General features: G+C 39.1%; 6 protein-coding genes and 2 pseudogenes across 6 annotated transcripts; 7 read left to right on the top strand and 1 right to left on the bottom strand.

Annotated features, from left to right (window-relative positions):
* The first annotated feature begins 6,717 nt into the window (after window positions 1–6,717).
* Window positions 6,718–7,641, top strand: LOC148049107 (mas-related G protein-coupled receptor member H-like). The gene has a single exon (XM_087703836.1). It carries the CDS (start codon window positions 6,718–6,720, stop codon window positions 7,639–7,641), a length of 924 nt encoding a protein of 307 aa, XP_087559962.1.
* A 5,282-nt stretch (window positions 7,642–12,923) lies between these two features.
* Window positions 12,924–13,826, top strand: LOC148049106 (mas-related G protein-coupled receptor member H-like). The gene has a single exon (XM_087703835.1). It carries the CDS (start codon window positions 12,924–12,926, stop codon window positions 13,824–13,826), a length of 903 nt encoding a protein of 300 aa, XP_087559961.1.
* Window positions 13,827–21,902: 8,076 nt separating this feature from the next.
* On the top strand, window positions 21,903–22,880 carry LOC148049105 (mas-related G protein-coupled receptor member H-like; annotated as a pseudogene).
* A 4,997-nt stretch (window positions 22,881–27,877) lies between these two features.
* On the top strand, window positions 27,878–33,952 carry LOC106539836 (mas-related G protein-coupled receptor member H-like). Its single transcript, XM_087703834.1, has 3 exons — window positions 27,878–28,214; window positions 28,536–28,633; window positions 32,987–33,952. The coding sequence occupies exon 3, from the start codon at window positions 33,059–33,061 to the stop codon at window positions 33,923–33,925; it is 867 nt and encodes a 288-aa protein (XP_087559960.1). The 5' UTR covers window positions 27,878–28,214; window positions 28,536–28,633; window positions 32,987–33,058; the 3' UTR covers window positions 33,926–33,952.
* A 2,957-nt stretch (window positions 33,953–36,909) lies between these two features.
* Window positions 36,910–39,787, top strand: LOC148049104 (mas-related G protein-coupled receptor member H-like). The gene is made up of 2 exons (XM_087703833.1): window positions 36,910–37,081; window positions 38,537–39,787. Exon 2 carries the CDS (start codon window positions 38,580–38,582, stop codon window positions 39,513–39,515), a length of 936 nt encoding a protein of 311 aa, XP_087559959.1. The 5' UTR covers window positions 36,910–37,081; window positions 38,537–38,579; the 3' UTR covers window positions 39,516–39,787.
* A 4,308-nt stretch (window positions 39,788–44,095) lies between these two features.
* On the top strand, window positions 44,096–45,046 carry LOC148049103 (mas-related G protein-coupled receptor member H-like). The gene has a single exon (XM_087703558.1). It carries the CDS (start codon window positions 44,096–44,098, stop codon window positions 45,044–45,046), a length of 951 nt encoding a protein of 316 aa, XP_087559684.1.
* Window positions 45,047–47,982: 2,936 nt separating this feature from the next.
* Window positions 47,983–48,906, bottom strand: LOC148049102 (proto-oncogene Mas-like; annotated as a pseudogene).
* A 20,746-nt stretch (window positions 48,907–69,652) lies between these two features.
* Window positions 69,653–71,093, top strand: LOC148049101 (proto-oncogene Mas-like). Its single transcript, XM_087703832.1, has one exon. The coding sequence runs from the start codon at window positions 69,790–69,792 to the stop codon at window positions 70,804–70,806; it is 1,017 nt and encodes a 338-aa protein (XP_087559958.1). The 5' UTR covers window positions 69,653–69,789; the 3' UTR covers window positions 70,807–71,093.
* The last annotated feature ends 777 nt before the right edge of the window (window positions 71,094–71,870 follow it).

The following is a 71,870-nucleotide window of genomic DNA, read 5'->3' as shown; positions in this document are numbered from 1 at the left end:
CACCCTGATAGCCAAAATGGGGGATGGGAGGGTTGTGGGTGCCTCTCCATGGCCCATTTTCAGTCACCACGGTCTCCTGCAGCACTCTGACAGCCAAAAATGGACCATGGGAGGGGGGGGGGGCTCCCAACAATATTAATATTTCCAGGCTGGCTTTGTGGGTCAGATATAAGCATCCCATGGGCCAGATTGTGTTCCCCCCAGCAGGACGTCAGTTTTACACCCATGCTGTAGCATAAAGAGGAATTTGCATTACCTTACCTTGTTTACCTGAAAATAAGACCTCCCCAGATAATAAGCCCAATTCGACTTTTGAGTCCATGCGCTAAAATAAGCCCTCCCCCCAAAATAAGCCTTCCCTGAAAATATGGCAACACAACAGCAGCCATGAGGTGACCACGCTCGCCGTCTCCTGCACCTCAAAAATAATAATAATGCCTCCCCAAAAATATGACCAAGTGCTTATGCTGGTGTGGGGTCAAAAGAAAATAAGACCTTGTCTTTTTGGGGGGAAACAAGGTATATCTTGGAGATGAGAGATAAGACATTTGGATGAGCAATTCAGTATCAGATTTTGTAGATAAGAGATCCTATGTCATGGATGTGTTTTTTAAAAATGCACATTTTGTGCTAACTTCCTAGATTCCTGGAAAGTCTCTTCCTCTTTGTTGACAGTCACATGACTGTCTGATTAATCATGATTTTCTAAAGAAGCCAATCACCACATCTTGGGGTCACATAGGCAAGGTGTATGTGTGTGCATTTTTAGACTCACTTTTTCATGGTGGAAGAGAAATACCTGGTCCATGTTTTCTGTAAGAGATTGATCCTCATTTCCTATGATGCTGCTGAATGCTTTACGTTTTGTAAAAGTAGAATAGAATTCTTTATTGGACAAGTGTGATTGGACACACAAGGAATTTGTCTTCGATGCATCAGTTCTCAGTGTACAAAAATACACTCATCAAGAATCATAAGAAACGACAGTGATAGTCATAGGATACTAAATAAGGAATTAAAATCATACTAGGAAACTTAATGAAACAATATAAATCATAAGATACAAACAACAAGGTTATAATCGTAAGCAGAAAAGAGCTAGGTAACAGGAAGGATGAGAAGAATAATAGTAATACAGTCTTAGTAAATAGGTTGACATTATTGTGGGAATTAGTTATCTAGCAGAGTGATGGCATGCATGGGAAAACTGTCCTTGTGTCTAGTTGTTCTGTTGTGCAATGCTCCATAACGTCATTTTGAGGGTAGAAGTTGAAACAATATATATCCAGGATTTGAGGGGTCTGTATATATTTTCACAGCCCTCTTTTTGACTCCTGCAGTATACAGGTCCTCAACGGAAGGCAAGTTGGAGCCATTGTTTTTTCTTGTCGTTTTACTCATCTGTTGAAGTTTGTGTCTGTCTTGTTTGGTGGCAGAGCCAAACCTAACAATTATAGAGGTGCAGATGGCAGACTCAATAATTCATCTCCAGAACGGAATCATCATTGAGGTAGTTCAAGGAGTCCTAATGCCTTTGAAGATTTCTGTTAAGTCTCTACTTCCACCTGTATCAAATTTTGCAGGCAATTCCTTCATTCCCATTGTCACTTATGATGGGTGAATGGACTTCCTTTTTGTCAATGATCTGTCTGGACAATTAAGAGTTTATCATATTTTCCCTACAATTTTGCCTTTGTCAATCACTCCAATCCTCAATAACAGGACAATAATCTTCCACTCCCAACTTTGAAGAGCTTAATCCATGACTTTAAGATGTGTCATAACGTTGGATGACTTAATCTGACCCACGGATGTGCAAATATAATAACAGATATTTTTTAGAAACAATGTATTTCTGCATTTCATTTAATATTAAAATCTTCAATACAGAAACACAGCTACTAAAAATCTTATGGCTTTTCTCAAATGACTTTGTAAGGTTTTTAATCCTTCCCCCTCCCTCCACAACCTTTAGGGTGAAGACCAAAGTTTTTGAAAGCAGAGATTCATGATAAAAATTATCAGATGAAGAGACCAGATTAGTTGAAAAAGTAAATAATTTTTCTTTTTCCTCAGAGTTGGCTACGTTTATGGGCAGTCTCCTCCTTCTGCGGCTGTTGATTATCCTGCAAAAACAGGAACCAAATCTTCTAATCATTTGATGTTCACACTGATTAGGCAAAGCACAGAATAAATAAAGTTGTGTGAGACTTTTAGCAAGATCTGCTTCCTCATCCCCAAGCAGAAGGAATATTTTCTTCAAACGATCTGCTTAGACTGCCTGATGCTCCAACTTTTAATCCTGTAAATTGTTCAACAACACGTCTGACAGGGTCTCCTTGATGAATGTCCAACAAGACTTAATACCCATCCTATTTTCTTTACAACTTGTTCTGCTTTGGCCATTGTCAGTGGCTAAATTGCCTGAACTAGTCAATTACATGATACAGTAAACTTCTTCTCATCAAATCTGAAGACCCTGGACCAGTTGCTTGAGAAAGGTAAGATGTTTGGTGGATCTTAGACCAATGCAATAATTTTCATCTAGTTAACTAATATTTTCTGCTCCTGGTTTTTCACATAAACATATTTTATGACATTTATATGCTGATAGTTATTTAAATCTCAATTGTCTTTTTCTGGAGTAATCTTGCAATGCAATGACAAAGGTGCTTTTCAAAAAAAGAACTGGACTTTCTTGGTTTTTTCCTGGAATATATATTTGCTTCTCATCCAAGAAGCTTCTTTAGTTCTGACTGAATGGTGGAGAATGGAAGGATTTATATTCTTTGCAGGCATCTGCTGGTTAGCACTTTGGAGGTTGGTCCTCAGCTCTCTGAGAGTCATTCAGAACACTTGGAGATTCATCTATACTCTCGGGGTGGCCTGAATCAGAGTGAAAATGATGTGGAGCCTTCTTAGAACTAGTGAAAGGACTGTGTTGTAGAGAAGAGATAGGTGGTGTTGGATCCCTCCCCGTCTGTTGAGAGAGGGCTGTTCAATCTGAACATAGATGGCTTCTTTGACCCTCTTTCAAACTAGTGGTCCTCTCTGTCATGAATGTGGATTTTGCTGTCTTCAAAAGGATGACCTTTGTCTTTCAAAGGCAGATGAACTGCTGAATCTTGTCCTGATGGGTTTTTTCCCCCTCCTATGTTGCACCATGCATTTGTTTTTAAGGTTTGATCTCATGCAGTCAGAATTAGTCCCGCTATCACTTTCCTCAACTTTCCTGCTCTTTGCCATTGCCAGATGTTTTTAGGATCTGCTTTGCTTGATTTCATTTTTATTTTATTTCCTGCTCTTCTTGCCAAGCCTTTGGTTTCTCCAGTGCTCAGTAAGCCTCATGGTATATTATTACTATATTGCAGTTACTATAGGTGTTCAGTCTGGGTTAGGCATTTTTGTCCACCTATTGAGTCCTTTCCAAGGATCCAGGATGGGCAGATATTGATGTTGGTTGGTACTAGAGCAGGGGTGTCACTAAATTCCATCAGGGGTGTGTTTGACCTTGGGGGGGGGGCAGGGTAGGTGTGGCCAGCTCGACATCACTTGTGTTAGGGGCACCTGGGGAGGCTTGAGCTGTCTGCCAGTGAAAACAAGCTCTCAAGGTTCGTGGCCCTCGTGAGTTCAGTTGTTGGCTGTGATTGTCTCCTGATACCCTCTACCAGTGAAAATGCAGCTCAGGAGGGCCACCCATGGCTCTCCTGAGCTCTGTTTTCACTGGCCAGAGGCACTGCGGGAAAGTTTGCAGGGCATTCTTGCAGTCCAGATCTAAGCACCCCTTGGACCAGACCTGGCCTCCGGGCCTTGAATTTGACATCTCCGTACTAGAGGTATTGTTGCAAGATGTAGGCTGCTCCAAGTAAAGTTGCCTTTTGCAATTGACAGATGGTGAATTTTCCAATGCCACTGGTGTTGTGGTGCTATGGTTATTTTAGAATTGCACTATTATTATTAATCATCACACAGTCAGCCAGATGTTCAGTCCGGGTTTGGCATTGTTGTCTACCTATCGAATCCTTACCAAGGACCTGGGATAGGCAAATCTGGATGTTTGTTGGTGTTACAGATCTCTTCCCAGGATGGAAGCAGTTCCAAGAAAGCCTCCTTCTGCAATTGACTGATGGCAAACCTGTCAATTCTTATGGTGTTCAAGTGGTGCTTCAGCTGTTTTGAGACTTCACCCATGGTGCCTATTACTATTGGTACTACCCTTGCTTGCCTTTGCCATAGTCATTCTATTTCTATTTGCAGGCATTTGTGGCTCCAATTACAATCGGAACAACACACAATTTATTTTTCCACAGTCACTCAACTTCAATTTGCAAGTACCGGTACTGCATACCAATGTCTTGGCTAAATTCTTTTGTGCTTTCAATTAATAAATTTAGTTCAGCTTTTGTTTTACCAAAACCATGTACACCAAGTGCAAAATTTTCAGTCCTTCCTTTGCAAGTTCGTATCCATAGTTCATCTTCTTCAATTGATTATCAGTGGTAGAATTGAGAGTTTAAAAAGTAGGGGTGAAAGGGAATCACCCTGGAAAATGCCTCATTTAATTTCAACTTCACCCAGTTCTTCTTCATTAGCTATAAACTTTGTTTTCCAGACGTTCATTGAAGTTTTCATGAATTTGTGTATGTTGCTACTGATGCCAAAGATTTTCAGGCATTTCTTGATTCAGCTATGGGGAACTGAATCAAATGCTTTCTTATAGTCTATCCAAGCCGTGAACAGGTTGGTTTGTCTTTTCCTTGAATTCTTTAGGATTAGTTTGTCAATCAGCAGTTGGTCCTTTGTTCCTCTTGAATTTTTGCATTATTATTATTATTATTATTTTCGCAACAACAGAATTGTATCACAGCAGCTAGTTGTTTCGCTGGATTTGGCATTGATTACTAGTCGGGCCCCACCCAGGGACCTAGGACATCATAACGTATTTTCATAATATGCGTGTGGATTCAAGCAGTGCGGCTTTTTGCATTTGACTGATGGTGATTTTGTCAATTTTTAACTGTTTTAAATGTAATTCCAGTGCTTTTGGAATAGCTCCCAGTGTGCTCACTACCAATGGAATTACCACTGCTGCTTTGTCCCCTAATCATTGAATTTCGATTTTTAAGTCCTGGTATTTTGTGATTTTTTTCATATTCCTTCTCGTCGACCCTACTGTCACCTGGTATTGCGATGTCTATGATTGTAACCTTATTTTTCTCAACCAGTGTGATGTCTGGTGTATTATGTGCCAGTATTTTTTCCGTTTGTATATGAAAATCCCATAAGATCTTGACCATCTGATTGTCGGTGACTTTTTCAGGCTTATGTTCCCACCAGTTTGTTGCTGTTTTAATATTATAATTTTATCACAAATTCCAATGGATCGTTTGTGCTACTGAATTGTGCCGCAATTTATAATTAGTCTGCATGGTTTTTTTACAGCAGCTGAGGATGTGATCAACAGTTTCATCAGCTTCTTTGTAAAGTCTGCATTTGGCATCATCAGAGGATTTTTCGATTTTGGCCTTAATGGCATTTGTGGGGATAGCTTGTTCTTGCGCAGCCAGGATTAGTGACTCTGTTTCTTTCTTTAATGTACCTGCTGTTAACCATAACCAAGATTTTCACTGTCCACTTTATCTTTTATTTTTTCCAGAAATTGGCCATACAATGCTTTTTTCTGCCAACTCTCCATTCTTGATTTTATCACATCTTTTCTGTATTCTTGTTTCGTCTGTTGGACCTTTAATAGATTTTTGTTCTTTACTTCAATTAATAGATGTTCTTGACTTTCTTTTAAATAATCAGCCAATGCATGTTTTTCTTCTTCAACTGTTTGCTTCACTTGTAATAATTCTCTGCCACCTGATTTTCGGGGCAGGAATAGTCTATCAGTATCACCACGTGGATGTAAACTGTAGTGCATTGTCATTAGCTTCCTGGTTTTTTGGTCCAAAATGTCGAAATCAGCTTGTGTCTAGTTCACTATACCAGCTGTGTATATTATAACTGGTATTGCCCAGGTATTTATGGCCTTTATTGTATTTCCACCATTCAATTTAGATTTCAAAATTTTCCTAACTCTGTTGGTGTACTCTCGCCTGACAATAGTTTTTACTTCTCCATGCTTGATGTTATCCAACTGCAGAATGCCTAAGTATTTGTAGGCTTCATTTTCTTTGCATTTAATTAGTTGGCCATTGGGCATTTTAATTCCCTCACATGCAGTGATTTTGCCCCTTTTTATGGATACAGTGGCGCATTTTTCCATGCCAAACTGCATTGAAATATCAGTGCTGAATACTCGGACTGTGTTTGTCAATGATTGGATTTCTATTTCTGACTTTATTATTATTATTATTATTATTATTATTATTATTATTATTATTATTATTATTATATACTTTATTCATTAAACATGAGACACAGTCAAGTGAAAATACAACAATGCATCACAAATATCATTGATTGGTGTTAATGGTTGATACGGGATGCTGCCAGTGTCCTAGGTAACAACTAAATACCTTATTAAAATATGTGATGATGATGATGATGATGATCATCCAAAAGTTGACTCAGCCTATATACAAAGATGTTTAGATATGACAATATGACAATTATTGATGAATTATTTAATTCAATCTGCTCTTTTTTTTCTTCAAATAGGAACTTCCATTCTAATAGAAGAGATTATTGGAGCATTATAAAGGTACCTTGATGAATTTCAGCTTGGCAGACATGAATGCTACAGAAGAGTATCTGGACTATAATACTACCAACTATTTATACGAAGATCAAATTATGTCAGATTATTCTGGACGTATCGCTTTCTCAGTTGTATTCATCATCTGTTATATTGGAGTCCCATTAAATGGAATTGTTATCTGGCTACTTGGCTTCCAAATTAAGAGAAACCCTTTCACTGTGTTGATTCTGAATTTAGCTATTGCTGACTTTGGGTATCTCTTATTTACGACTATAAATTGCGTTGAAGATTTGACACGTGTTTTAGAGAGAGATATTCTTAGCCTAATTGTCATTTGCCTTTTCAATGTTACATATATCAGTAGTGTATTTCTTCTGACAGCCATCAGCATTGACCGATGTGTCTGTGTCCTCTTCCCAATCTGGCATCGCTGTTCCCGGCCAAAATATTTGTCCTCTGCTGTCTGTGCCTTCCTCTGGATCTTCTCTTTCCTCCTGGTTGGAATTCTGACCTTGTTGGAATATGTGTTTGGGTATGATAAAATCTTCACAAAAGTCATTTTAATTGTCACGTCTGGATTTTGCCTTCCGCTGATATCAATCTCTTCTGTGATCCTGTTCATCAAAATATGTCTTAAATCCCAACAGATCAAACGGAGAAGACTTTTAGTGATGATCTTAATTACTCTTCTCTGTTTCCTTATTTTTACTCTTCCATTAGACATCAATCTGTTTCTTACTCATGTTCTTAATAAGAAGTTTTCTTTATATATTTATGAACTGGATTTCTACTCAAGTCTGTGTACTTCCCTCAACAGCAGTGTTAACCCTGTGATCTATTTCCTGGTTGGGAGAAAGAAAAGAGCTCGGACGAGGGAGAGCGTCAAAGTCATTTTCCAAAGAGTCTTCAGAGAAGACGAAGCTCCCGAAATCTGATGAAAGTGTACCAACATAATTTTACAGCCTTTCTAAATACAATATTTGAGCTTTTCTTTAATGCTGGATACTTTTTATGAATATAAAACTGTATCTTTTTTTGCTACAGAAATAAAGAATAACAAAGTTTTCTTAAAAAAATAAAGCTATCAAAGTTCATTTTGAAGATTGGGGAAAGAGGTGGGAAACGAGAGTTTGTCCTCCTAAGTTTGCATTAACAGAATCGCACTGTCATTAGATGTGGCAACTCCCTGCTAGCTTCCTGCAAGCAAGATCATTGGGGAAGCTGGCTGGAAGTTGGCAGTCCCAGGCACTCAGGTGAGCAAGTGGCTGCTGCCAGGTAAGGTGGGACTCTGGAATTCTTAGGCTGGCAGTCGCATCAGTGAGCACTTAAGGAGACATTCTGCACTAGGAAAGAGGGATGAAAATGTAGGCAGAGGCAGAGAAAGTCATAAAAATCAGGTGAGAAAGAGGAGGAGGAGGAGAAGAAGGAGGAGGTGGAAGAAGAAAAGGAGGAGAATAAGGAATAATTAGATTTACCTATTCCTTACGTACCAATTTCTCTTGACAGTTTACAAGTATCTTTTTTATATGTTTATGGTTTTTTACACTCATTGTTTACATATATATTGTTTTACTCAATTATTGTTCCATATTATGTGTGATGGGCAAATAAGGAAAAAAGGTCGCAAACAAGACAGGAAGAGAAACAGCCAAATGCCAAAAACCTAAAAGAGGTCTTTCATCACTCACTCACACACACACACACACACACCCTGTAAAAGTAAACAACAAGAAGAAAGGAATAAAACAAACAAAGAAAGAAAAACCAAACACAATCTGGGTTGGTCACCGGGACGAGAGGTTCTGCCTTCTGAGCTTTCAGGCTCATGCTGGAGCCCATCCCTGGGAAACGTCTCTCTAGAACAGGGGTGTCAAACTGGATTTTTTGGATCAGCATTGTAGTTCTCCTCAGAGGGTTGGTGGGAGGGGGACAGGGTGAGATGGGACAGTCACCACCTGCAGCACCCTGCTGGCCAAAATGGGGCATGGGAGGGCCTTGGGTGCCTCTCCATGGCCCATTTTTAGTCACCACGGTCTCCTGCAGCACTCTGATAGCCAAAAATGGACCATGGGGGGTCCCCACTATATTGATATTTCAGGCTGGCCCTGTGGGTCAGATATAAGCACCCCAGGGGCCAGATCGTGTCCCCCCCCAGCAGGCCTTCAGTTTGACACCCATGCTGTAGCATAAAGAGGAATTTGCATTAACTTACCCTGTTTCCCAGAAAATAAGACCTCCCCAAATAATAAGCCGAATTCGACTTTTGAATGCATGCGTTAAAATAAGCTCTCCCCCCAAAATAAGCCCTCCCTGAAAATATTGCAATACAGATAATAAAGATCCAAGCAGTGCGGCTTTTTGCATTTGACTCATGGTGATTTTGTCAATTTTTAACTGTTTTAAATGTAATTCCAGTGCTTTGGGAATAGCACCCAGTGTGCTGATTACCACTGGAATTACCACTGCTGGTTTGTGCCCTAATAGTTGAATTTCGATTTTTAAGTCCTCTATATCACGATTTTTTCTTATTCCTTCTCGTTGACCCTGCTCTCACCTGGTATTGCGATGTCTATGATTGTAACCTTATTTTTCTCAACCAGTGTGATGCCTGGTGTATTATGTGCCAGTATTTTGTCCGTTTGTATACGAAAATCCCATAAGATCTTGACCATCTGATTTTTGATGACTTTTTCAGGCTGACGTTCCCACCCGTTTGTTGCTGTTTTAATATTATAATTTTATCACAAATTCCAATGGATCATTTGTGCTACTGAATTGTGCCGCAATTTATAATCAGTCTGCGTGATTTTTTTACAGCAGCTGAGTATGTGATCAACAGTTTCATCAGCTTCTTTGCAAAGTCTGCATTTGGCATCATCAGAGGATTTTTCGATTTTGGCCTTAATGGCATTTGTGCGGATAGCTTGTTCTTGCGCAGCCAGGGTTAGTGACTCTGTTTCTTTCTTTAATGTACCTGTTGTTAACCATAACCAAGTTTGTTCACTGTCCACTTTATCTTTTATTTTTTCCAGAAATTGGCCATGCAGTGCTTTGTTCTGCCAACTCTCCATTCTTGATTTTATCACATCTTTTCTGTATTCTTGTTTCGTCTGTTGGGCCTTCAGTAGATTTTTGTTCTTTACTTCGATTAATAGATGTTCTTGACTTTCTTTTAAATAATCAGTCAGTGCATGTTTTTCTTCTTCAACTGTTTGCTTCACTTGTAATAATCCTCTGCCACCTGATTTTAAGGGCAGGTAAAGTCTATCAGTATCACCACGTGGATGTAAACTGTAGTGTATTGTCATTAGTTTGCTGGTTTTTTGGTCCAAAATGTCCAAATCAGCTTGTGTCTAGTTCACTATACCAGCTGTGTATATTATAACTGGTATTGCCCAGGTATTTATGGCCTTGATTGTATTTCCACCATTCAATTTAGATTTCAAAATTTTCCTAACTCTGTTGGTGTACTCTCGCCTGACAATAGTTTTTACTTCTCCATGCTTGATGTTATCCAACTGCAGAATGCCTAAGTATTTGTAAGCTTCATTTTCTTTGCATTTAATTAGTTGGCCATTGGGCATTTCAATTCCCTCACATGCAGTGATTTTGCCCCTCTTTATGGATACAGTGGCACATTTTTCCATGCCAAACTGCATTAAAATATCCATGCTGAATACTCGGACTGTGTTTGTCAATGATTGGATTTCTATTTCTGACTTTCCATAGAGTTTCAAATCATTCATATATAGTAAATGCGAATTTTTTTCAGCTTTTTTGGCTGTTTGGTACGCTACTTTCATATTTTTTTTAAGATTACTGATAGTGGGATCATTGTGATGATGAAGAGAAGAGGTGAAAGTGAATCACCCTGGAAAATTCCTTGCTTGATATTAACCATTCCATAGATCTCATTCCCTACTGCCAACTCAGTTCTCCATTGTTTCATCGCCTTTTCAGTAAAGGATGTAATATTTTTGCTAATGCCAGTTGTTTCTAAGCATTTTATGATCCAACTATGTGGCAGTGAGTCAAATGCCCTTTTGTAATCAATCCAGACCATATTCAAGTTCATTTTTCTGTTCTTACAATTTTCTAATATCATGTTATCAATTAGGAGCTGATCTTTTGTGCCCCTGCTCCTTCTTTTGTTGCCTTTTTGCTCTACTGGCAAGATGTGGTTTGTTTCCAAATAATCCATCATGTTATCTGCAATAATGCCTGTGAGTAATTTGAAGGTTGTTGGCAAGCATGTTATTGGTCTGTAGTTTTCAGGTGTTGTTCCTTTAGTTGCATCTTTCTGAATCAAGTATGTTTTTCCAGTTGTCAACCATTCATCAATTTTGCCTTTTGTAAAATTTCATTCAGTTGCCTGGCCAATATTGCATGTAAACTGGTCAGATATTTGAGCCAGAAAACCATGTAATTGGTCCTTTGCAGGTGATGGCCAATTCTTTACCTTTTTTACTCGATTTTTGACCATCTCAGTTGTTATTTCTAATACTTGCATTTGTTTGTTGCCAATGCTTTTCTCAAAGTCACGTATCCACTTTGCTTCCTTATTGTAGTCCTTTGCATTTTCCCACAATTCTTTTCAGAATTCAACTGTGGCCTGCTTTTCTGGTTTTTCACTTTTGGTGTCACCATTCACATTAAGACTTTGATTAAAACCCTGTTGGCCTGATCAAAATTGCTGATTTTCTTTATATTGGATGATTCATGCCTCATATCTTTCAATTTTTCTGGCTGTTGCTGTTATCTGCTGTTTTACAATCTCTACAGCTTCATTGATGTTTCTTGTATCCAATCTATATCTTCTGATTAGCTGATCTATGATTTTGTTGTTTTTAAGCCATTGCTCATGCATGTTCTTTAAGTTACTAGCATCTGTCCTTAATTTTTTGACTTTTTGTTCTAATCGGATTTTCCACTTTGGCTTTGATTCTTTTTCTGTTGTGTGACTAGGTACATTGATTTTAATGCCTAGTTCATTAGTAACTATTACAGCTGTGCTGTACATTAACTGGTTCGTTTCCAAGATGGATCCTGATTCAATTGTTGAAAACACTGCATTAACCATTTTCATGAAAGGGGCCAAAATTTTCTTAGGCACAGTTTTTAGTGATGGTAAACATTGCCTTTCCTCATTAAGCAGAAAATGTTCCATGATCTTATCCTTCAATTCTTTTTGTTTTTGAGTTAGTTCATCAGTTGGTTCAGTGATAACTGGTTCTAGTGGTGTTGGTGTTATTTCCTCCACAAGAGCTTCTTCTGGGAGTTCTATTATAATGTCTTTAGTTGTGTCTTGAATATCAGTTATTTCCGCTTGTGATATTGTTTTTTTGGTTTTCCAATTTGCCTGAATTTCCTCAAGTTTAACTTCACTAAAAACTTTATTCCGTATAATAAATCGCCTTTGATCTGCTAGTCGTTGTTCACTAACATTTGAATCTGGATATTGTTGTTTCCATAATTCATACATTCGCTTTAAATAACCTTTTTTTTCTGGCTCTGAGTTGTAGTAACAGGCCATTATGGCACGGTTTTCATCTGCACTATATTTTTGTCATTTTGTTGGCTGGTCCACTTGTAGCCCACTTGTCGACGGATGTCCAGGGACCCCAAAATCCGCCGCGGCCCTTGTTAACCCGAACGACGACCGACGCGGTATAAAATTTTTATTCATTTCTTTCACCATATTGTATGGGTTGGCGGGTTTTTTTATGGAGCCAGGTTGCCAACCTGACCCCAACCCTCCTCCATTCTCATCTGGGCTTGGGACCGGCAATGGCGGAGTTGTTGTTGTTGTTGTTGTTGTTGTTGTTGTTGTTATTATTTACTTTATTCATTAAACATGAGACAAAGTCAAGTGAAAATTCAACAATGCATCACAAATATCATTGACTGGTGTTAATGGTTGATATGGGCTCCTGCCAGTATCCTAGATAACAACTAAGTACCTTATTAAAATATGTGATGATGATGATGATGATGATGATGATGATGATGATGATGATGATCATCATCATCATCATCAGTCCAAAAGTTGACTCAGCCTATATACAAAGATGTTTAGACAATATGACAATATGACAATTATTGATGAATTATTTAATTCAATCTGCTCTTTTTTTTCTTCAAATAGGAACTTCCATTCTAATAGAAGAGATTATTGGAGCATTATAAAAGTCCCTTGAAGAATTTCAGCTTGGCAGACATGAATGCTACAAAAATGTATCTGGACAATAATACTACCAACTATTTATACGAAGATCAAATTATGTCAGAGAATTCTGGACGTTTCACTTTCTCATTTGTATTCATCATCTGTCATATTGGAGTCCCATTAAATGGAATTGTTATCTGGCTACTTGGCTTCCAAATTAAGAGAAACCCTTTCACTGTGTTGATTCTTAATTTAGCTATTGCCGACTTTGGGTTTCTCGTATTTACGACTATAAATTGCATTGACGATTTGACACATGTTTTAGGGACAGATATTCCTAGGCTAATTGTCTTTTGCCTTTTCAATGTTACGTATATCAGTAGTGTATTTCTTCTGACGGCTATCAGCATTGACCGGTGTGTCTGTGTCCTCTTCCCAATCTGGCATCGCTGTTCCCGGCCAAAATATTTGTCCTCTGCTGTCTGTGCCTTCCTCTGGATCTTCTCTTTCCTCCTGGTTGGAATTCTGAAGTTTGTGCAATATGTGTTTGGGTATGATAAAATCTTCACAAAAGTCATTTTAATTGTCACTGCTGGGTTTTGCCTTCCGGTGATATCAATCTCTTCTGTGATCCTGTTCATCAAAATATGTCTTAAATCCCAACAGATCAAACAGAGAAGACTTTCAGTGATGATCTTAATTACTCTTCTCTGTTTCCTTATTTTTACTCTTCCATTAGATATCAATCTGTTTCTTACTGATGTTCTTAATAAGAAGTTTTTTTTATATATTTATGAACTGGATTTCTACTCGTATCTGAGTGCTCCCCTCAACAGCAGTGTTAACCCTGTGATCTATTTCCTGGTTGGGAGAAAGAAAAGAGCTCGGACGAGGGAGAGCATCAAAGTCATTTTCCAAAGAGTCTTCAGAGAAGACGAAGCTCCCGAAATCTAATAAACGTGTACCGACATAATTTTACAGCCTCTCTAAATACAATATTTTAGCTTTTCTTTAATGCTGGATACCTTTTATGAATACGAAACTGTATCTTTTTTGCTACAGAAATAAAGAATAACAAAGATTTGTTTGCCTCAAAAAAAAAATAACGCTATCAAAGTTCATGTTGAAGAACTTTCATGGGGAAAGAGGTGGGAAACGAGAGTTTGTCCTCCTAAGTTTGCATTAACAGAATCGCACTGTCATTAGATGTGGCAACTCCCTGCTGGCTTCCTGCAATCAAGATCATTGGGGAAGCTGGCTGGAAGTTGGCAGTCCCAGGCTTGCAAAAGGGATGAAAAGATAGGCAGAGGAGGAGGAGGAAGACATAAAAATCAGGTGAGGAGGAGAAGAAGAAGGAGAAGCAGGAGGAGGTGGAAGGAGAAGGAGATTAGAATAAGCAATAATTAGATTTACCTGTTCCCTACCTACTAATTTCTCTTGACAGTTTACAAATATCTTTTTTATGTGTTTATGGCTTTTTACACCCAATGTATACATATATGTTATTTTGCTCAATTACTGTTCCGCATTGTGTGATAGGCAAATAAGGAAAAAAGGTTGCAGACAAGACAGGAAGAGAAACACCCAAATGCCAAAAACCTAAAAGAGGTCTTTCATCACACACACAAACACACACACACACATTAAAATGTAGCAATAAACAACAAGAAGAAAGGAATAAAACAAAGAAAGAAAGAAAAACCAAACACAATCTGGGTCGGTCACCGGGACGAGAGATTCCTCTTTCTGAGCTTTCAGGCTCATGCTGGATCCCATCCCTGGGAAACGTCTCTCTAGAACAGGGGTGTCAAACTGGATTTTTTGAGAGCTGGATCAGCATTGTAGTTCTTCTCAGAGGTTCCACTACAAATGCACGCACAACAAAAACGCGCCTGACTAAACCGCGGTGACTAAAGCGCGGTGACAAAACCGTGCGACGAATGAGCAACTAATTAGCCCTAAAGCGTGCCGACAAAAGCACGCCGACAGAAGCGCGCTGTAACGGAACCCTAACCCTAACCCTAACCCTAACCCTAAACCTAACCCTAACCCTAAACCTAAACCTAAACCTAACCCTAACCCTAACCCTAACCCTAACCCTAACCCTAACCCTAACCCTAACCCTAACCCTAACCCTAAATCTAACCCTAACCCTAACCCTAACCCTAACCCTAACCCTAACCCTAACCCTAACCCTAACCCTAACCCTAACCCTAACCCTAACCCTAACCCTAAACCTAAACCTAAACCTAAACCTAAACCTAAACCTAAACCTAACCCTAACCCTAACCCTAAACCTAAACCTAAACCTAAACCTAACCCTAACCCTAACCCTAACCCTAAGCCTAAGCCTAAGCCTAAGCCTAAGCCTAAGCCTAAACCTAAACCTAAACCTAAACCTAAACCTAACCCTAACCCTAAACCTAAACCTAAACCTAAACCTAAACCTAACCCTAAACCTAACTGTAAACCTTACCTTAAATTAAATTGCGCTTCTGTCGGCGTGCTTTTGACATCGCAGTTTTAGCGCCGCGGTGTTGTCGGCACGCTTATGACGTTCGAGATTTTGTCGGGTCACGCTTCTCAGAGGGTTGGTGGGTGGGGAAGGGAGGAGATGGACAGACACCTCCTGCAGCACTTTGTCGGCCAAAATGGGGCATGGGTGGGGGGTTTCCCCACAATATTGATATTTCCAGGCTGGCCCTATGGGTCAGATATCAGCACCCCATGGGCCAGATCGTGTCCCCCCCAGCAGGCCTTCAGTTTGACACCCATGCTACAGCATAAAGAGGAATTTGCATTAACTTACCCTGTTTCCCTGAAAATAAGACCTTCCCAGATAATAAGCCACATTCGACTTTTGAGTGCATGCGCTAAAATAAGCCCTTCCCTGAAAATTAGCCCTCCCTGAATATATGGCAGCACAGCAACAGCCATGAGGTGACCACGCTCGCTGTCTCCTGCATCTCAAAAATAATAAGGCCTCCCCAAAAATCAGGCCAAGCACTAATTTTGGTGGACAAAAGAAAATAAGACCCTGTCTTATTTTCGGAAAAACATGGTATATCTTGGAGGTGAGAGATAAGACATTTGGATGAGTAATTCCTTATCAGATTTTGAGATCCTATGTCATGGATGTTTTTTAAAAATGCACATTTTGTGCTAACTTCCTAGATTCCTGGCAAGTCTCTTCCTCTTTGTTGATGGTATTATGACTTTCTGATTAATCATGATTAATAATAAGCCAATGATCACATCTTGGTACCACATAGAATGTGTGTGTGTGCATTTTTTAGACCTACTTTTTCATGTCTGAAGAAACGTGCTTGATCCATGTTTCGACAAGGGTGATTGACACACAAGGAATTTATCTTCTGTATATAAGTTCTCAGTGTACATAAAAATATATTCATCAAGTATCACAGGATTCAACACTTTGTGATAGCCATAGGATATTAAATAAGGAATCAAAATCATACTAGGAAACTAAATAAAACAATATAAATCATAAGATAAAAGCAACAAGGTTATAGTCATAAAGAGAAAAATAGATAGGTAATCAAAAGTATGAGAAGAAGAATGGCATACAGTCTTAGTAAATAGTTTGACAATGTTGTGGGAATTAGTTGTTTAGCAAAATGATAGCATGCGGGGAAAACTGTCATTGTATCTAGTTGTTCTGGTGTGCAATGCTCTATAACGTCATTTTGAGGGTAGAAGTTGAAACAATTTATATCCAGGATTTGAGGGGTGTGTATATATTTTCACAGCCCTCTTTTTGACTCATGCAATATGCAGGTCCTCAACAGAAGGTAGCAATTGTTTTTTTTCCCCCTACAGTTCTGATTATCCTCTGAAGTCCGTGTCTGTCTTGTTGGGTTGCAGAGCCAAATCAGACAGTTATGGAGGTGCAGATGACAGACTAAAAAATTCCTCTGTAGTATTGAGTTATTAGTTTTACAGGCAATTCCTCCAACATTGTCATTCATGATGGGTGAATGGACTTTCCTTCTTGTCAATGAACTGTCTGAACTTCATCCAGTTAAGAGTTTATCATATTTTCCCTATAATTTTGCCATTGTCAATCACTCCAATCCTCAATAACAGGACAATAATCTACCACTCACAACTTTGAAGAGCTTAATCCATGACTTTCAGATGTGTCATAACATTGGATGACTTAATCTGACCCACGGATGTGCAAATATAATAACAGATATTTTTAGTAACAATGTGTTTCTGTATTTGATATTTAATATTAAAATCTTCAGTACCGAAACACAGCTACTAAAAATCTTGTGGGTTTTCTCCATTAACTTGGTATGGTTTTAGCCCTTTGTTTTTCAACCTTTAGCACAAAGATCAAAGATTTTGAAAGCAGAGATTCGTGATAAAAATTCTCAGATGAGGAGACCAGACCAGTTGAAAAAAATAAATAAATTTCCTTTTTCTGAGAGTTGACTAGGTTTATGGGTAATCTCCTCCTTCTGCGGCTGCTGATTGACTTGCAAAAACAGGAACCAAATCATTTTATGTTCGCAGTGAGTAGGCAAAGCACAGAATAAATATAGTGTGAGATTTTTTAGCAAGATCTTCCTCCTCGTTCCCAAGCACAAGGAGTATTTTCTTCAAAAAGATCAAGTTATGATTGCCTGATACTCCGACTTTTAATCCTGTAAATTGTTCAATAACACATCTGAAAGTTTCTTCTTGATGTATGTCCAACAAGAATTAATACCCATCATATTTTCTCTACAACTTGTTCTGCTTTGGTCATTGTCAGTGGCTAAATTGAGTGTAGCAATCAATTTCATGAAATAGTAAACTTCTTCTCATCAAATCCTAAGAGACCAGTTGCTTGAGAAAGGTAAGATGTTTGGTAGATCTTAGACCAATGCAACAATATTCATCTGCTTAACTAGTATTTTCGGCTCCTGGTTTTTCACATCAAAGTATTTTGTAACATTTATATGCTGATAGTTATCTAAATCTCAATTGCCTTTTTTTCTGGAATACTCTTCCAATTGAATCCCAAAAGTTCTTTTCAAAAGGCACCTGGATTTTCTTGGCTTTTTCCTGGAAAATATTTTGCTTCTCATCCAAGAAGCTTCTTTAGTTTTGACTGAATGGTGGAGAATAGAAGGATTTACATTCTTTGCAGGCATCTGCTGGTTAGCACTTTGGACGTTGGTCCTTAGCTCTCTGAGAGTCATTCAGTCCACTTGGAGATTCATCTATACTCTTGGGGTTGCCTGAATCAGAGTGAAAATGATGATTTACCTGTTCCCTACCTACCAATTTCTTTTGACTGTTTATATGTTTACCTTTTTTTACACCCATTGCATTGGAGGCCGACCCCATGGGCCAGATAGAAACACCCCATGGACGGGATCCCCCTGTGGTCCTTGAGTTTGACACCCCTGCTCTAGCATAAACAGGAATTTGCATTATCTTATATCTTTGAAGTGAGAGATAAGACGTTTGGATGAGCAATTCATTATCAGGTTTTGTAGATAGGAGATTCTATGTCATGGATGTTTTTTTTAAAAATGTACTTTTCATGCTAATTTCTTGGATTCCTGGCAAATCGCCTCCTTTTTTGACAGTCACATGATTATCTGATTTCTTAAGAAGCCAATGGTCACAACTTAGTGTCACATAAGCAAGGCTTCCTTGTTCAAGAGGAGAAAGACTATTTTCTTCACCTGCTACTATTATACCATTATCACCTGCTACTTCAATATTAAATTCTGTACCCCTCAGTTATTCTTGTTAGGTATAACTACTGATTGTACTATTATAGAGTCTAACTTGATTTTGTATTTAATAACGGCAGCAAGACTGTTGGTGGCGCAATACTGGAAGAAGGAAGATTTGCCTACTATTCAAGAATGGACATTAAAAGTCACAAACCTAGCAGAGATGGCTAAAATATCAGCATATCTCAAGGATCACTCAAATGAGAGATATAAACTGGAGTGGAGGAGATGGATTGACTATATTCAAAATAAATATGGGACTAAGAAATTCCAGTTTATGACTGAAGAAACAAGAAATGATATAATCGGTTTAGACTTAGCCTAGCTAAGAGGAGTTAAAGCTCAAATGAAAGATGATACTAACTTTTTTTAAAGTTTATTTTAGAACATCTTTGTTAAAGATTTATACCCTGTATTTGTTCTGGGAAGTTGGGGGGGGGAGGGCAGGGGGGAGGTAAACATTTGCAAAAGTTTTTTTTTCTAAAAATTTTCAATAAAAAAATATTAAATTCTGTGAAGTTATTCAACAATGTATCTCTCAGGTTCACATCAGTGACGGACAAATTTTGGACATTGTAAGAAAAGCCTATTATGATATTGTTCATCATCTGCTGAACTACAATTAACCTTTTTTTTAAAAAAAGGACTTAAATCCGATCATATTTTCTCTACAACTTGCATTGTTTTGGTCATCATCCATCATTCTGGACCTCAACAACAGGACAGGTTAACTTTTTCTCAACAACATTGAGGACCTTGGATTAATAGATTCAGGTAGGGAAGAAGTTTGGAAGAATGTTTGGGCTATGACACTATCAGTAATTGGGGTTAACTTATATGAAGTGTAATTGTATTCTCAGTTGCCTTCATTATAGGACTCCCATTATGTGGAATTACTTGTAGTCAAGGCATTCTGCCTATAGTGTCATTATTAAGCCGCAACCAATTATGAACCATTATGAAGTCACTTCTCTTTCTTTACTTCTGTCAGGAACCAGAATTCTAAAGAAGAGATTATGGAGCATTATGAAGGTGTCTTGAGGAGTTCCCTTGGCACTGTTGCAACAGCACTAAGCCCTTTTCAGAAGACCTACTGGTGCCTCAGTAAATCTAGAATGGTCAATTAACTAAAGTGTTTCTTGAGCCAGTGTAGAGGAAGGCTAAAGAAAAAGAGGAATTTGCATCATTTTAACATGACGATCAGCAATAGAAGAGCAGAAGTTCGTGATAAATCTTAGCTGAGGAGACCAACGCAACTCCATGTGTGTGGGTGTTTGTGTGTGTGCATGTATTCAATTTTCGGATAGCTGCCGAGGTTTGCGTGCTTTGTTTGAATTTTTTGTTCACAATTGGTGATTAATTTGCAAAGACAAGACCCAGATTATCTTATCATTTGATGTTCGTGCTGACTACGCAAGATGCAGACTATATCTCATCAGCCTTTTAGCAAGTTCTGCTTCCTTGTCTGAGAGCAGAAAGAATATTTTCTTCAAAACATCTGCTTATTATCACCCACTTCTTCGATATTAAATCCTGTGAAGTTATTCAACAACGTATCTCTCGAGTTCACTTCGATGATGGAGAAAGTTTTGGACATTGTAAGAAAAGCCTATTATGAGTGGAAGCTACTTTTTGTCATCTGCTGAAATACGATCAACCTAAAAAAAGAAAAACCAGGACTTTAAAACGATATTTTCTCTACAACTTGTACTGCTTTGGTCATCATCCATCATTCTGGACCTCAACAACATCACAGGCTAACCTTTTCTCACCAACATTGAAGACCTTGGATTAATAGATTCAGGAGGTAAGATATTTGGAAGAACTAATCTAATTTAGGCATAAGCAAATGCATTAATATTCATCCACTTAAGTAGTAATTTCTCCATCTGATGTTTCATATCAAAATCTTTCTTGTGATATTTATATATTGATAGGCACCCACATTGCAACTGATTTCATGTGGACTAACTTCCCAATGTAATGCTATCTATCTAAACAAAACAGGATAAATATCTCAGGAGAATTAAAACAGCAGAAACTTCACAATGTTAATAGTCCTAGTGAAAAGATATGAAATACTCCAAATTTTCTCCCAAAAGTTATTTCTCAGCTAGTTTACCATTTTATTTCCTTCAAAAAGTTCTCCCTTTGTAATTGTATGTGGAGATTCCCACAAAATCCCCACAATTTTGCACGGAACTACTTTCTGTATTTTTCTGAGGATAAGACGCACACACACCCCACCTAAAAGAGGCTGAAAATTTGGGTGCATCTTATACTCTGAATGTAGCTTTTTCGAAGCGTTTTTCCAGACTTAATGAGGCGTTAATGAGTGAAGCGATCTTCCCTGCTTTGCCTGATTTTCTCATTGCTTCTCTCTTCGACAAGTAGCTTTGTATTAGAAGCTGGTTTTTTTATCTCCAATCACCACACTCAAAACCAGCAAACTTATGTGCTGAAGCTGACCAGATTAAGGACGCTAGCCAGATGAATACCTGGTAGGCAGATTTTTTTTCCTATTTCCCCCCCCCCTTCCAAAAAACCCCCCTAAGGTGCATCTTATACTCCAGTGCATCTTATACTCCAAAAAATATGGTACTTCCAGGAATGCAGAGTGTGGCATCAACAACATGACAGGCTAACTGTTTCTCACCAACATTGAAGACCTTGGATTAATAGATTCAGGAGGTAAGACATTTGGAAGAACTAATCTAATTCAGGCATAAGCAAATGCATTAATATTCATCCATTTAAGTAGTAATTTCTCCATCTGATGTTTCATATCAAAATCTTTCTTGTGATATTTATATATTGATTTGGCACCCACATTGCAACTGATTTCATGTGGACTAACTTCCCAATATAATGCTATCTATCTAAACATAGCAGGGTAAATATCTCAGGAAAATTAAAACAGCAGAAACTTCACAAAGTTAATAGTCTCGGTGAAAAGATACGAAATACTCCACATTTTCTCCTTTCATATTCTCCAGAGTTATTTCTCAGCTAGTTTGCCACTTTATATCCTTCATAAAGTTCTCCCTTTGTAATTGTGAGTGGAGATTCCCACAAAATCCCCAGATTTTGTAAGTTTTATTGTATTCTCAGTCGCCTTCATTATCTGATGTATAGGACTCCCATTAAATGGAATTGCTTATAATCAAGGCACTCTTGATATATTGTCATTATTAAGACATGACAAAGGAATTATGAATTCACTTGTCTTTCTTTACTTCTAATAGGGACCTTAATTCTAAAAGAAGAGATTATGGAGCATTACGAAAGTCCCTTGAGGAATCTCAGCCTGGAAAATAGGAATGCTACAAAAGAGCATAATATTATTAATTATTTCAATGAGAACCAAACTAAGCATATCGTATTGCCAGTCTTGTTCATCGTCTGCTCTATAGGACTCCCATTGAATGGAATTGTCATCTGACTACTCGGCTTCCAGATGAAAAGAAACCCTTTCACTGTGCTGATTCTGAATTTAGCTCTCGCTGATTTGGGGGTCCTCATATTTCTTCCAATACTTTCCCTTCAATATTTTGAAGTATTGCCACTATCAGCAATTTCCAGTGTTGTCATACGTAGCCTCTCAGATAGCTTGTATATTAATAGTCTATTTCTCCTGACAACTGTCAGCATCGACCGATGTGTGTCTGTCTTTTTCCCAATCTGGCATCACTGTTCCCGGCCAATGTATTTGTCCCCTGCTATCTGTTCCCTCTTCTGGATCCTCTCTTTCCTATTGGGTGGAATTCAGAACATTATGGAACATTTATTTCCAAACGACGTCATCAATAGCCTCCATCTGGTTGTGATTGCTATGCTTTGCTTTCCACTGATCACAGCCTCTACAGTGATCCTGTTCATCAAAATATGTATGAAACCTGAACAGATCAAACGGGGAAGGCTGTTAGTGATGATCTTAATTACTCTTCTCTGTTTCCTTATTCTCACTTTTCCGTTGTATTTCTACATAGTTACTGCTCATTTTCTTGGGCTGAGTTATATCTGGGAAAATTTTAAAGTTACTTCATATTTTTATCTGAGCGCTTGCCTGAACAGCAGCGTTAACCCAGTGATTTATTTTCTGGTTGGGAGAAAGAAACGAGCTCAGAGCGGGGAGAGCATCAAGGCAATTTTTCAAAGAGTCTTCAAGGAAGATGAAGCTCCTGAAAGCAGAGAGACATCTACCAACAGACTTTCAAACTCATTAATGGTAGATATATCTTGTGAGTAGAAAAATGTTGGTTATCGGCTTTGCTTCTCAGCTTTTATAATTCTCCCTTCTGCATTGCCTTCCTCTCACTATAACCTTGTCCTATAATCAGAGGTGGGTTCCTACCAGTTCGCACCAGTTCGGTAGAACCGGTTCATCAAATCTACCAAACCGGTTAGAAAAGGTTTCACCAGTGGGCCCAGAAAGCAGGCCACACCTATAAAAGAGGTTCCAAAAATTTTTGAAACCCACCACTGGATAGAGGGAATGAGAAACAAACACAGACACAGCGGGAGGGAGGAGAGAGATACACACACAGACAGAAACAGAAAGAGAATCACATAGAGAGAGACAGTGGGAGGGAGGGAGGGAGAGAGAGGCAAAGAGCCACACACACAGAGAGAGAACGAGATACAGACAGACTCACACAGAGAGAGAAAGAGAAAGAGAAAGAAAGAAAGAAAGAAAGAAAGAAAGAGAGAAAGAAAGAAAGAAAGAAAGAAAGAGAGAAAGAAAGAAAAAAGAAAGAAAAATAGAAAGAAAAAGGTGAGAGAGAGATGAAAGAAAAAAAAGAAAAAAGGGACAGAGAGACAAAAGGAAGGAAAGAGAGAGAGAGAGAGAGGGGGAGGGAGGGAGGGAGGGAGGGAGGGAGGGAGAGAGAGAGAGAGAGAGAGAGAGAGAGAGAGAGAGAGAACACATGGCCGTCAAGCCATTCCCACCAGGTCATATGGCCAGCAAGCCACTCCCACAAAGGAGGCCACACCCACAGAGTAGGCTCAAAATTTTTTGAAAGCTCCCACTGCCTATAATGTTTTGTTTTGTCTTATTGTGTTTTTTTTCTTCTTTGCTGTGTCTTTCCCATTGTTTTGAAAGATCAAAACATTTAATAAAAATTATTTTTAAAAAATGAAAATAAAAAAAAGAAAAGAAAAATGTTGGATAATCACCAAGGAGGGTCCCAGACGAAGTGGCCAACATCTTAAAGACTTCCAGTGTTGGGGCATTCACAACTTCTGGAGGCAAGTTGTCCCACTGATTAAGTGTTCTCACTCCCAGGAAATTTCTCCTCAGTTCTAAGTTGCTTCCTCCTTGATTAGTTTCCACCCATTGCTTCTTGTTCTACCCTCAGGTGCTTTGGAGAATAGTGATAATAGTAGATATATCTTGTGAGTAGAAAAATGGTGTTTTTTCTTGCTACATATATAAAATGCAAATAAAGTGTTTTTAAACCTCCAAAAAGAGTGTCACGAGAGCTAATCCTGAAGACTGAGTAAAAATGTGATAATTCTTTTCCCTCCAACTTTCTGTCATTCATAGAGTTCTTCAGTTCTTTGGAATGATGTATTTCAGCTAGCAATCTACAAGCAAGGGCACTGTAGAAGTTGCCAAGGGGTTGCACATTCCAGGGGGATGTGTGGCAGAGGTGGGTTCCTACCAGTTCACACCAGTTTGGTAGAACCGGTTCATCAAATCTACTGAACCGGTTAGAAAAGGTTCCACCATAAAGCAGGCCACACCTACAGAAGAGGTTCCAAAAAATTTTGAAACCCACCACTGACAACACACACACACACAGAGACTCACACAGAGAGAGAAAGAGAAAGAAAGGAAGAAAGAAATAAAGAAAAAAGAAAGAAAAAGTGTGAGAGAGAGATGAAAGAAAAAAAGGAAAAAGGGACAGAGAGAGAAAGAACACATGGCCGGCAAGCCACTCCCACCAGGTCACATGGCTGGCAAGCCACTCCCACAAAGGAGGCCACACCCACAGAGTAGGTTCGAAAATTTTTTGAAGCCCACCACTGCACTGACACACACACACACACACACACAGAGAGAGACTCACACAGAGAGAGAAAGAGAAAGAGAAAGAAAGGAAGAAAGAAATAAAGAAAAAAGAAAGAAAAAGTGAGAGAGAGAGATGAAAGAAAAAAAGGAAAAAATGGACAGAGAGACAAAAGGAAGGAAAGAGAGAGAGAAAGAACACATGGCCGGCAGGCCACTCCCACCAGGTCACATGGCTGGCAAGCCACTCCCACAAAGGAGGCCACACCCACAGAGTAGGTTCGAAATTTTTTTGAAGCCCACCACTGATGTGTGGGCATGCTGGGGAGGGCTGGGGAATGTATGTGGCACAGAACATTGCCGAGGTGGCGCAGTGGTTAGGGTGCAGTACTGCAGGCCACTTCAGCTGACTGTTATCTGCAGTTCAGCGGTTCTAATCTCACCGGCTCAAGGTTGACTCAGCCTTCCATCCTTCCGAGGTGGGTGAAATGAGGACCCAGACTGTGGGGGCGATATGCTGACTCTGTAAACCGCTTAGAGAGGGCTGAAAGCCCTATGAAGCAGTATATAAGTCTAACTGCTATTGCTATGGTTCTGTGAGGTATGAGTAGGGTGGGTATGTTGTGGTCTAAAAATGACTGGCATGTTGGAAGCAATTGCGGGGGGCGAGGTGGTTGGGTGCATAGGTGTGAGAATCTTAGTTCAGCAAGCTACAAATTTTCCTGGCAACTTCCCATCTGACTTTCTGGGTCGGATGGGAAGATGCTAGGGAAGGTTGCAATTGGCAATCACATCATAGGGAGAACATCTCATGGAGCATCCAGATTGCAAGCATGGGAACCAGGGGGATGCTGGGACAGCCGAAACAACAAGGATTGGTAGTTGTAGGTTGTGTTGTGACACACACACACACACCCCAGTGGCCAGTGGAGATGGTGACAGACTCAGACAGTGAGGAGGTTGGGGAAGAACATGGGCCAGTCCTGGAGTCTGGGGAAGGCTCTGATGAGGGCTCTGTGTCGGAGGCAGAGATAGGGCCAGAACCATCCAACAGCTATCAGCTGCCTTCGGAGTCAGATATAAGTGGGGTAGAAGAACAGTCGGAGCCTGTTCCCAATGCATGCGTAGGCAGAACTGCCAGGAGAAGAGAAGAGTTAAGGAACAAGGGCCAACATACATATATACATACTTACACACACACACACACACACACACACACACACACCCACACAAAGACTTCTCATGCTAACTTCCTGGATTCCTGGATCAGATGTCTCCACCTTTTCACTGACTGCCTAGTGATTATCTAGTAATCGTGATTTTCTTAAGAAGTCAATGACCACATCTTGGTACCACAGTGAGCAACATCCTGATTAGGCAAAGCACAGAGTATGTTTGCATGTTTCAAACTTTCTTTTTCACGCTAGATGCAAAAGCTTTTCATGTTTTTTACAGGAGATCAATCCTCACCTGCTATGTTGGCACTGACTGAACCCCGTGCTTTATATAAAAACTCCCCTGAATATTTCTGTTCAGTCTCTATTACCACATAGAGTGCATCTGGTGTATCAAATTCTAGAGGCAATTCTTGTTAGGTATAATACCAGAAAGTTATGACAAAGGGGTGAAATTCAGCAGGTCTGGACAGGTTCTGCAGAACCGGTAGCAGACATTTTGAGTAATTTGGAGAACCGGCAAATACCACCTCTGGTGGTAGGAGTGGGGTGGGAATGGAGATTTTGCAATATCCTTCCCTGGAGTGCGGAGGGAATGGGGATTTTGCAGTAACCTTCCCCTAGAGTGGGGTGGGAATGGAGATTTTGCAGTAACCTTCCCTTAGAGTGGGATGGGAATGGAGATTTTGCAATATCCTTCCCTGGAGTGGGGTGGGAATGGGGATTTTGCAGTAACCTTCCCCTAAAGTGGGGTGGGCATGGAGATTTTGCAATATCCTTCCCTGGAGTGGGGAGGGAATGAAGATTTTACAATATCTTTCCCCCAGGAATGGGAAGCGAATGGAGATTTTGCAGTATCCTTCCCCTGCCACTGTCACCAAGCCATGCCCACAAAACCGGTATTAAAAAAATTAAGTTTCACTACTGGACTGTATATTTAATGTTACATGGATTGACAGCAGCAAAAATTGTATTTACGCAATATTGGAAAAATGAGAACACCCCACCGGATGAAAATATAATCCGGAAAATATTGGATTGTGCAGAGATAGATAGATTGACATTGAAAACAAAAGATAAAGAAGTTACAGAATATTATTTAACATGGAATAAGTTTTATCAATGGTTAGAGATAAGAGGTAGAAATTTGATGAAGAAAGAATATTGTCATATTTAGGTAAACTATGAATGTTGTTTATAATTACAAATATTTGTTATTATTGTTGTTGTTGTTGTTGTTGTTGTTGTTATCATCAGTATATGTGTTATTTTTTCTTTTCTTTTTGTAAAATGGTATGTCCGGACAATACACTGTATTCAAAATACTTATATAGATTTTTTTTTTTAAAAAAAACTTGAAATAAAAAAAAATAGAGGCAATTCTTTGAACATTGTGACACATGATGAGTGAGCAGACTTTCCTTCTGTTGATGAACTCTCTGAACCTCATCTAAATAAAATTTAGATTTTCTCTGCTAGTTCTCTCAACTCCAATCACTTTAGCCTTCAATACTGTGATATAATAATCTTTCACTCTCCAACTTTTAAGATTTCTCAGGAAATCGCTTTCAGACATGACATAATTTTGGAAGGTTGAATCTAACCCCGAGATATGGAAATACAATAATAGACTTTTTTTTAAGTAGCTGTATATTTCTGTATCTGATACTTTATTATTAAAATCTTCCATACATCCAACGAAAGTTGGAACCCAAGAAAAGTCAATTGAGACTAATCAAATTATAAAGATATCTTCATAATCTGATGAGTCTCAATTGACTTTTCTTGGGTTCCAAGCTTTAGCATGAAGATAAGAGATTTAGGAGCAGATGTTGATGATAAAACTTCTCAGAGGAGAGCAATCCTGTTGAAATAAAATTTCCTTTTCATAAGAACTACTCAGGTTGTGGGCAGACTCCTCCTCCTTCCGCTGGTGATTTCCCTGCAAAAACAGGAAACAAATCTTCGTAGAACTTCATGCTCACAAGACACAGAATATATCTAGTTGCATCACACTTTTTGGCTAGATCTGCTTTTCTGTCCCAGAATAGAAAGAAGATCTTCAAAAGATCTGCTTACTATCTCCTGCTACACCGGCGTTTAATCCTGTGAATTGTTCAACAGCACATCTGACAGATACTCCTTGATGTCTGTTAAATTTTGGACATTATAAACAAAATCTATTATATTTGGAAATTACTGTTCTTCATCTATGGAGCTACAATTCACCTAAAGAGGACTTAAAACTCATCAGATTTTCTCTACAACCTGACTATCAACTTGACTTAAAACTCATCATATTTTCTCTACAACTTCACCATCAATCCTTCCAGAAATCAATTACACAACATAGTCATCTCTCCAAATCTGATGACCTTGTACCAATTGTTTCAGAAAGGTAAGATGTTTGGTTGCTCTTAGACTTAAGCAAATGCAATAATATTCATCTATTTTTCCAGTAATTTCTACACCTGATTTTTCATACCAAAATGTTTTTTTTTTTAACCTTTATACGTTGATAGTTATGGATATCTCAACTGTCCTTTTGGGGATTAATTTTCCAATGTACTGTTAGCCATAAAAATAGAACTTTACAAATGTCTCACAAACAATTAAAGGATATGAAATTCACAATTTTAATGGTCCTGATGTAAAGATAAGAAACCCTTTCAGCTCACCCATTTTTCAAACTAATCTGCCACTTATTTCCATGATGAAGTTCTCCCTCTGTGACTGTGTATGAAGATTCTCAATCTGTCTGGGGGATTTCCCATGCATTGCTGCCATCCAGGGGTGGAGAAGCTGACAAGAAAATCTGTAAGTTTAAATTTAAGCTTACTTAAATTTATACTTTGCACTGTTTCTAGTTTGGAATTGGATATCTCTAATAATCAAACTTTAATTGATTTGAGAACTTATTTCTCTCCCTCTCTCCCTCCCCCCTCTCTCTTTCTGCTTATTGTGAGACCACAACACAGCTATCAATTTTTCTATAACACAGCAAAAATGCAAACTCTCCATCTTCTTAGAACTTTGTCCCATATACACAGACACTCAAAGCACCATGGCACAACACCTCCCATAGTTACAATTTGTGCGGGGGAACGTTATCAAATATTGGCAGCGTATATAAGTTGTTACAATGGTAGGATGGCAAGATAGCCATCCTTGAGAGACCGCCTACTGCCAATTACCTCCACTCAACCAATTAGATCCCACAGATTAGGCCTCCTCTGAGTTCCATCAGCCAGTCAATGTTGACTGGCAACCACGCGGAGGAGAGCCTTCTCTGTGGCAGCTCCGACCCTATGGAACGAACTCCCCGTGGAGATTCGTAACCTCACCACCCTCCAGACATTTGCATAGCCCTCAAAACCTGGCTGTCCCGACAGGCCTGGGGCTAAAGACCTTCACCGTACCCGAATAGTATGAATGTTGTGCTTTTAATGAAGTATTGTCCTATATGTAACTTGGTTTGTCTCCCCCTCCCCCTGAACTGTGAGCCGCCCTGAGTCCCCCCAGGGAAAAGGGCGGCATACAAATATTAATAAATACAAATACAAAAATACAAAATAGCAATTTGATAGACATTTTTTACAAATTAGCAGCCACAACACAGCTGCTCTTCTTGGATATATTTCCAAAACATCTTATACAGATTAACAGAGCGGGAAGGGACTGTGTAGGTCATCTAATCAAACCCCTCACCCAAGCAGGAGACCTTACACCATTTTTTACAGATGGCAGTCCAGTCTCTTCTTGAAAGCTAGCAGTGATGAAGCTCCCACAACATCTGAAGGCAACTTCTGTTCCATGGGTGGATTGTTCTCACTGTCAGAACGTTTCTCCTTATTTCTGGATTGAATCTCTCCTTGATTCGTTTCCATCCATTGTTCCTTGTCTTGCCTTCAGGTGCCTTGGAAAATAGTTTAACCCCCTCCTCTCTGTGGCAGCCCCTGAGATGTTGGAACACTGCTATCATGTCTTCCCCTGGTCCATCTGATACCATTCCTATAGCAAAAATCATAAACGCATGGCCATACTAATATCATATATAATTTTCTTGGATTGTTCACTTTTATTAATAGCATTTAACTTAGTATATCATATGGAACTTTGGGTGAGCTAGGAATGAGGTCTGCGGAGATTGAATTTTGTGGTGCTGCAGGAGTTGCATTTTAGGCATCAGCTGGAGGAAGCTATGATTTCCTTGTGATCATGACTTGATAAGAATCGTGGAAATGTAAAAGAGCACAGATGATAATTCTGAGAAACGCAAATCTGATATATAAAATGCTCTTAGTGGTTGTGGTGTAATTTAGACACCGAATAACTGCCTGTTTAGATATTTAATGTTTAGTCGAGATAAGATGCAGTTAAAATAGGACAATTAAGAATTCAACCTCTATGTCCAGGGACTCTTTCTACCTGCATGAATCATAACAAACTTTTTTGTGGATGATCTGAAGAATCTCTTTTTATGACCTACAAAGAAAGAGGCTGATTTTTTGTTAGTTGCAAAGTCATGTCCAACTCATCATGACCCCATGGACATTGTTCCTCCAGGCCTTCCTGTTCTCTACCATTTTCTGTTGTCCATTTAAGTTCATGCCAAATGCTTGGGTGACTCTATCCAGCCACCTCATTCTCTGTCGTCCCCTTCTTCTTTTTTTGCCCTCATTCTTTCCCAACATTAGGCTTTTCTCCAGTGAGTCCTTTCTTCTCATTGGGTGGCCAAAGTATTTGAGTTTCCTCTTCAGGATCTGGCCTTCTAAAGATCTCCTCTAGGACTGACCACTTTGATCACCTTGCAGTCCAAGAGACTCACAGGAGTCTTCTCCAGCACCAGAGTTCAAAGGCCTCCATTCTTTGGTGCTCAGCCTTTCTTATGGTCCAATCTTCACAGCCATGCATTGCAACTGGAAAAACATTAACCTTCACTATACACACTTTTTTTGGCAGGGTGATGTCTCTGCTTTTTAGAATGCTGTCTAGATTTGCCATAGCTTTCTTCCCCAGGAGCAATCATCTTTTAATTTCTTGGTTGCAGTCCCCCTCTGCGGTGATCTTGGTGCCCAGGAAAATAAAATCACCTCCATTTCTTCCCCGTCTATATGCCAGGATGTGAGAGTGCCAGATGCCATGATAGAGACCATCATAGATTTAGGCAGGAAGAGCTTCAGTTAGAAGCAAACGTCCATTCATCTAAGATAATGTATTTGTTCTGCTCATTCACTCACCTGTTATATTCCTTAGTCTGCTGTAGCTGGAACAAGATGTCTAGAATATTGGCAAGGGACAGGGATCCTCAGGGATCCTAAGAATTGAGCCACAGTGGTTAGAGTGCAGTACTGCAGGCTACTTCTGCTGACTGCCAGCTGCCTGCAGTTTGGCAGTTCGAATTTCACCAGGCTTAAGGTTAACTCAGCCTTCCATCCTTCTAAGGTGGGTAAAATGAGGAACCAGATTGTTGGGGGCAAGAGGCTGACTCGGTAAGCCACTTAGACAGGGCTGTAAAGCAGTGTAAAGCTGTATGTAAGTCTAAGGGCTATTGCTATTGAACAGAAAAGGTGTTGTAGTTTCAAAAGGATTCCTAACCACAAAGAAGCTTGGATTAAAGAATGTACTCAAAACTGGACATTGAAATTCAGCATAGGAACAACTTTTTTGTGGATAGTGGAAGTATCTACCTCTCGAGTAGGCAGTTGGAATTTTTTTTTAAAAAAATGATTTTATTGCATTTTTAAAATATTTGAATGGTGGAATGGCCAGAGTCACTGAGAGATAGTTGAATGCACAGTCAGGCAGATGTTGAGACTGAATTTAGCATTTTTATCCATCTATCTACTCCTTTCCAAAGACCTTGGACTGGCAGATGTTTAAGTATGATAGTGTTAATGGTAACATCACAGAATGTAAGCTGTTCCTAGCAAAGGTGCTTTTTGCAATTGCCTGATGTTGAATTTGTCAACCCTTCTGATGTCCAAGTGGTTTTTCCAGTTGTTTTGTAGTTTCACCAAAGGTGTTCTGACCTAGGCTTCCTTAACTAGCATGAAGCAGAGTCTGGGTCCTGGAAAAACCTCTTTTATTTACACGACTGTGAATTCCTTTCATTCACAGTCATCAAGGCTTGGCAAACAGTCTTTCAAAGGAATGTTTATCAACACGAACCTTATCTTGCTTGGAGAGCTGCCAGATAACTATTTTCCAAAAGCAGGGCAAGGCAACACTTGGCACAGAGTCTCTTATAGTCACAAACAGAACTTTCCACTCTTGAAATGACCGAAGGGATGGATTGTTTCCTGCAAAAGCCCACTCCCCATTTGCACCATTTATATTTCCTATGGGAGAAGCCAATCACCTCCAAGGTGTGGCTTTACTCCCAAGTCGACCCTACTTTCTTAGTTGTTCTTGTCTTCTGGCAGCTCTCCGCATGCGCACACTGGGAACAGGCTCCAGCTGTTCCTCTGCCTCACTGCTGTCTAGCTCTCTCTCTGCCTCCAACCCAGAGCCCTCATCTGAGCTTTCCTCAGCCCCCAGGACTTGCTCATGTTCCTCCCCAACCTCCTCACAGTCTGACCCTGCTGCCAGCTCTGCTGGCCACCGGTAGGGCACAACTGTGGGCACTCTTTTTGCTTCCTAATGGCATTGGAAATTCTATTTTATCTATTTGCCTATACCTACTGTTATTACTATGATAGGTTGCATAATCAGCTGGTTGTTTAGAATGTATTTTGCATAGTGTTAGCAAAGTTCTAAAACTTGGCTCAGTCAGTTAACATTAAAGATGAAGGTGAACATAACTGTGTTCTGGTACTTGAGGGGCTGTCACAAAGAAGAGGGCATTGACTCATTCTCTGGGGCACAAAAGGGCAGGGCAAGGTGTAATTGGTAGATGCTTCTCAAAGAGAGATACAACTTAAACAGAAGGAGAAATTTTCTGACAGTGAGACAGACAATTAATGGAATAGATTGCCCTCCGTGGTTATGCATGCTCCATCACTGGAGGTTTTCAAAAATAAATTGGACAACTCTTTGACTGGGATAGTATAAGATTCCTTCCTTGAGCTGGGGATTGCATTAGAAAACCAGTGAAGTCCCTCCCATCCCTATGATCCTATGATTGAGGAATTATTGAATCAACTTCTCCTCTTTTTTTTTCTTTAACAGGAACTTCCATTCCAAAAGAAGAGATTTTGGAGCATTACAAAAGTCCCTTAATTGAATCTCAGCCTGGCAAACATGAACGCTACAAGAGAACATTCTGACAATAACAGTACCAATTATTTCTATCGACACGCAATTATCATATCTCCAGTCACGTTAACCATCTGCTGCATAGGACTCCCATTGAATGGAATTGTCATCTGGCTACTCGGCTTTCAGATTAAGAGAAACCCTTTCACTGTGCTGATTCTGAATCTAGCTATTTCTGACTTTGGGTTTCTCATATTTGTGGCTATACATTCAATTAGTGATTTTACAGCCTTTCAAAGTTGGGTGATATTTTATTTGTTCGACTTCATGTATATCAACAGTCTGTTTCTTCTGACGGCAATCAGCATTGACCGGTGTGTTGCTGTGCTCTTCCCAATGTGGTATCACTACTCCAGGCCAAAGCATATGTCTCCTATTGTGTGTGGCTTTTTCTGGATCTTCTCTTTCCTCCTTGTTGGGATTGGAAGCAATATCAAGAATTTAATTTTTTCTTATGTTCCCTGGGACGTCGATTTGATTGTGACTGCTCTTCTTTGCCTCCCATTGATCACAACCTCTACTGGGATCCTATTCATGAAAATATGTGTCAAATCTGAACAAGTGAATCGGGGAAATCTTCTGGTGATGATCTTAATTACTCTTCTCTGTTTCCTTATTCTTACCCTTCCATTATATATTTATTTGGTCACTGCCCCGTTTCTTGGCATCAATAATTCCCCCTCGTTCAATTTTCAAATTTTTTTATATTTTAAACTCTGTGCTTCCCTAAACAGCAGTGTTAACCCAGTGATCTATTTTTTGGTTGGGAGGAAGAAGCAAGCTCAGCCCAAGGAAAGCATGAAGGCCATTTTTCAAAGAATCTTCAAAGAAGATTTAGTTCCTGAAACCTAAATAGAAGTTTCCAAGCACAGTTTCAAGTTGATTGATTCTTGAGGTTTTCACCTGATTAAAGAGTTTAGAGTTTTAGAGTTTTATTTCACTTGTATGCTGCCCTTTTCCCTAAGGGGACTCAGGGCGGCTCACAACTCAAACAAGGGAAGGGAGGTACAGACAGTTTGACAACAACACAAGACAATACATTATTAAAAAGCACAACAATCATACCATTCGAGATAGGGGCGACGATTCTTTAGCCCCAGGCCTGTCGGAACAGCCAGTTTTTAAGGGCTATGCGGAAGGCCTGGAGGGTGGTGAGGGTACGAATCTCCACGGGGAGTTCGTTCCAGAGGGTCGGAGCAGCCACAGAGAAGGCTCTCCTCCGAGTAGTCACCAGTCGACACTGGCCGGCAGATGGAATTCGGAGGCCTAATCTGTGGGATCTAATCGGTCGAGTGGAGGTGATTGGCAGCAGGCGGTCTCTCAAGTACCCAGGTCCAATACCATGAAGGGCTTTATAAGTGACGACTAGCGCCTTGAAGCGTATCTGGAGACCAATAGGCAGCCAGTGCAGCTCGCGGAGGATAGGTGTTACGTGGGTGAACCGAGGTGCACCCACGATCGCTCGCGCGGCTGCATTCTGGACAAGCTGAAGTCGCCGAATACTCTTCAAGGGCTGCCCCATGTAGAGCACGTTGCAGTAGTCCAGCCTAGAGGTCACAAGGGCGCGAGTGAAGGTGATTAAAAGTGAAGGTTTCCCCTTTCTCAAAAGTCATCCATCACATTGACCAATAGAGGTGTTGTCTGGTTTCTTGATTACTTTCTCTTTCTCCCCCTCCTTCCAGCCACCTGTTGAAACATCCTTGGTTCTCACAGGAAAACAGCTACAAACCCCCAGCTATCTATTTTCTTCCCCTTCCCACCCAGGGGCAACCCTGAAGCTGTAAAGATGCCCTTAGCCAGATTCACTTCAGGGTTTGACCTGAGTGTTGTGTGTTATGATTTATGAAGAATGTATTTTATGATGATTATGATCATGGTTTATCACATGTTGCTTGTATGTATCCTGAGAGCTTTTACATTCCTTGTGTGCCCAATCACACTTGGCCAATATTTTATTATTATTTTTATTATCTATTATGTAACGGGAATTCATCTTGAAGATTGGGGGAATATGTGGGAAGCAGTTTTCCCCCTCTATGGCTATTATGAATATACCCATAATCAAAATGGCAGTACCGTAGCTGAAACTGTTTTGCAACTCAGATCCATGATATAAAGCAGTGATGGTGACTCTATGGGTTAAATAGCCTACACCGCCCCCCTTGGAGGCCCACTGGAGGCTTCAAGAGCTTCCCTGAAGCCTCCGGAACGCAAAAAAACCCAGCCCTACGGGCAAACCAGAAGTTCAGGAACGGACTCTTCTCGTGAAATACCCCTGGATGTCCAATATACAGTAGAGATTCTAGACAGATGAGCTGTATTCGGGAATTGGTCTAGCAAAGATCAACAGAAAAGAAAATGATGAACGGATGACAATTACTGAGGAATTATTGAATCCACTTTTCTTTCTTTTCTTCTGATAGGAACTTCCAATACTAAAGGAAAAGGATAATGGAGTATTACCAAGGACTCTTATGCCACCATAATTTTGGAAGGTTGAATCTAACCCCGAGAAATGAAAATACAATAAGACTTAAAAAAAAAAAAAGTAGCTGTATATTTCTTTATCTGATACTTTATTATTAAAATCTTCCATACATCCAATGGGTTCCACCACAAAACCGCACTCGACTAAACCGCGCCCAACTAAACCGCGTCGCTGACGTCATCAACAGGGCGACAACAGCACGGAGACAGAAGCACGCTGTAAACCCTAAACCTAAAATTAACCCCTAAACCTAAACCTAACCCCCCTAAACCTAATCCTAAACCTAACCCTAAACCTAACCCTTAACCTAACCCTTAACCTAACCCTAAACCTAACCCTTAACCTAACCCTAAACCTAATCCTAACCCTTAACCTAACCCTAAACCTAACCCTAACCCTTAACCTAACCCTAACCCTAACCCTAACCCTAACCCTAACCCTAACCCTAACCCTAACCCTAACCCTAACCCTAACCCTTAACCTAACCCTAAAGCTAACCCTAAAGCTAACCCTTACCTTAAGTTGAATCGGCTTGCTTTCAAAGCGCTATTTAAAGCGCCCTTCTTTCTCCGCGCTGGCTGTTGTTGCCCTGTTGATGACGTCAGCGACGCGGTTTAATCGGGTGCGGCTTAGTCGAGCGCGGTTTTGATGGGTCATGCATCCAATGAAGGTTGGAACCCAAGAAAAGTCAACTGAGACTAATCAAATTATAAAGATATCTTCATAATCTGATGAGTCTCAATTGACTTTTCTTGGGTTCCAAGCCTTAGCATGAAGATAAGAGATTTAGGAGCAGATGTTGATCACAAAACTTCTCAGAGGAAACCAATCTTGTTGAAATAAAATTTCCTTTTCATAAGAACTACTCAGGTTGTGGGCAGACTCCTCCTCCTTCCGCTGGTGATTACTCTGCAAAAACAAAAAATAAAAAACAAATCGTCATAGAACTTCATGCTCACTTCTTGCTTAGGCAAGACACAGAATATATCTAGTTGAGTCACACTTTTAGCAAGCTCTGCTTTTCTGTCCCAGAATAGAAAGCAGATCTTCAAAAAAATCTGCTTACGATCTCCTGCTACACCTGCGTTTAATCCTGTGAATTGTTCAACAGCACATCTAACAGGTTCTCCTTGATGTGTGTTAAATTTTGGACATTATAAATAAAATCTATTATATTTGGAAATTACTGTTCTTCATCTATGGAGCTACAATTCACCTAAAGAGGGCTTAAAACTCATCAGATTTTTTCTACAACTTGACCATCAACTTGACTTAAAACTCATCAGATTTTCTCTACAACTTGACCATCAACTTGACTTAAAACTCATCAGATTTTCTCTACAACTTGACCATCAACTTGACTTAAAACTCATCAGATTTTTTCTACAACTTGACCATCAACTTGACTTAAAACTCATCAGATTTTCTCTACAACTTGACCATCAATCCTTCCAGAAATCAATTACACAACATAGTCATCTCTCCAAATCTGATGACCTTGTACCAATTGTTTCAGAAAGGTAAGATGTTTGGTTTCTCTTAGACTTAAGCAAATGCAATTATATTCATCTACTTATGCAGTAATTTCTGTTCCTGATTTTTCACACAGAAGAGGGGATTGATTCATTCTCTAAGTGGTCACCAACCGTTGGTCCATGGTGTTCCGCAGAAAAAAATATTTGCATTTTTATATTGAACCAGGGGTTCTCAAACTATGGCCCCTGGACCTGATACATGCAATGAACATTTGTGTTGCTCCAGAGAGTGTCCACATTTGGGGTCTTTTGTGAGGGTCAGAGGGGGGAGAAATTCCAAGGCATGTGTCAGCCTCCTGGCGTGGGGTTTTGGGCAAAGGCTGGAGGGAAGTGCAACTGGTGGCAAAGAGCTGTTTCTTCTTCTTCTTCTCCTTCTCCTTCTCCTTCTCCTTCTTCCTAAAAGGATAAGCTGCCTTCAGAGTCAGACATCAGTGAGGCAGACAAACAGCTGGAGCTTGTTCCCAGTGTGCACATGCCCAGAGTTGCCAGACAAATGGAACATCTAAAGAACAGAGGTTTGACTTGGGAGTAAGGCCACAGGCGGACAATGAATGGCCCCTCCCTGAGGAAATAAAAGAGGAGTGGAAGGGGAGTGGAGTTGCAGGAGGCAATTAGTTTGCTTAAACTATCTATAACTATATTTTTTATTCAACAATTTACTGCCTTTCTAGAAAGCATTCTCAATACAATCTATTTCTCTTTCTCCCACATAATGTACATCAATACTCATTTTCTTATGGCGGCCATCAGCATGGACCAGTCTGTGGCTGTCCTCTTCCCAATCTGGCATCGCTGTTCCTGGCCAAAGCATTTGTCCTCTATTGTCTGTGCTTTGCTCTGGTTCTCCTCTTTCCTCCTTGTTGGAATTGTGGGCATTATGAAATTAACAAAAATCATTGTATATCACAGCCTGTTGGTTTCTCCACTTCCTTGTGGACGCTGTTGTTTGCCTTCCACCGATCACACTCTCTACTCTAAACCCAGTGGTGGAATTCAAATAATTTAACAACCGGTTCTCTTCCCTAATAACCAGCTGGGTAGGCGTGGCTCAGTGGTCATGTGACTGGGTGGGTGTGGACAAATGAACATCACTCACATCGATGGGTGCTTTGCCTTAGCTGTTACTATGGAATAAGGATTAACCCGAGAGGCAGTTTCTGTAAGCAGGGCAATAAAGATTAGGCTAGAACCACCAGAATGTTTCCTTTCTGCCTTCCATACAGGATTAGCCCTGTAAAGTGGAAAGAAACAAAAGGAGATTTCTTTCAACAACTGTTCTCCAAACTGCTTAGAAAGTTAACAATCGGTTCTCCCGAATAGGTGCGAACTGGCTGAATCCCATCACAGTCCAAACCATCCTCTCTCTCCTTCCCCCCGCACTGCCTCCACTGGTTTAGGAGACAGGAATGACTGAATCCACTCTTCTTTCTTTTCCAACAGGAGCTTCCAGTCAAAAATATTGTCAGAGGAATCCAAAAGCTGAATGATGAATTCCAGCCTGGGAGGTGTGGATGCTACACAGAGCTACCATGGATATAGCAATGCCAGTGACTCCTATGAGAATGCGGGAAAGATCACTTTTGACTTAGGAGTAATTGTTTTGATGGCCATTATTTTAATTATCTGTTGTATTGGGTTTGTGGGCAATGGCTACATCATCTGGCTACTTGGCTTCCAGATTAAGAGAAACTGTTTCACCACATTCATCCTTAATTTGGCCGTTGCAGACTTTGGGTACCTCGTATCTATATCTATATTTTACATCAATATGTTTTTTCACCATTTTCAAGGAAGTGAAATATTGCAACAGCTCTGTCTCTATTTCATCCACGTGATGTACATCAATGAACACTTTCTTCTGACAGCCATCAGCATTGACCGGTGTGTGGCTGTTCTCTTCCCAATCTGGCATCACTGTTCCCGGCCAAAGCATTTGACCTCCAGCGTCTGTCTTGTCCTGTGGATCTTCTCTTTCCTCCTGACTGGAATTATGAGGATTATGAAAGCCTTTGTATATCACAGACTGTCCAATTACCATTTCCTTGTGACTGCTATAATTTGCCTTCCGTTGATCACAATTTCTACTGTGGTCCTTTTCATCAAAGTGCGTATTAAATCAAATCAGAGTAATCGGGGTCGACTTTTACTGACTATTTTAATTACTCTTCTCTGTTTCCTAACCCTTGCTTTACCACTATCTATCCTTATATTGATTATTAATTTTTCTAATAGTGACAAACCTTTCAATAATCTGGAACATCGGGTTATGTGTAGTGCACTGCTTTCTTGCTTAAATAGCAGTATTAATCCAGTGATCTACTTTCTAGTTGGGAGAAAAGAAGGAGCTCAGTTCAAGGAGAGCATGAAGGCCATTTTGCAAAACGCCTTCAAAGAAAGTGAAGCCACTGGAGGGAGATAGAAGAGCTCAAACCCACTTGCAAGACCTCTGTTCTTCCTTCTGAGTAGCAATGAATAACTTGCTCTTCAGGCTGTCATCTTATAGGTGGGACCAAATCTCTTTCAACATATTGGCTCTTTCATCTGAATAGACATATAGAGAGTTGTAAGAGGCGTCTACATCAATCCACAATGCTGTGCAGGACATGAATTGCTACGTTTCTGATCATTTGTAATTAGTAAAAGTACACTTGATTTCTATCAATGGAGTCTCGTGGTTTTCTTTCCTAATTATTCAATGGAGGAGTGCTGACAGGAGGAGAATAGGGAAAACTCTGGGGAAAGTTACTAGAATAATAAAAGTAAATACGCTGAAAAAAAGATAAATAACCACAAAAATAGGGAGAAGAAAAAGAAGAAGTTAGGGGAAAGGGGGAGAAGAAGGAAAAGAATTAAAACTGGGATTTTTGGGAGCCCAGCAGAGGTGGGTTCCTACCGCTTCGCACCAGTTCAGTAGAACCAGTTCGTCAAATCTACCAAACCGGTTAGAAGAGGTTCCACCAGTGGACCCAGAAAGCAGGACACACCTACAGAAGAGGTTCCAAAAATTTCTGAAACCCACCACTGGAGCACAGGAGAAAATTGTTAAAAGAGGGGGAAAGATTTATATTAGTAGATGAAAGAGAATAGTGGTAAGATTGTTATTGTTACACAACTAATTAAGAAATAAAGAAATGATAGTATATTGTTAATGGTAGAAAAAACTTGAAAGAAATGCCCTCTATGCTTAAATTGAATTAGAGGATTTATGCAATTTATAGCAAAATATACGAAAGGAGAAAATAAGAAATGAAAACCTGACGTAACTAAAGATGCAATGGAAGATATTGTTTATGTATTAAGAAAAAAATGATGGGCCCCAGATTTGGACTCATTCTCTAAGTTAGCCCATTTGAGGCACTTTGCTGCAAAAACTATTAGCCTACCATCCACCCTTTCACTCAATTAAAACTTATGGGAATAAGAGTTTTAGTAGTATATAGATATCATAGTTCAACTGAATTCACAAAGTGCACATGACATAGAACTTTCCATAGAAACATCTGCCTAATGCATTTCTCTTTCAGCGTGATGGGAAACCATTTTATCCTACTTTTGAGACTTCATCCATGGGGGGGAAACAATCAGCACTCTGCTCTTAATTCTCACCAAGAAATAATAGATTTCTTTAATCCATTAAGATACCCCACCCTTTCTCAAAATATATAAAGCCATCTCTTTTGTACTTGCTGGCAAAGGACTAAGGCTTCATGATTGCGGAGCAAGCACTTATAACTATTCCAGAAGAAGAAGTTATTAAGCTCCAACCTGCGTTGGTGAAGGATAACTGAGATTAGAAGGAGGTAGGACATTCTGTGTGTAAACCGTTGGGTATGGGCTGGTAGAACTCAAAAGTCTTTTTCGGGGAAGATCAGGAGGAGATATCTATTTCCAGTTAGGCATAAAAACATCAAGTGCAGCATCTTAATATTCAACATCATTTTACTCCTGTAACTTGTTTCGCCTATTACTTAGAATAGAACAATGAAGTTGTGGTATGTGATAGCACTTGCTCTCTGGAGTTTTATGTACTCTATATTTAAGCCATAGCTTTCCTTTCTGTTGTAGAGCAGGATGACTCCTGAAAGAGTCATCTTGCAACAGCAAGATTGGCAAAAACGTATAAAGACAGATCACCTAAATGTTGGAAATGCAATCACGCATCTGGTACATATTCTCATATGTGGTGGACATGCCCCAAAGCAAGAAAATATTGGACAAAAATACATACGTGGCTGGAAAAAAATGATAAAACAACATATAGATCTAAAACCAGAGATATTTCTGTTGGGCATCCTACCAGAAACATGTGATAAAAAGATCACATACTTGATCTTGCGTATCTTAATTGCAACTAGAATTGTATTTGCGCAACAATGGAAAGATGATGAGATCCCGTCTGAGGGGAATGTAATTAAGAAAATATTAGACTGTGCAGAAATGGATAGACTACATTTGCTATTCAGGATAAAGAAGAAACTTTTGATATGGGATATTGTATCAATGGTTAGGTAATAGAAGTGAGAAAGGAGGAGATACAATTGGAGGAAATGGTAAAGAGGATAGTTGTTAAAGAAGATGATGCCAAATGTTAAATATTAATGTTATTATATTAGTATGTTATTATATTATTAATATGATGGTGAGGAATTACAACAACAAATATGTATAATATGATTATTTAGGCATAATTGTACCCAGAAGACACACTGTTTGATGAAAATTGGATATTCGATAAATAAAACAAATAAAACATGGGGGGAAATAATATTTCCTTCCCAGAAAGAAAGATTACCTCCAATTACTAGATGTTTCCACCTTTGGTTAGTTTTTCTGAACGGTGAAATTAGTCATTAAAAAAAAGCTTTTTGTAGATAGTGGAATTAATTATCTCTAGTGAGAGATACTTTTAATTTCATTGTGATTTCATTTATTCTTCATTGTTGTGAGTTGCCCAGATTCACTGAGAGCATACAAACCATAATGGACATTTTTATTCATTTATTGAGTACATGGGTATGGTAAAGTAAAGGTTCCTCCCCCCACATGTGTGCTATCTTTCCTGACTCTAGGGGGCAGTGCTCATCTCTGTTTCAAAGCCGAAGAGCCAGCACTGACTGAAGACATCTCCATGGTCATGTGGCCAGCATGACTCAACACCAAAGAAGCATGGAATGCTATTACCTTCCCACCAAAGGTGGTCCTTATTTTTCTACTGGCATTTTTACATGCTATCGAACTGCTAGAGTGGCAGAAGCTGGGACAAGTCATGGGAGCTAACTCCATTAGGCGGTGCTAGGGATTTGAACTGCCGACATTTCTTATTGACAAGCTCAGTGTCTTAGCCACTGAGCCACCACAGTTCAATATTAATTAGTGCCAGAAAATGGTCAATGGAATTCAAGAAGGGGTTGAACTTGGACTGTTTATGGCAAAGTAATGATTCTAAACTGATGACATGTTTAACTCCTCCCCTCCAGCTACCGGCTTTTCCTCTACAAATTATGCTTTTTCGGAAGGTTTAAAAGTATTTGCTTTCGTCTACCTTGTTTTTGGAGCTTCGTCTTCCCAGAAGAGTTTTTGAAAAATAACCTTGATGCTCTCCACTGCTATTTAGGCAAGCACTCAGGCTTAAGTAGAAATGAAATTCAGGAAATTCAAAGAAATACTTGACCTCAGGAAAGTAATCAACAAGCAGCAAGATATATAATGGAACATTAAGAATAAGGAAACAGAGAAGAGTCATTAAAATCATCACTAAAAGTCTTCCATGTTTGATCTGTTTAGGCTTAAGACATATTTAAATGAATAGAGTAGAGATTATAATTAATGGAAGGGAAAGCACAGCAGTCACAACCAAATGGAGAATTGGAATGGTAACATATGCAAATTCAGATTCCATAATGTTTGGAATTCCACCCAAGAGGAAAGAACAAATCCAAATGAAGGCACACACAAAAGGGGACAAATGTTTTGGCCGGGAAAAGCAATGCCAAATTAGGAACAGGACAGCCACACCCGTCAATGCTAATGGCTGTCAGAAGAAATAGACCACTATGTTGGAAACAATTCAGAAGAAGGGAATGAAGGACCCCACACACGTAGCTTTGGAATTGCTAAACTATGATTTTTCCCTTTCGTCTGAGAAGCTTAGGGCCTTCTTATGAGTCCCAAGATATTGACGTGCCAGGCTATGGGAAGGCAGTGGAAGGATTCCCACAACAGGATTTGAACTCAATCTCTTAGCTGTGTGCTCTGTAGGAGCATGGTCAAAAGGGATCCCCTGGAAGGCAAATTAAGCTTCACCATCCTTGTATTTCTAATGACCAAAGAGGGGAAATAAACATTAATGGTTAATATCAAAACAAAATAATGGACTGTACACTAGAATGGATGTCCTCAGTGGTCAACGTCCCATTTATCATCTGAGAAATTGAACTATCAGTGATTTATTTATTTTTTTGCTTTTTGGTCTTTTCACATCAATTGGAAAATAGTTTACTTCATCAGATCTTCTGAAAAAGAAAGATAATCTGGAAAACAACTTCCCTTGTTCCCAAAGGCCTTTGTTTATAAGGAGGTGTTACATTTTTCTTTCAAAATTAACTGCTTGACATGTCTTTGGTTCCCCAGTCCTAGCAGGCACATGGCAAGTCTCTCTCTTCAACAATGACTGTTGATGATTATCTTTAACAACTAAGGACCATGTGATGCTAGATTCTATTTTAAAAATTATGGAGGTGTTGGAATTGTGGGCATTATGAAATTAACAAAAATCGTTGTATATCACATCCTGTTGGTTTCTCCATTTCCTTGTGGCAGCTGTCATTTGCCTTCCACTGATCACATTCTCTACTCTAAACCATCCTCTCTCTCCTCCTCCCCCCCCCCTACACTGCCTCCGCTGCTTTAGGAGACAGGAATGACTGAATCCGCTCTTCTTTCTTTTCTTCCAACAGGAGCTCCCAGTCAAAAATATTGTCAGAGGAATCCAAAAGCTGAATGATGAATTCCAGCCTGGGAGGAGTGGATGCTACACAGAGCTACCATGGATATAATAATACCAATGACTCATATAAGAATCCAGGAGATTTGGATTTAGGAGGGATTGCTTTGATGGGGCTTACTTTAATTACCTGCTATGTTGGCTTGGTTGGCAATGGCTACATCATCTGGCTACTTGGCTTCCAGATGAAGAGAAACTGTTTCACCACATTCATCCTTAACTTGGCTGTTGCAGACTTTGGGTACCTCGTACTTATATTTATATATTATATTTATTCATTTTTTTCCAATTTTGAAGGAAACAAAATTTTCCACCACTTCTGTGCCTATTTTGTCCAAGTGATGTACGTCAATGCAAACTTTCTTCTGACAGCCATCAGCATCGACCGGTGTGTGGCTGTTCTCTTCCCAATCTGGCATCACTGTTCCCGGCCAAAGCATTTGACCTCCAGCGTCTGTCTTGTCCTGTGGATCTTCTCTTTCCTCCTGAGTGGAATTATGAGGATTATGAAAGCCTTTGTATATCGCAGAGTGTCCAATTACCATTTCCTTGTGACTGCTATAATTTGCCTTCCGTTGATCACAATCTCTACCGTGGTCCTTTTCATCAAAGTGCGTCTTAAATCGAATCAGAGTAATCGGGGTCGGCTTTTACTGACTATTTCAATTACTCTTCTCTGTTTCCTAACCCTTGCTTTCCCACTATGTGTCTTTGTATTGATTATTAATTTTTCTAATAGTTTCAATAATATGATAAATCTGCTTTTGGGTACTATACTGCTTTCTTGCTTAAATAGCAGTATTAACCCAGTGATCTACTTTCTAGTTGGGAGAAAAGGAGGAGTTCAGTTCAAGATGAACCTGAAGGCCATTTTGCAAAATGCCTTCAAAGAAAGTGAAGCCACTGGAGGAGATAGAAGAGCTCAAACGCACTTCCAAGACTTCTGATCTTCCTTCTGAGTAGCAATGAATAACTTGCTCTTCAGGCTGTCGACTTATAGGTGGGACCAAATCTCTTTCAACATATTGGCTCTTTCATCTGAATAGACATATAGGGAGTTGTAAGAGGCATCTTCTACATCAATCCACAACTAATGCTGTGCAGGACATGAACTGCACGGTGTTTATAAAATGCTCAGCTTATTTTGCTTTCTAGAAATAGGATTTTTGCAAATACAGGAGAAGCACCAACCTCACCTGCTGTTTCCTGATTTCATTTAAAGACAATTGATTTGTGGATTGAATCAGCAATGAGTAAAACTAAAACAAAACCAATTAGAAACCTGTTCAATTTCAGCAATTAATGGTGAGGCTTTAACCTCTTCCTAAAAAGAGAAAGAAGAAGAGAGACACATTTTCTCAACCATATTCCATGCCTTGGGAGCAATAGAAGAGAAAAAGAGGCAATAGGCAAAATCTTAAATCCCCAGGTCAGGAAGAAAGGATGGAAATATGGCTAGTTAAGAAGGGAAGCAGCTACAGGTGGGTAGAAAAAGTCCTTACCCATTCTACAAATCTGCAAGGAAAGACTTCTCTTTTGGGGTCCTTGGTGGTCTCTGAGCTTGTTTGCTTGCAGACATTTAGTTACCTGACTAGGTAACATCATCAGTGCTAGAAGGGAGTGGGGTTTTTGTCTTTGTTTATGTACAATAGCTTGTCCTGTCAATGTTGATTGAAATGTTTTCCCCTTGATTAGACTGCTATTTACTGTTTGATTGTTTTTCTGAGTTTGTAGTTTCTGGATTAGGGTGTTTTTGAAAGATTCACTACAGAGCATGCCAAAAACAAATATTTAAAATATGATTTCGAAAAGCGCCTAAATGCTTACAGCTACTGCAGGTTGGTAGATACAAAAAAGAACAAAATGAGAAAGCAGAGCCTTTCCTATTTTGTTGTTATTCCCTTGTTTTTGTTTCCTTTTTCCTTTTCTAATGCATAAACAATACAGTTAAAATAAATATAATAAATTAAGTATCAAGCTATGGGTAGAATTGTTATTATTTAATAACGTTTTGATTATTTTGCTGTTCTCTCTTAATGCCACTTTTACCTGTAGATGTAAAATTTAAAGAACCTTATGCTTATCAGCAAAAGCATGTTGTTCATAACCAGTACTCAAGTAAACGTTTTTCCTTGTCTTTAAAGTTATCTAAGTTACCTAAACAATGGTAATGTTAATAATCTTTTGTCTGTACCATATAAAAACCACTGTAACCAATTAATATACAGGCACACCACAAACCCAAATATTGTGGGTTTGATACCATACCACAACAATGAAGCAAGTATCACAATAAAATTGAGTTGCACTTCCCCCCGCCCCAGTGCATGTAAGAAAGTTTTAGAAATTGACTTTAAGCTGAAATCATAAAAGTGTCTGATCTCTCATTCACTAACATAGCATCCAATTTGTGATGCTGGAAAAAACTTTGAAATGTTTGACTGGTCTCTTTGTTTGCCCCACACCACAAAGCACTATGCAGACGCTGAGTAAAACTGAAAATGCAAAAACTCAACATGATGCTCTTTTTTTGAAGATGCTCAACTCTGTCTCAAAGCTCTATGTACTGTATCTTAATATATCCAAGTTACAAGATAAATCTGTCTCAACAGGAAAATCCCAGTTCCCAGTTCACATAATGTTCCTCTGTTCACTACGCCCCCTGTTGGTGACTACCTGCATCTTCCATCACTCTTGGGAGCCACCTATTGGGAAGAGAGTGAAGTTCCATGTTGGAATAAATCAACCGAGTTTTCACATTAGTGTCAGCACTGTGTCTGCCCCAGATATTTGAACTATTTGAGCCGGTGAGATTTGAACTGCCAAACTGCAGCTAGCAATCAGCAGAAGTAGACTGCAGTACTGCACTCTAACCACTGCGCCACCTCAGCTTGAAGAATTTATATGAAGTCAGACGTACAATTTCATGTTATGATATTAAAAAAGAATATATATGAAGTCAGACATACATTTTCATATTATGATAAAAAAAGAATATATATGAAGTCAGACATACAATTTCATGTTATGATATTAAAAAAGAATGTACTGCATATGAAGTCAGACATATAATTTTATGTTATGATATTAAAAAGAATATATATGAAGTCAGACATACAATTTCATATTACGATATTAAAAAAATGTATATGAAGTCAGACATACAATTTCATGTTATGATATTAAAAAAGAATGTATAAGAAGTCAGATATATAATTTCATGTTATGATATTAAAAATGTATATGAAATCAGACATATAGTTTTATGTAATGATATTAAAAAAGAATGCATACAAACAATACATACAATTTCATGTTATGATATTAAAAAAGAATGTATAAGAAGTCAGACATACAATTTCATATTATGATATTAAAAAAGAATATATATGAAGTCAGACATAAAATTTCATATTATGATATTAAAAAAGAATATATATGAAGTCAGATATATAATTTTATGTTAGGATATTAAAAAAGAATATATATGAAGTCAGACATATAATTTTATGTTATGATATTAAAAAGAATATATATGAAGTCAGACATACAATTTCATGTTATGATATTAAAAAAGAATGTATAAAAAGTCAGATATATAATTTCATGTTATGATATTAAAAATGTATATGAAATCAGACATATAGTTTTATGTTATGATATTAAAAAAGAATGCATACAAACAATACATACAATTTCATGTTATGAAGTAAGAAATTATATGAAGTCAGATAATTTCTTTATAGATATTTTCACTTTGGAAATTAGGAAGACAGCAATATTTCCTTTTTATATTGTTTGGCATTAGCTACTTTGTTCAATATATGTGTATTCTATTCTATTCTATCTTTTTAAAACATGAGTGTGCAGTGACAGTAAAACTTCACAAAAATTCTCCCTTCCTAGTTTGCTACTCTTCTGTCCTGTCCTGTTCATCCTTGAAGACTCTTTGCAAAGCCACCTTCAGAGATGCTCTGGGCTGATCCTTTCCCTTTTTCCTCCCCATTAAGAAATAAAGGAGTGGGTTGATGATGCTGTTGAGAGTGGCACATCCTATCCCAATTGTAAAGAGGATAGGATAATCGGAATGTAAATAATAAATGATATATAAGGCATACATTGGGAGAGAGAAAAGGAGGAAGAAGAGGAGAGCCAGCAAGATGGTGGTGAGAAGTTTCCTTTGATTGCGTTGAGATTTAGACCTCATATGAATCCAGAGGATCACAGATGACACAACCATGAGAGGCGTGCAAAGTAGACCATTCACAATCAGCTGGTAAAAAAAGCGTGACCTTCCAAAGCTGTTGGTCAGATACAGAATGAAGTGCACCGCAGAGAGCAGGAAGGAGAGGATCCAGATGAGGCCACAAACAAGGGGAGACAGATATGATGGACGATGGCAGCGATGCCAGAGAGGGAAGAGGACAGCTACGCACCTGTCCAGGCTGATGGCCGTCAGCAGAAACTGGCTAGCAGAATAGGTGAAGGAAAAGAGCTCAAAAAACAAGAAGAAAAAGGTTTGGACAATCTCATTTCTTTTACCCAGAGTTGACACTGCCACAAATATTGCTGCCATAATGAGGGATGCAAGGACCCCAAAATCAGCGATGGAGAGATTCAGGATGAAAGTAGTAAAAGGATTCCTCTTAATGGAAAAGGCCAGGAGGTAAATTGTCCTTCCATTTCCCACCAGGCCTAAGATGCCAATAAGGGCAAGGAACCCATTGATAAGATTTCGCGTTAAATTATGAAGCAGTTGATCATCTGGAGAAAGAATGTTGTACTCTGGAATAATTTCGAGAGCCATTCCACTGAAAAAAACAGGAAAGAGTATCAGTTCTCACATTCAAACACAAAATACATACAAAATTGAGGGTCACATCAGGGTTGTGTTTGACCATAGGGCACCAGATGGGCATGGCCAGCATGTCGGGGGCACCTGTGGCCCGAGCACTCTGCCTGAAAAAATGGCCTCCCAACATCTGTTTTCGGCTGGGATGTCTTCATGCAAACCTCTGTCAGCAAAAATGGAGCTCAGAAGGGGCGTGTTTTTGCTGGCAGAGGCACTGCGGGCTGGTCCTTTGCTATTTCTAGGGTAGCCCCCTGGGCCGGATCTAACCATCCTGGAGGCCGGATCCAGCCCATGGGCCTTGAGTTTGACACCTCTGCTATACATCCTAGAGTAGGACAGGAGAGAAAGTATTAGGATTCAGGGTTTTGTTGTTACTTTGTAATCCGTCTTTCTTCTCTTTTCTTTTTCTGGGATTATAATGGACTGAAATGAATTTCATGTCTTCCACTTTCTGCTCAGTTTCTGTTCCATTCTTTCACTTTCCAACTCTATCTATATAACACTAAAACTCTCATGTCTGTTTGATGCTCCAGAATATACGTAACTAAGTCTGGGTCAATAACATTTGCTACTTTGGAGTTCTTATTTATTTATCTGAGTTCCACTCCATCGCTTCCGCTGGAAGTAAAAAAGGTTGGTTTTTAAGACTCTGCCAAGTTCACACTTGCTGTCAGTGGAGGTTTTCTAGTAATTATCAATTGGGGCTGAGCTTCCCTGTCTGACTCCTGCACTGAATCAAAAAATCCTCACTGATTCTCTTGGGATGTCTTTAGATATTCACAAATGTTATGAAACAATTGTAAGGCTGCAGTTCTGCAAAGAAAATATTTTGGACTATATTATACTTACCCATTGATATCAAAAGGCATGTTACCAAAATCGACAGAAAAGTTATAGTTGCCATAAGGATAGCCTTTAGAGAGGAAGAAATCACAGTAAGTCATGATTATGATCAGTAACATCAGGCAGCAAAAATGTGTTTTAGACATTTTTCCATATTTAGGTTTATATGTTTCTGTTGGTGGCTCTTTGTAATGATCATAGGCCAATAATCAATCTCTATGGGACTCTCTAAACCATCTGCTGCAGAAGGATTTTTTCTAATAATTGTATACAGACATACATGCACACATACATACATATTGCAAATTATCCTAAAAATACAAGTTCCAGGTATAGTTATAAAAGAAGAGACCTCCGAAACTTAAAATATATTACCAACTTAGCTTTCATTAGCCTCTGCTAACATCATCAGAGTGTAAAAACTACCATTGAAGAGATATCTGCCTTTATACATCATTTATCAAGTTGGCCATTGCATATTCCATATACACACAGAGAGAGACACATTTTGAAAAGAAGACTTTTCTTCCCACTCTTCCTTCATTTTCAGAAATACATCTGGGTCTCCAATCACATATGTTAACTTCAACCCTTGTATCCCTCCAAAAGACAATTCTGGGATGGTGTTGCATACAGGAAATCACAGGTATTGGTGTGTTAGTACTCTTACATTCTCCATATGACTTACTTTATGAAAAATCCCCTGAAGAACCATTTTGTAAATGCACTTATTGAATGTTTTCAAAATGCCAGCACTTGCCTCCCAACCCTAGGACATGGAGGGCAACAGGAATTCATGTACGGGTGCTAGAGTTTAAATTTTGGAATCAACTTTTGAATATTATAAACACTTGGGGTTGTCTTCAACAGTAGCACTGTTCCTGGAAAGAAGATGATATAATTTATGCTGTTCCTACCTTCTGTTAAATTAAATAGAAGCTCCATTGGGCAAAATGTGCATAGAACACTTCAAATCTGTGGTGAGGGAGGACAATCCAGGACACTGCAATTTAAGGGGAAATATTATTAAAAGAAGGCAAACTTGTCTGTTCATCTTGTCAAAACATCTTAAAGGAATTGTGTTCTTGAGGAACTGTCACTGTAGGTCTACTGTACACACAAAACAGGTTAAAACACTTTTCCCTTTCAATCAAGCAATCAACATTTATTTACTGCCCAAGACCAAACACTTTCAAGGGAACCAGCAACAATTATGAAAATTGAATTTTTAAAAACTGAGTGAAAATCTTTTAAAAGTTAGCAGCTAACAATTAATAGCAAGAGTAGAACTTGATCAGATATTTAAAGGTTTCTCACTGCTCAATGCGTTTGCCATTGTTCCAAAGATTGCTATCTTGTCACTGATCAGCAAGATTAAGACCAGTAAGATATTCCAAACAAGAATCCTAAACTACGAATATGAATCCAAGCTTTATTGTAAGATTACTGTAACAAAATCTTTCAAAATTGTCTCCCTTACTTTGTTCTTACTTTAAAAAATTAGTAAGGGTCCTGCTGAGCTGTTTCCCATTCTCCTTTTCCTTTGGTGGGCTGAGATATTTTTTGCCTAATGGTTGTTTAGTCTGTGGCTCTTCCGTCTGTCTCTCAAGATAATCCTCCCATACCATAAGATTTAAGGGACGCGGTGGCTCAGAGGCTAAGATGCTGAAATTGTCAATCAGAAAAGTCGGCAGATCGGTGGTTTGAATCCCTAGTGTCACGTAACTGAGTGAGCTTCCATCTCTCATTCAAAGTGACAATAAAATTATTATTCTATTCTATTATTCTATTCTAATTGCATTGGGTTTTTTTGCTCTTTCTGTTAGCTGTTCTGTCAAGGGAGATTCCCGTAGTAGGCAGGACGTTCCTTGAATGCTCACAATTTCTGCCTCTGGATTAGTTTCTGTTCGTTTTAACAATTTTTAAAAAATTCCAAGGTTTTGGTTTTTTTTTAAAGAAATATGGACAAAAAATGGGAAGTTATTATTGGGCAGAACCAAATATGTTAGCAGAATCTTACCAGCCAGAAAAGGATTAAGTTTCAGAAAAGAGCAATAGAGGCTTTATCTGAGGTTTAAGCAGATCTGAGAATTAAATCAAAGCTATGTAGTTCCTCCTTTTAATCAGCATTGGTGGAACTATGCAAAGTTTACATGTAAGTAAGATATTATTGGCATTCCTATAACTTGGAAATCATTCCACTGATTCCAGGTCCACCTGGGTAATTGGGATATATAGCGTTCCTTGAATGCTCACAATTTCTGCCTCTGGAACTATTCATGAGTCTCCCTAGGGGTTGGATTGATTACTTATAGTAAATAATCAAGTTGCCCTTACTGGCTTGCAGTTTAGGACTAGATCAACTCTTAGATGTTTCCAGAATTTTCTTGGGTTTTTGTGCCCAGATCTTGAGCAATTCCTCTTTGTCTTTCTCCCATGAAGAAAAAGATCTCAGATAAAAAATATTCAACTAAAGCCAGGCACACACCAGTCAACAAATCAAGGATGGGAACATTGCTGTCACATTATCCTGAGAATAAAGTTGAGTTCTAACATTGGCCAAAGGATCCTGTGGAATTAGCTGATCTCATACTAATAGTCCCCGAGTCTTCTCTTAAACTCAAAAAGGAGTATTTTGCAAATAACCATTACCACAAAAAGAAACTCTCCCTTTACTGTAGACATACCTGGTGATGAATCTCCAGATGGGAACAGCTGGTCTCTTTCAGAATCTAAGCATGCGGTGTCTTTTTCAATGAATCCTCTTAGCCTGCACTTGATGTAAGTGCAGTTGAGAAGGAGAATGGAGCTTGATCAAGCTGCAAAGTTTCTCAGAAAAAAAAAATTCTTCTCAGAATTTTGCTACTTTATATGTTATCACACACAGTATGCAAAGAAGTGCTTGAAACCCCAATTTTATCTTGAAATATGGAACAACCAAAAGCTATCTGACAGGGAAGCAATCTAATCTGGATGTCAAATTCCTGGAATCAAGGCCATTAAAGAAGTAATGTTTTATGGTGTCAGCTTCCTTCCCCCCCCCAAAATGAATCCAAGAATCAATGCAAGCGTCCACCATCTTGACCATTTTGTCATGCTTGCAAATGTTGCAGTTAGTGTACATTTTTTAAAAGCAATAGCAATAGCAATAGCAGTTAGACTTATATACCGCTTCATAGGGCTTTCAGCCCTCTCTGAATGGTTTACAGAGTCAGCATATCGCCCCCAACAACAACTTTGCAAAGTCAAAATGTTTCTGTGTTTCCTTCCAAACGCTTTTCATTTAATCTGGAGAAGAAAAAAGTATGCCTATTTTGCCCAAGTGATGTACATCAATGCAAACTTTCTTCTGACAGCCATCAGCATCAACCGGTGTGTAGCTGTTCTCTTCCCAATCTGGCATCACTGTTCCCGGCCAAAACATTTGACCTCCAGTGTCTGTCTTGTCCTGTGGATCTTCTCTTTCCTCCCGAGTGGAATTATTAGGATTATGAAAGCCTTTGTAAATCACAGACTGTCCAATCTCCATTTCCTTGTGACTGCTATAATTTGCCTTCCGTTGATCACTCTCTCTACTGTGGTCCTTTTCATCAAAGTGCGTCTTAAATCGAATCAGAGTAATCGGGGTCGGCTTTTACTGACTATTTTAATTACTCTTCTCTGTTTCCTAACCCTTTCTTTCCCACTATGTGTCCTTGCATTGTTTATTAATAGTGAAAAATCTTTAAATAATCTGGAACATCTGTTTTTGGGTAGTATACTGCTCTTCAGCCTGTTGTCTTATAGGTGTGGCCAAATCTCTTTCAACATATTGGCTCTTTCATCTGAATAGACATATAGAGAGTTGTAAGAACAACTCTTTCTTCAGAAGAAATAGACCACTATGTTGGAAACAATTCAGAAGAAGGGGATGAAGAACCCAACACACATAGCTTTGGAATTGCTAAACTATGATTTTTCCCTTTCGTCTGAGAAGCTTTCTTATGAGTCCCTAGATGTTGACGTGCCAGGATATGGGAAGGCAGTGGAAGGATTCTCACAACAGGATTTGAACTCAATCTCTTAGCTGTGTGCTCTGTAGGAGCATGGTCAAAAGGCATCCCCAGAAAGGCAAATTAAGCTTCACCATCCTTGTATTTCTAATGACCAAAGAGGAGAAATAAACATTAAGGGTTAATATAAAAAAAATGGACTGTACACTAGAATGGATGTCCTCAGTGGTCAAAGTCCCATTTATCATCTGAGAAATTGAACTATCAGTGATTTATTTTTATTTTTTTTGGCTTTTGGGTCTTCTCACATCGATGTAATCTAATAAGTGTATACATACATACATGCACACATTTTGTTCCCAAAGATTGATGCCTTGTCAGTGATCAGCAAGATTAAGACCAGTAAGATATTCCAAACAAGAATCCTAAACTATGGATATGAATCCAAGCTTTATTGTAAGATTACTGTAACAAAATCTTTCAAAATTGTCTCCCTTACTTTGTTCTTAATTTAAAAAATTAGTAAGGGTCCTGCTGAGATGTTTCCCATTCTCCTTTTCCTTTGGTGGGCTGAGATATTTTTTTGCATAATGGTTGTTTAGTCTGTGCCCCTTCCGTCTGTCTCTCAAGATAATCCTCCCGTACTATAAGATTTAAGGGACGCAGTGGCTCAGAGGCTAAGATGCTGAAATTGTCAATCAGAAAAGTCGGCAGATCGGTGGTTTGAATCCCTAGCGTCACGTAACTGAGTGAGCTCCCATTACTTGTCCCAGCTTCTGCCAATCTAGCAGTTTGAAAAATGCAAGTAGAAAACATAGGAACCAACTTTGATGGGAACGTAACAGAATTCTGTGTGCCTCCGGAACAAGCACCTTTGGGACGTAGAGTAAGAGATAATTTTGTAAACATAATTGCCTTTGCCACCGAGGAAATTGCAAGCTTTTGTTTCCATTTCCTTGTATTCTTTCTTTCTGCACTTTTCTATTTTCTTCTTTTTTTCTCTCTGCCTCTCCCTCTCTCTTTTCTGTATTAGTTTCTCTTCGTTTTAACAATTTTTAAAAAATTCCAAGTTTTTTTTAAAAAGAAATATGGATAAAAAATGGGAAATTATTATTGGGCAGAACCAAATATGTTAGCAGAATCTTACCAGCCAGAAAAGGATTGAGTTTCAGAAAACAGCAGTAGAGGCCTTATCTGAGGTTTACGCAGATCTGAGAATTAAATCAAAGCTATGTAGTTCCTCCTTTTAATCAGCATTGGTGGAACTATGCAAAGTTTACATGTAAGTAAGATATTATTGGCATTCCTATAACTTGGAAGTCGTTCCACTGATGCCAGGTCCACCTGGGTAATTGGGATATATAGCGTTCCTTGAATGCTCACAATTTCTGCCTCTAGAACTATTCATGAGTCTCCCAAGGGGTTGAATTGATTACTTATAGTAAATAAACAAGTTGCCCTTACTGGCCTGCAGTTTAAGGACCAGATCATCTCTTAGATGTTTCCAGGATTTTCTTGGATTTTTGTGCCCAGATCTTGAGCAATTCCTCTTTGTCTTTCTCGCATGAAGAAAAAGATCTCAGATAAAAAATATTCAACCAAAGCCAGACACACACCAGTCAACAAATCAAGGATGGGAACTTTGCTGTCACATTATCCTGAGAAAAAAGTTGAGTTCTAACATTGGCCAAAGGATCCTGTGGAATTAGCTGATCTCATACTAATAGTCCCCGAGTCTTCTCTTAAACTCAAAAAGGAGTAGTTTGCAAATAACCATTAGCACAAAAAGAAACTCTCCCTTTACTGTAGACATACCTGGTGATGAATCTCCAGATGGGAACAGCTGGTCTCTTTCAGAATCTAAGCATGAGGTGTCTTTTTCAATGAATCCTCTTAGCCTGCACTTGATGAAAGTGCAGTTGAGAAGGAGAATGGAGCTTGATCAAGCTGCAAAGTTTCTCAGAAAAAAAAAATTATTCTCAGAATTTTGCTACGTTATATGTTATCGCACACAGTATGCAAAGAAGTGCTTGAAACCCCAATTTTATCTTGAAATATGGAACAACCAAAAGCTATCTGACAGGGAAGCAATCTAATCTGGATGTCAAATTCCTGGAATCAAGGCCATTAAAGAAGTAATGTTTTATGGTATCAGCTTCCTTCCTCCCCAAATGAATCCAAGAATCAATGCAAGCGTCCACCATCTTCACCATTTTGTCGTGTTTGCAAATGTTGCTGTTAGTGTACATTTTTTAAAAAGCAAATACAACTTTGCAAAGTCAAAATGTTTCTGTATTTCCTTCCAAAATTTCTTATTTAATCTGGAGAAGAAAAAAAAGTATTCCAGCATTTTTCTCTGTTTTTGTCCAAAGGGAAGAGAATTTTGGTGAACTTGTCATGAGTGGAACATGGAGACCATCCACTCACTTGGTTAGTGGGAGAAAAGGCCTGGCTCTCCCTGTAGAATCACCTTCAAGGAATCTTCTGACTCCCTGTTTTCTCACAGTCCAATTCAATCCCAAAGCAAGTCAGGAGAAGCTCTTCTGATTAAGCTTTCTCAGCCTAGGAAAAATGGGCAGCTTAGGACACTTCCCTGTAACCAAAAATAAACATAATGGAAGAGAATCCTTCCATCATCTCCAACATTCAGGATGAAAAGCATCACCATGGGAAAACATGAATGAATAAATGAATGAATGAATGATTAACAAAGTTGGAAAGGATTTGGGGGTTCTTGTAGTCTAACCCTCTGCTCAAGCAGGATGTCCTTTACCATTCCAGACAAATGGTTGTCCAATCTCTCCTTAGAAACATCTAGTGATGAACCCTCAATTTCTGAAGGCAATCCGTTCCACTGATTCATTATTCTAACTGTCAGGAAGTTTCTCCTTAATTCTAGTTTGGTCCTCTACTTAATTCGTTTCCATCCATTGCTTCTTGTTCTGCCTTCAGATGAATTAATTAATTAATTCATCTCAATGCAGAACAAGAATTCATTCATTCATTAGTCAATGAATGAATCAATGAACAAATAAATAAATAAATATTCTTATATAATAGCAGAATTGGAAGGGACCTTGGGGGTCTTCTAGTCCAACACCATGCCTAGGCAGGAAACCCTATACCGTTTCAAACAAATGGCTATCCAACATCTTCTTAAAGACTTCCAGTGTTGGGGCATTCACAACTTCTGGAGGCAAATTGTTCCACTGATTAATTGTTCTAACTGTCAGGAAATTCCTCCTCAGTTCTAGGTTGCTTCTCTCCTTGATTAGTTTCCACCCATTGCTTTTTGGTCTACCATTGGAGAATAGTTTGACTCCCTCTTCTTTGTGGCAACCCCTGAGATATTGGAACACTGCTATCATGTCTCCCCTAGTCCTTCTTTTCATCAAACTAGACATACCCAGTTCCTCCAACCATTATTCATATGTTTTAGTCTCCAGTCCCCTAATCATCTTGGTTGCTCTTCTCTGTACTCTTTCTAGAGTCTCCACATCTTTTCTACATGGTGGCGACCAAAACTGAATGGAGTATTCCAAGTGTGGCCTTACCAAGGCATTATAAAGTGGTATTAACACTTCACGTGATCTTGATTCTATCCCTCTGTTTATGTAGCCTAGAACTGTGTTGGCTTTTTTGGCACCTGCTGCAGACGGCTGGCTCATATTTAAATAGTTGCCCACTAGGACTCCAAGATCCCTCTCACAGTTACTACTATTGAGGAAGGTACCACCTATACTGTACCTGTGCATTTCGTTTTTGTTGCCTAAAGGTAGAACCTTACTCTTTTCACCATTGAATTTCATTTTATTAGATAGTGCCCAATGTTCAAGTTTGTCCAGATCCTTCTGTATCTTAAGCCTATCTTCTGAAGTGTTGGCTATTCCTGCCAGCTTGGTGTCATCTGCAGATTTGGTGAGTTCCCCATTTATTCCCTTAGCATGAGGCAGAAAAGCAAAGGAAAATGAAAAAAGGGGCACATTTCCAAGACTTTCTTTTTCAGAAATAAAACACTAAAAAGCCATCCTGATGTTTGATTCCAGAGTGCAATCCAAAAATCAGTACCTCAGTGAATAGAAGGGAATTGGCTAGTCTAGTTTTGTAACATGGTTGAGAAATTTGAACCATGTTCCAAGGGTTCACAGGGACCATTTGGGGCCCACTTGACACTTCCTTCACAAACAAACAAGCTTTACTGTCAACACTACAAGTGACTCATTCTCTGCCTTTTCCGCAGCTCAGTTTAGCAACAATACACTAAACCAGAAAGTTGCTATGTTTTGTATACAAATGACTTAGCATATTCAATGAACTGAGACAACTGAGATTAACGCCATCAACACCGTTTTAGGGGTGGATGTAAACTCTTTTAAGATTGTTTTAGATACAGCAAGATCTGTGGTTAATGTTGTTCCAAAATACGGGGTTTGTTGCCTGGCATACTATAGCTCAATAAAGCACATCGAGGGTGGAGATAAATCACACATTTTTATCAATACCACTAAAAAGGAAAGACAAGAAAAGCAAGAATGGTTGCACAAAGAACACTCTGATCAACTGAAAGAAGAAAATAAAAAAAATGGGAAAAGGAACACATAATTAAGGCAGAGGGCTCAGTGGCTAAGACGCTGAGCTTGTTGATCAGAAAGGTCAGCAGTTCGGCGGTTCGAATCCCAGGCACCGCATAATGGAGTGAGCTCCCATCACTTGTCTCAGCTTCTGCCAATCTAGCAGTTCGAAAGAAGGTAAAAAAATGCAAGTAGAAAAATACAGACCACTTTGGTGGGAAGGTAAGTGTTCTGTGTGCCTTCGGCATTTAGTTATGCCAACCACATGAACATGGAGATGTCTTTGGACAGCACTGGCTCTTTGGCTTTGAAATGGAGATGAGCACCGCCCCCTAGAGTTGGGAATGACTAGCACATATATGCGAGTCAGCTGGCTGGAGAATTCTGGGAGTTGAAGTCCACAAGTCTTAAAGTTGTCAAGTTTGGGGACCCCTGGCTTAATTCATCCTTTGCATCTGTCTTCATCAGTGGTGGGATTCAAATAATTTAACAACCAGTTCTCTGCCCTAATGACCAACTCAACATCACTCACGTTGATGGGCGCTTCACCTTAGCTGTTACAATGTAATAAGGGTTAACCAGAGAGGCAGTTTCTGTAAGCAGGGCAATAAAGATTAGGGTAGAAACAACACCAGAATGTTTCCATCCTGCCCTCCTTATAGGATTAGCTTGTAAAGTGAAAAAAAACGAAATGAGATTTCTTCCAACAACCAGTTCTCCGAACTGCTTGGAAAGTTAGCAACCGGTTCTCCCGAATAGGTGCGAACTGGCTGAATCCCACCACTGGTCTTCATGCACGGGAGGGTGGAAGTCAAGAGCTGATGTTTCTCCAAGTTTTTCCTTTACTATTATAGGTTTACACCATTATTGCAAAGGTTGTTTAACCAGTGTTAACAATTTGGGCAACACTCATGTCCTTCATTATGATAAATATGATTTAAAACTATAACATCAGTTGGCCAGCAGACGGTTTATGAACCTCATAAACATAATTGTGAAAGTACAAGGGGACTCCATAAGTTTGAGAGAAGAGAGCTATATCCATTGGAAAGTTTCAGGTAATAAGGCCTAGGAGTGAGCTTGCAGGCCTCAATGAATCAAAGTTTTAAACTAACATAACTTCGAAATGTACCAGATTTGTACCATATTTCTAATGTGTTGACTTGTGTGCTGCATTTTCTGCAAAGTATGTATGTACGGATATATTTAGAGCAAGAAGAATGAGCTGGTAGGAAATGAGGAACTGAAAGTAACAAGTGTCTGATAGCTTCAAAAGTACACGGGTGTTCATAGAAAGGGACAGTCAGTAAGAAAGTACAAGGAAGTGAAAATATGGAATGCGTATGTCAGTAAAAAAAGGAGGTATAAGAAATGTGGCCTGAGATGAGAATGGTGTTAGTTAAAGGACTTGAAGGAGCTGCTATATCTCTGGACTCCGTTGCAAAAGCTTGTTAATGTAAGTGCACTATTGCTATTCTATCTTTTGCTTCTGTCTTTTGTTCCAAATGATTAGAAACAATAAATCTCTGATCTTAAATTAAGATTTATTCTTTGTGGTTTCGTCCTTGGTTTTTTTAATTAGAATTTTCCTATCGCAAGGTCGACTCGTCCAACCCCCTGCTCAAGCAGGAAACCCTACACCATATGAGACAAGAGGTTGTGCAATCTCTTCTTTAAAACCATCCAGTGATGGAAACCCCACATCATCATCATCATCATCCTAAGCGCACCAGCGTGCCTAACGTTCCCGTCCTACTGTCCCCATTTATTTGTACCCATTTCCTGCGCTCTTGTTCATGTTTTATTGTTATTTCTGTTATATTGCACATGAATGACAAACTAAATAAATCAATAAGTAATAGACAAAGAGATTTATATGTACCTGGAAATAAGGACTGGAGAGTAATCTTTCTCTAACACAAAACATATATTCCTCTACATCAGGTCCTGGAATGGCTCCCTGGCATAGAAAGAATTTCAGAAAAGCATTCCAAAAGAAATCGATATATTGAGCTGTAATTGTAAAATGTATGTCTTCTCTCAATTCTTTGCTAAACAATGAAAAACATTATTTGCTAAAATGGTTTCATGGTTTAGCCGTTATTAGATTAGACACTGCTGTTTCTTTCTGACAGATAAGATAACCATCAAAAGAAAATGCAGAAGGGAACAATTTTTCATATGAAATGTATGTGGAGTAATTTTACCAAAGAGGATAGTTTTGTTAGACAATCGCGGTTATTTTTTTCAAAACATTTTTGTATCTTAAAACTATTTTGGGCAGCTTTCAATCAATAAATGTACCCATTTCCTGTGCTCTTGTTCATGTTTATTCTTATTCCTGTTACCTTGTACATGAGTGGCAAACTAAATAAAGAAAAATAAATAAATAAATCTCATCACCATCATCATGGATTGCGTAGGTTGAATAACAATCACAGCCTGAATAGAAAATGGAACAGACCATCTTGAGGTGGGAAAAAGAAGAAACAGCATGAAAATCCTCCCGTACTATAAGATTTAAGGGACACGGCGACTCAGAGGCTAAGATGCTGAAATTGTCAATCAGAAAAGTCGGCAGATCGGTGGTTTGAATCCCTAGCGTCACGTAACTGAGTGAGCTCCCATTACTTGTCCCAGCTTCTGCCAATCTAGCAGTTTGAAAAATGCAAGTAGAAATCATAGGAACCACCTTTGGTGGGAAGGTAGCAGAATTCCGTGTGCTTCCTGAAAAAGCACCTTTGGGAAGTAGAGTAAGAGATAATTTTGCAAACATAATTGCCTTTGCCACCGAGGAAATTGCAAGCTTTTGTTTCCATTTCTTTGTATTCTGCACTTTTCTTTCTTTTCTATTTTCTTCTTTTTCTCTCTCTCTGCCTCTCCCTCTCTCTTTTCTGTATTAGTTTCTCTTTGTTTTAACAATTTTTAATAAAATCCAAGTTTGTTTGTTTTTTAAAAAAGAAATATGGATAAAAATGGGAAGTTATTATTGGGCAGAACCAGATATGTTAGCAGAATCTTACCAGCCAGTGATGGAAACCCCACATCATCACCGTCATAAGCACACCAGCGTGCCTAACGTCCCCGTCCTACTGTCCCCATTTAATTGTACCCATTTCCATGTGTTCTTGTTCATGTTTATTCTTATTCCTGTTATCTTGTACATGAGTAGCAAACTAAATAAATAAAACAAAACAAATAAATAAATCTCACCACCATCATGGATTGCATAGTTTGAATAACAATCACGGTCTGAATAGAAAATGGAACAGATCATCTTGAGATGGGAAAAAGAAGAAACAGCATGAAATTTAAAAAAAAAACAAGAAGTTTTTCTTGCTGCGTATTAGGAAACAAGGAAGCAATTAAAGGGTGTATCTGATCTAATTAGAATACGATTGAATTGGATTATTTATTGGCTAAGTGTGGTTTGACACATAAGGAATTTGTCTTTGGTGCATATGCTCTCAAGTGTTCATAAAAAGACAAGATACATCCATCAAGAATCATAAGATACAGAACTTAATGATAGCCATAGGGTACAAATAAGCAATCAGGAAACAATCAATATCAATGTGGATCGTAAGGATACAAGCAACAAAGTTACAGTCATGCAGTCATAAGTGGGAGGATTATTCCATAAAGCACCTTTATTCAATAGAGGGATGCCAATATTACCAGGATGAACAGGTACTATTAAGATTTCAATAGTGGGCATCCCTATGGAAGTAATAGAAAGAAGAGAGGACAGATTTAGTTTAAAAAATACATTTTGTCAGAAGTAATTGAGGGTGGTACCATCAAATTGTTTGCCAGAAAGGCTGTATATGATGAAAGATGATAGATAAAAGAAGCTAGAAAGGAGAAATGTTTCTCCTAATATATTTTTTTCTTTAAAGAAAAGAAGATCGAAGATTCTTTTTAATTCTCAGCTAGGGAACCAGCAACAAACAAACTAATAGAACTTCCCATCATACAAAAAAAAGAAGAAGAGGAAGAATTTGCTATTTAATATTATAAAATTGTACAATGGAGATAATATTGGGATGAAAAAAGACGTGAAAAAGAGCATTCTAGAATTGCCTTTTAAGAAACATCTACTGACCATCCCTTGAATAGGAGTTGAATTAACAGAGAAAAATGATCAGATCTTCACGTAAGATAATGGGAAAAAGGCGGCTAGCACACTTAACAGAATAGCTGTTATCTGGAAAGGAGATTAAAAGTGCTTAATGTTCATTAAGGGTTAGGAGTCAAGTGGACTGAGCAATCTCATGAGCCCCTCAGAAATCTCTCTGGAATTGTTATGTAATTTGGCACGCATGAACATTCATACCCTGTGGCTTAAATTGAGCTAATGCACATTTTTCTCAAACTCATGCAACTCCTTTGGTTAAAAAGGAGAAGCCTGGCTAAATATCATGTAGAGATGCAGATTGAGTTCCCTTACTGGAAATTAGCTCCTTTTAAGGAAAGCAACAGACAATGTTGGCTGGCGGCTCCCCGGAGGAGGGCCTTCTCTGTAGCCGCTCCGGCCCTATGGAACGAACTACCCCCAGAGATCCGGACCCTACCCACTCTCATGGCCTTCCGAAAGGCTATCAAAACCTGGCTATTATGGCAGGCCTGGGAGTTGACCTCATGATTGAGGTCTAGCCCCGACCAGAGTGGTGTGCATGATGAGGTTTTTAATTTATCTCTCTGTTTTTTAATTCCTTGTATTTTTTAAGATTTGTTTCTTCTGTAAGCCGCCCAGAGTCCTTCGGGATTGGGCGGCCTATAAATCTATTAAATAGAATAGAATAGAATAGAATAGAATAGAATAGAATAGAATAGAATAGAATAGAATAGAACCCGACTGTCACCTGACACCCCTCACCAGCCAATAAGAGGAAAGAAGGGGATTCTGTTAGGTTTTTGGCGGGAAAAACCTTGGACCGCCTTTGGTAAAACAATCAATAGAGGAGTTACCTCAGGAACGATTTGCTCCCGTAGAGCCACAATTGTACTGCCATTTTGCATATTTAAAGGGTCTATTCCATATATGGAAACTCACTTTCTTTTGACACCTTTAATAAAGTGGGGTTTTTTTTCTTCCAATCCTGGCTTTCTGGCACCCACCTCAGCTTGACCTTTCCTTGGCTTTTTCTTGGGTTTGGATTTAGCCAGATCTGGGAAGGCTGTGGGTGTCCCTCCTTCCCAGCAGAGGTGGGTTGCTGCTGGTTCAACCCGGATCGGCTGAACCAGTAGTAGCAGGAGGGGAGGCTCCACCCACCTGCACATGCACAGAAGTGTCACGCATGCGCACAAGTGTGCACAGGAGGGCGCCCGAACAGGTTGTAAAGAAATTGGCAACGTACCTCTACTTCCCAGTTCCCCAGAGGACTGGAGTGGAGGGAGAAACTAGTATCTGGCAAAGAGGATGGCAGCAGCCATTGGACTGAATTTTTCAGTCAGTGGTCATCCCAGGTGGAGGTTACCTCAGAACTGAAGGACCTCAGAGGAAGAGCTGATTCGATCCCGAGGATGTCTTTCCTTTATTATAGTGATCAAATTTCCTTGGAAAAAAAGGACAAACCTGAAAAAAAGTGTCAAATCTGAAAGCGGTTCGTAAGGACAACACCAGAGGTGGGTTCCTACCGGTTCGGCCTGGTTCGACCGAGTAGATCGTAACTCGGCTGGCCACGCCCTCAAACTGGTTCTATCGGCAGCACCAGCTTTTTTTTTTTTTTTTTGCTTCTGCGCAGAAGCAATTTTTTTTTTTACTATTGTGGATGCACGCATAGTGCAAAGCGCATCCCTGAGCAAACTGGCAGTAACAGAAGCTGGATCCCACCCCTGAACAACAGATTTTAAAGTAACAACCCAACATCCCACAAGAGAAGCTGTGTAAGAACATTAGATGAGTAGAAAGGAGAGGGACAAAGAAGAGGGAGTCAAACTATTGTCCAAAGCACCTGAGGGTAGAACAAGAAGCAATGGGTGGAAACTAATCAAGGAGAGAAGCAACCTAGAACTGAGGAGAAATTTCCTGACAGTTAGAACAATTAATCAGTGGAACAGAAGTTGTGAATGCCCCAACAATGGAAGTCTTTAAGAAGATGTTCAGCCATTTGTCTGAAATGGTATAGGGTTTCCTGTCCTAGGCAGGGGGTTGGGCTAGAAGACCTCCAAGGTCCCTTCCAACTCTGCTATTGTATTGTATAGTAGAACCACAGTGCAGCAACCCCAAACATCAGGAAAAGGAAACAGATTGTATATACAGCAACTAAAACTCATTTCATGTTAGAATTGAATAGAATAACAGAGTTGGAAGGGACCTTGGAGGTCTTCTAGTCCAACCCCCCTGCTTAAACAAGTTGTGAGAATTGTAGCAAAAAAGGGGGGGCAAACAGGATTGATGTACAACATATAGTATAGAGAGTGCAATAGCCATTATGTAGGGCAAATAGCAGAAGGCTAGCAGAGGTCATCTATGAACATCAGGTATCAGTCAAAAGATACGATGAAAACTCCTTCATTCCCCAACACGTGGACATAATTAATGAGTTTCAATTGGGAAACTGCGAGCATCCTAAACCAAGTTAACTCTAAAAATGCTACAGAGTTCCTTGAAGCCTAATGGTCAGGCACAATTGAGATATGATTTCTGTCATTTAGATTTAGACATCGTAAAAAGCAAAAACCTGAATTTTGCTAAAATGAGATTAAGTAGCTGATAGGTCAATTTGTGGGAACTGAAATATTCGCCACCTCATTTTTAATTGGGAGTAGCATGGTATGTGAACATAGACACTATATTTCATTCATTTGCTTTCAACCTAATTACCAATAAAGTGATTTTTTTCAGCTCAGAGTTTAAATGAGTGGTCTTTGGTGCTCTCTGAGCTTGACTGATAAGATTGAAGATGTTACCTAATTTGGGTAGTGAAACTTTGCAAGCAAATAATCAAACTCAGAGAATATCAAGAACCCAATTTCTAGAACCAATAATTGTGTGGATATCCTGATGTGTGTGTGTGTGTGTGTTTGTGTGTTTGTGTGTCCGTGCGTGCATGTGTCCGTGCGTGCAATTCTCCATTCTCTGGTTTACACCTTCTCTGACTCCACATGCTTCAGTTAAATGACAAAGCAAGGCATCATGACACAATATTGTATTGTGTTGTATTTGGTTTATTTGTATGCCGCCCTTCTCCAGGAGGGACTCAGGGTGGCGAACAACTCAGGGGGGAAAGGGAACATGAACACAATACACATAATTAAAATACACGAAAATCACACAGCCATACCAGTTGAGAGGGGAGGGGAACTCATCAACCCCAGGCCTGCCGGCACAGCCAGGTTTTAATGGCTTTCTGGAAGGCCTGGAGAGAGGTGAGGGTCCGGATCTCCGCGGGGAGTTCATTCCAAGACAATGTCTTCTATCAGATTTTGTTGCCAATGTGGTTTGAAAATGTATCCATTCCCTGGATAAATTTGGGGGGGGGGAGCCAGTTTTACAAGCCAGATGAAAGGATGTGGAAAAACCAAGAGAAAGAAATTGGATGGAGAAAGTTGGCAGTCTAGCTCCTACATTGATGTTTAAAGAAATGTTCTTATTATTTCTAGTTTGACTCTATTCCCAATACTGGGACATAATCTCAAACATACTAGAACATTAGCTGATAAATTCAAAAGTTCTGACCCAAAACAAAGGGGATGTGGTAGCCTAGTGGTTAAGACTCCAGGCTTGCCAACCAGAAGATTGGCAGTTTGAGATCCAAGTACCACATGACAGAATGAGCTTCCATTATTTGTCTCAGATCCTGCCAACCTAGCAGTTTGAAAGCATGCAGATGCAAGTAGATAAATAGGTACCACTTCGATGGGAAGGTAGCAACATTCCATGCATCTCAGGGTATGCTGGTCACATGACTATGGAATATCTTCAGACACCGCTGGCTCCCTTGGCTAGGATATGGAGATAGTACTGCTCCCTAGTGTTGGACATGACAGGAGAGGGGAAGCCTTTACCTAAAACAATTCTGAAGCTGGAATGGATGTTCTCAGTGTTCAGTTCATTCTCAGAATGAAATTACTTTTTAATTCCATATTCTTTCAGTATGGTCATCTGTTGCAGCCCATCAGGATCCGGTTGAGCTGCTGATGCACTCAGATAGCGAGGAACCATATGAGTCTGCTATGGAAGATGTGGAGGACCCTGGGCAGGGTTCAGACTCAGAGCAGGGACCAGAGAGGCTGGTTGGCCACCAGGAGGTGCCTGAGGCATGGAGCATTGGGGAGGATCAAAGGCAGTTTGTCCCTGATGCTCGATTGAAAAGGGCTGAGAAACGGAAGCAGAACTCAGTAGGCAGACTCACAGAAGATAAATACGCACAGGTGGTTGTGGATGGGCTCCTCCCAAGAGAGTTTATAAGTGAGACATTGGGAGGGGACATTTGCAGGAAACAACCATTCAAATTAGTACTGAAGAAATTCTGAGTCCTTTGGGAGAAAGGCGGCATATAAATCCAATAAACAAACAAACAAACAACAAACATCTTGCAGGTCTGCTTCCTGATCTGGAGAACCTACAAGGGCTTATGATGGCAGCCCCCTCAATGCCTTCTAATTTGATTTCATTAGAATAGAACTTAATCAAAACATTTCAATGTGAATATTTAAAGCATTTTTGCTCCCTGGGCTGTATAAAAAACGATTGTTGCTTTCATACTCTGTGGTCTCTTAGTGTCTGGCCTCCCGAGGGATAAGACGAAAAAGAGAGATCAGTTTTTTCCCTTTCTTGCTTCTTTCCCTTCTGCAATGGTGTCCCTTTAAGGATCATTTAAACAGAAAAGTTTAATTGCCCATCAACAGTAATTTAGACATCTTAAAAAGATACAACTTTTTCATACTAATTGCAGAGTTCAGCCAAACACTAATGGTCCAGAATTTAATGGCTTTATAAGGAATGTGTGAAAGAACTGATGTCTCATTCTTCCTGAACCAAGACAATATTTGTGTTTACACATTGACACTCCTGAGAGAGGAGAGGACTTCTTTGATACCAGATCAGGGACTACGAGGAAGACATCCTGAAATAGGACAACTCAGTAGAATTTGGATATCAAAAGGTAGGTGCTCTCTGAATTTATGCATACGTCCTATACCTGGTATTTCTCTCTATGATTGATTGCTTATGTGTGATTAAGTTGTTGCTAACTCTTAGTAAACACGTTGATATTTTCCATGATGCTCTGTCCCTTCTTCTGCTATGCTGATTTCCTCCCTTTCCCATGCCTCCTAATGCAACACCTCCCATTCCCCCAATGCTCCTTCAACATGAATTTTAGACTTCGCTTGGAGTTCAACACACTACATGATCTTTTGCTTCACACATCACCATAGCCACATCATTCTCCACCCAAAGGCAACCAAAAGAAGCAATAATTTAGCAAACTAGAAACTAGAATAATTTAGCAAGATGATGATGCATAGTCAAAATCTTTGTTTATTTTTTCCCCAGACAACAACAATCACAAGGTGTATCGCACTCTGATAGTTAAGGGTCTTACTTATAAATTGTCTGTAATACAGAACATAGAATGAAAGAGGCAGGTAGGCAGGCAGGCAGGCATTGCATTTTTAGGACTGCCCTGGAAAAGTTTTAAATAGCTTTTGGGGGATCTGACATAATTTCAAACAGCCATTAAGTGACTGGTGGTATCTCAAGGAATACCTGTAGGGAAGAAGTTTCTAAAACAAATTAGGTTGTTGTTTTTGCTGTCTGATGTTATTAACCATAGTCATGAGTTACTATAATTGCTTCCTTAGGTAACATGTCACCATCTGAAATGAATATCTCCCGACTTCGTATTGCGTCTGGATACTACAAATGGTAAGCATTATTATGCAGTAGTGGGATTCAGCCGGTTTGCATCGGTTCAGGAGAATCACTTGTTAACTCATTTTGGAGTTCTGAGAACCGGCTGAATAGACAAGCCTGCCTGCCTGCCTGCCTAATGATTCCAGTAGCTCACACACTTTGTAATTGATCAAAGGAAGGGAAAAGGAAAAGAAGAAATGACCACATAGCCATTTCCTCAGGGGAAAAATTCTAGCCTTTTAAAAACTCATGGGGGGAAATAAAGTGAAAGAGGGCATTTTTTTTCTAGCAGATTTCTTTTTATTTTTTCCCTTCTACAACACCTTACAGTCTTTACATCAACATTGTTATGTTATCATACCTGTACATGTATATAATATTTCGCTTCTATATTTACACACCTTTATACATAGTTTTGTGTGTGTGTGTGTGTGTGTGTGTGTGTGTATGTCACAACCCCTGGTAAGCCCCAATTATGGGAGGAAGCTAACAGCTTCCATTATCTGTCAATCGGCTCGTCACAAGAGTCCATCACGACAGAAACCCAGTATTTTTACTGTTGCCTTTGTTACACATTTTGTGTTTATATTTGTGCTGATAAATAAATAAAGGGAGACTAGTATAGATCTATTTCAAGCTATTTAGCTCTCATCAGCTAGCGCAATAAGGGTATGGGTGTATATATATATATATATATATATATATATATATATATATATATATATATATATATATATATATATATATATATATATATATATATATATATATATATATATATATATATATATATTCTGAGGTTTTCACGGGTGTTAGTATGTAGGTCTTTAGTTATTCGGGTTTTCTCCTGCGTAAAATTGGAAGTGTCTTGGCAACGTTTCGACGAAGCCTGAAGATGATGAATGAGACTTCGTCGAAACATTGCCAAGACACTTCCAATTTTACATGGGAGAAAACCCGAATAACCAAACACACACACACACACACACACACAGACACACACACACACATATATATTTAAAGTCACAACCCCTGGTATGCCGAAATATGGGAGGAAGTTCACTGCTTCCATTCTCTGTCCATCGGCTCGTCATAAATACAACACACACACACACACACACACACACACACATATATATTTGACTTAATTAATTTTATTCTTGTTTTGCAGCCATTTGTACCAATTGTTCCAAATTTCATAATATTCTGACTCTTCTTTATCTTTTAATTATAGTGTTAATTTGTCCATCTCTGCACAATCCAAAGTTTTTTTTTATCACTAATTCGTCCAAGCGGGTATTATTTTGTATCCAGCATTGGGCAATACTATTCTAGCTGTAGTCAGCAGATGTGTTAATATGTACTTAATTTTCTTTGTATATTTCCCTTTGATTATTCCCAGTAGAAAGATTTTGGGTTTGTAATTTATCTGTTCTCCTGTAATTTCTTGCACCCATTTCCAAATTTTTGTCCAATATTTTTGTCTTTCTGGGCAGGGAGAGAGGGAAAGGGAGAGAGAGAGAAATAAAGTGTGTTTGTGCATGCCCATGTATATATTTCTGCAATAATGACTGTCTTTTGGTTTCTTTTTATTATCAGGATAGAAAATGAATTTGTTATTTCTAAACCTATACAAGTCAACATTTCTTTCAATGTTACAGAAATTGTTTCAAATGTGTCTAAAATATCAGGATTCTACTCTTCACGGTATGACGAATTGTTCGATAGTTTAACACAAAACCTTCTCTGTGCATTCTTTGCCTTGATTTGCATTTTGGGCCTGGTGGGAAATGGAAGGACAATTTATCTCCTGGCCTTTTGCATTAAGAGGAATCCTTTCACCACTTTCATCCTGAATCTCTCCGTCGCTGATTTTGGAGTCCTCACATCCCTCGTTATGGCAGAAATATTTGTGACAGTGTTAACTCTGGGTAAAGTAAGTGACGTTGTCCAAACATTTTTCTTCTTATTTTTCGTGCTCTTTTCCTTCACCTATTCTGCCAGCCAGTTTCTGCTGACGGCCATCAGCCTGGACAGGTGCGTGGCTGTCCTCTTCCCTCTCTGGCATCGCTGCCATCGTCCTCCATATTTGCCTACTCTTCTTTGTGTCCTCATCTGGATCCTCTCCTTCCTGCTCTCTACGGTGCACTTCATTCTGTATTACACCAAGAGTTCAGTTGTGCTTTACCAGCTGATTGTGAATGCTTTGCTTTGTACACCTCTTATGGTTGTATCCACTGTAACTCTCTTGGTTTATACGAGGTCTAAAATACAACACAATCAAAGGAAACTTCTCACCACCATCTTGCTGGCTCTCATCTTCTTCCTCCTACTTTCTCTCCCAATGAATGTCTTTTATGTCATTGAATATTTTGGTTTCTATAAGGCCATCCTCATGACAGTCGGGTATGGATGTGCTGTTCTCAACAGCAGCATCAACCCACTCCTTTATTTCTTTGTCGGGAGAATGAAGAAGGGAAAGGATCAGCCCAGAGCATCCTTTAAGGTGGCTCTGCAAAGAATTTTCAGGGATGAGCAGGAAAGCTCTGAAGAGCAGCAAACTACGGAGGAAAGCATATTGTGAAGTGTCACTATCGTTGTATAATCATTTTAAAACCCCTAAGTAATTTGTGGGTTCAGTAAGAAAACTGATGTGATTTACTGAAGAAGCTGAACGCAAAACCATGCAAACAGGAAATATTTATCTGTGTATAATTCTCAAAGTGAATATGCTTGTATAGTACCATAAATGTTTTACTTATATAATTCCTTTATTGTTACTGCATGAAATTTTCAAAATGTGTAACACTTACCATTGTATTTTATTTTTATTTGTTATGTATTTTTCAAGATTTCATGAACTTGATAGAATATATGAATTCACAAATGAACTTGGTATAGAGCCGAGGTGGCGCAGTGGTTAGGGTGCAGTACTGCAGGCCACTACAGCTGACTGTTATCTGCAGTTCAGCGGTTCAAATCTCACCGGCTCAAGGTTGACTCAGCCTTCCCTCCTTCCAAGGTGGGTGAAATGAGGACCCAGATTGTTGTTGGGGGCGATATGCTGACTCTGTAAACCGCTTAGAGAGGGCTGAAAGCCCTATGAAGCGGTATATAAGTCTAACTGCTATTGCTATTGCTATTGGTAAAATATATGAATTCACGAATGAGTTTAGTAGAATATATGAATTCATCAATGAATTTGGTAGAATATATGAATTCATGAACGAACTTGGTAGAATATATGAATTCATGAATGAACTTGGTAGAATCCATCGCTTCACTAAAAGTTCTAAAACATGCAAATATATACATGTAAAAATGTATAAAGAAAGAAAAGACAAGGAGAAAAAAGATGTACAGAATGCATTTCCGGAAATAAAATGTGACAATTATAGGATTCTCACATATTTCAGGTGTAATATTCACTTATATTTAACGATAACAAATTATTATAGGTAATTTTCATTTGCTGGTTTTTTAAAACTATTTTTTAAAGATAAATAGCTTCTATCATTGTAAGCCTCCCTTCTTGTCATTTTTTTAATAGACATTTCAAGTTCTTATTTCTTTTTTTTTAAGTAATCTTTATTAGTTATACATTTTTTAAAGAGTAAAACATACAAATACAAATACAATTTTAAACAT

This window comes from Thamnophis sirtalis, unplaced genomic scaffold (assembly GCF_051295495.1).
Source record: "Thamnophis sirtalis isolate CommonGarterSnake01/CBP01778 unplaced genomic scaffold, rThaSir2_p1.2 scaffold_2, whole genome shotgun sequence".
NCBI lineage: Eukaryota > Metazoa > Chordata > Lepidosauria > Squamata > Natricidae > Thamnophis > Thamnophis sirtalis.
The sequence above is the reverse complement of the archived record's forward strand: the minus strand, read 5'-3'. Positions and strand labels throughout refer to the sequence as shown.

Bases quoted from the DNA above. Each gene is read 5' to 3' on its own strand.
- LOC106539836 (XM_087703834.1), top strand. From the start codon at position 33,059: ATGAACGCTACAAGAGAACATTCTGACAATAACAGTACCAATTATTTC.
- LOC148049106 (XM_087703835.1), top strand. From the start codon at position 12,924: ATGAATGCTACAAAAATGTATCTGGACAATAATACTACCAACTATTTA.
- LOC148049107 (XM_087703836.1), top strand. From the start codon at position 6,718: ATGAATTTCAGCTTGGCAGACATGAATGCTACAGAAGAGTATCTGGAC.
- LOC148049104 (XM_087703833.1), top strand. From the start codon at position 38,580: ATGATGAATTCCAGCCTGGGAGGTGTGGATGCTACACAGAGCTACCAT.
- LOC148049103 (XM_087703558.1), top strand. From the start codon at position 44,096: ATGATGAATTCCAGCCTGGGAGGAGTGGATGCTACACAGAGCTACCAT.
- LOC148049101 (XM_087703832.1), top strand. From the start codon at position 69,790: ATGACTGTCTTTTGGTTTCTTTTTATTATCAGGATAGAAAATGAATTT.